The 72,089-nt window shown below is 43.0% G+C and overlaps 1 pseudogene; it reads left to right on the top strand.

Annotated features, from left to right (window-relative positions):
- Positions 1-32,322: 32,322 nt before the first annotated feature.
- Positions 32,323-48,883, top strand: LOC136495528 (probable protein phosphatase 2C 37; annotated as a pseudogene).
- The last annotated feature ends 23,206 nt before the right edge of the window (positions 48,884-72,089 follow it).

Raw genomic sequence — 72,089 nt, 5'->3', positions numbered from 1 at the left:
GTTGATGATGTCATGATGACGTCAAGCTGACATCATCAGGACCCCACCTATCAGCTCAGAATCAAGATGCTGATGTCAGCATGCCACGTGGACTAGTCACAGCATGACACGTGTCAGCCCAGGATTAATTCAGCCTTTTTCCATTTTCATAGAGGAATTAAACTTCAGAAATTCATAACTAATTCATAGGACCTCAGAAAAATACAAAATCAGGACCAAAATTCATCTAAAATTGAGCTTTATGCAATGAACCCATGTTTGAGTGCATTTGGATCTTTTGAATTTTCATTGCTTCTTTGTGCTATTCTATAGATGTCGCTAACGCGACTATATTACGATCGTTGTAGAATCGGAGGAGAACCAGACGGACGAGGATCTGTGAGTATCATGAGGAGAACAAAGATGACTACAATAAAGGTGCCACATCCCACCCAAATCTCATAGCACCTATTATGCATGGCTAATGTAGAACTGCTATTGCTTTACTTTACTGTTATAATCATACTATGATAGGACTTGCATGGTAGTATGCTTACTTGAAGGCCTTTACCTTGAGGCAACCTTACCCCTGCATACCCTACTATTAGGCTAGACACACGCTTACTACTATATATTTCATTACTTATACTTCTACTATGCTTATACTACATGCGTGGTGGAAACTGGTGTTATCTGGACTATGGGGAGAGTGCTGCATGTGTGACTTGGGTGTGTGGAGGGTGAGGGTTGTGTCGACCAAGTTGGAGTATACGACAAGCCTGGGGCAAGTCTTGCCATGGGGTGCTACCTGGGCACCCCTAGAATGGATACCTGTGGTGGGTAAATGGTATATGAGGTGGTCCTGGGTGTTAACCTATGATGGGAGGAGCCCGGGATGGAGGTGCTGTAGTGGCACGGTAAATGGAAACCCTGATGAAGATAGTCTGGCTTGGTCATTCCTAAGGACTTACTAGTACTCAGATTCACCGGGAAGCCTTAAGTACCACTCGCCCTATATGCTGTGGGACGGTCGGACTACTTGGTAGGATATTGCCACTACTGCTAGGTTGATAGCGGATAGTGTAAGGAGGTACAGGGCGTGGTGGATTTCCCCCACACCCTTCCGAGACTTCATGGAGACCTTGTGGACTCGGCTCATGACTCATAGTTTTAGCCACCCCAGACTAGACTCAGGGTGTACCAGGGCTGAATGGTAGAGTGGCATTATCCTATGCTAGCAGGTGGCCGGAATCAGCCCAGTTGACGACAGGTCAGCGAGGAAGGCGGATCTTGTGGTTATGTAAAACCTCTACAGAGTGTATGGTTGATTGATCGATACATATGTTGACTTGTTGGCTATGGACCTTTCCTGGGTTTCGCTTAAACTAGATAATAAGATGAGTCCTTCTCTTCTTTCCCCGTGAGAGAGTGCCGGTCGTAGCTAGGGGCTACGGGCCTTGAGACAGTGCCGAGAGGGAGTTGGCCTATCGACTGAGCGATGGTATGGTGTTGGTGTGGATGGTGGTATATCAATCCTAGGATCAAAACCTGGCTCTGGAAAGGGAATGGGGTGGAATGTGTGTGGGAATGGTGTTAAAACTTGATCAACTATTATTATATACTTGATATGTTAAAACATAGGAAACCCCAGCCTTATAGGTTTTTTTTATTATATCCAACTTGCATCCAATTTCCTCAAAGCAATGCTCATAGGGTGGGAGTGGCCAGTACAAATCGTACTGATACATTTTGGCACAAAGGTTCTGCTGAGGAGTTTAGCTCTGAGGAGTTTAACGGTTGAGGGGTTCGTACCTATGCTCGAGTTTGGCGATCTTATCTTCAAGCTATTCTGAATGAATGCTACTTTTGATTCTGCCAATACAGCAATGTAATAAATTATGTAATTCTACACTATTTGTACTCTAATATTATCATTGTATGGATGTGGTATTCAATTGGAAATTTGGGTAATATGATCTACAACGGTCTTATTACACTTCGGCTCTGTGGATTTCCCATCACAGGAAATTAGGTCGCTTCAGTTGGTATCAGAGCCATACTTGACCATAGGACGAAACCCTTAGAAATGGATGATAGAATAGGACAGTGGACAGCCCCTCTTTCGGTTATATACCGACCCTGCATTTACTTTTATGCAAGGCTTATCTATTATTGACTTGCTAACACCTGTTCCTTAAAAATGCAGATGGCAACGAACGTCGACTGGCCGACTCTAGGACCGCTACCTCTAGACCATGCCAAGCTTACCTTCAACCTATGTGAGCTCAGGGGTTTTGCACAGACCCTCTGCTGAGTTCTCATCATGTTAGGAGTCCCCAATGAGCTTGTTAAGGTCACCTGCACCGGGAAGCCAGCTCAGGAAGGAGGAATCGAAGGACCAATTGTCACCTCAGTCGAGTTCCCAGCTAGCACTACCTTACCTTCTGTCCCAGCTTTCACTGAGTTGACTATAGAGGACACTACAAGCTATCTCACACAAGGCACTTCGCAGAGTGATGAGGGACCACTACGAGCACCTGAAGACGACAGAGTTCCATCTACTTCCCTAGGCTCTCGACCTCAGCCTTACCCCTAGTGAGCAGAGTTTTGCAGCCGGCAGAGTTATCTTTGCCGAGGAGGACAGATGCCTTCGCGTCTTGGCTATCCACCTACTAGAGTAGGAAAGGTACATGACCCAGCTTGAGCAAAGGAGACGTCAGGACCAAGCCCTTCTATGGGAGTACTAGGAGCGAGACTCACAGGGAGCGCAGGAGTGAGCTAGTCTACTTGAGACAGTTGCCAAGCTACAGGATGAACTCAACCGTCGTGAAGAAGTCCACAGAACCGAGGTTGCAGACTTACAGGATAAAACCAGCCGACCTAGGCAACTGGAACTGCTACCTCGACAGCAAGGTCTTGGAGTTGCAGAGAGAGTTGGACGACAAGAAGGCCGAGTTCAACTGTAGAGGAGACTAGAGAAAGGTCCAAGGGGATTGATATGCTGAAAATCCAATCTTAGAACAAGACCATGACTCAGGATTTAGAGGAGTTCAAGAAGAAGGGCGTTTGCAACCAGGGTCACCTGATCGAGGCGCTCAGGCAGAATGAGTACCTATAGGATAGGTGTGAGAGGACATGGCAGGCTTGGTAGAAGTCTGACAGGAAGCGCCTCAGGGAGATGAAGGGTATGTGGGATCAGCTACCCAAGGAGATTCGTAGCAAGATGAAGCCTAGGATAGAGGAATTTGAGTTAGCCCCTGACTCACCTCAACCTAGACGCCTGCCCTACCCTACCTGGAGCCAAGCCTACTAAGGAGCTCACCGAGGCCTTGAAGTACGTGTCCTAACTTCACAAGTCTGATGAGGAGATCGAGATTGAGAACGGACGTATCCCAGCTGCTAGTGTACGAGTTAGAGTAGATGACCCTGCGTGGTCATGAGTCATGTCAGTGGCTTCCATAAGTTGTACCCCATGATGTACCCCTTATGAGATGTATTAGGAGACATTATGCGTAGTACAATTCTCGCGCGTCTTCAAGTGTAGCTACTGGAGATGATGCTATGTAATAAAACCCATGTAATGAATGTTTCGGATCTTATTGCATCTTATGGATCTTATTGCTTCTTTGTAATGAGTGTTGGATAGTATAAATGATTTTCTTTAAATCATCAAAATCATGTAATCATACTAAATTATAAGCACTTATGGCACAAACACTAAAATTCCTATGATCCGTGTTGCAGATGCCGAACCGCCGATCTAATCATCTAATGAACCGTGGACGTGCACCCACCCCCAAACTAGTCAAACCAAATGGGGGCCATGGTGGCAACAACCTGTGGCCATGGCCGTGGCCATGGACGTGGAGGGATACCCTTCAACCTAGAGAATACCCCGCCACCTGAGGAGAACATTCCGCCACCACCACCACCGAACCTGGCAGAAGTGATGGCACAACAGACTCAACTTCTTGTAGCTCTTGTTAATGGAGCAAAACGTCGCTAGGGAGGTTAGCAGAATGACTTCCAAAGGAAGCTGGAAGGATTTCTAAATCTAAGGCCACCTACCTATGATGGCACCGAACCTAACCCACTTGTAGCCGATGACTGGCTCAAGGAGATGGAGAAGAAGCTTGACCTCACTACTTTCACCGACGATGAGTATGTTGGAGCTGCCACACACCAGCTCACAGGTGCAGCACGTGCCTGGTGGGATAGTTTCAGTGATTCCCATGAGGACCCTGCCAACATCTCATGGGATGAGTTCACCGAAGCATTCACTGAGTATCACATTCCCAAGGGTGTCATGGAGGCCAAAGCTGAGGAGTTCCACAACATCAAGATGGGAAAGGACAGGGTGACTGAGTACACTACTCGTTTCACCAATCTTCTTCGCTATGCACCTTCCTATGTTGTGAACTCTGAGAAGGAGAAGCTGTACTATTGCCGCAAGGGACCTAACCTGCACATCAAGCTGAAGTTTGGCGGTATTGAGAGTAACACGTTGCGTGCTCTGGTGGATCGCTGCATCCAGATTGAGAAGGACCATGCTAAAGCTAGGAGAGGAGTACAGGGAGAGGAAGCATAAGCCTGAGGAGTCCTTCCATGGACGTGATCGCAAGAGATTCTAGCAGAGATGCACCACCCAAGGAATGCTATCGCCACAATAGGGATGACAACCCTAGATCGAGTAGGGGTAGTGGAGGCTACACCACTAAATACTCCTGCCCTACTCAGGATCAGTTACACCCGAGACCGTTATGCTCAGGACCTGCAATACTTAGGACCATTTCAACCATCCCCGCTTAGCGAATGAACGCCCAACACAGAACCGCCCTGCACCAAGCACTAGAAACTAGAAGGCACCCACGCCAACCCCTACAGGCAGTATGCCTTTCACCTGCTTTGCTTGTGGCCAACCAGGTCACAAAGCCGCTGAGTGCCCGTGGAACTCAGCTGCTCAGAAGTCTCAGTTCAAGGGATCTGCTACCCGTGGACGTCTCAACCATGTGGATGCTGAGGAAGCATAGGCTGCCCCTAACATTGTGTACGGTATGTTTTTAGTTAATGGCAATACTGCATCAGTTCTATTTGACTCTGGAGCAACTTGTTCTTACATATCATCCAAGTTTGCATGAGAACATGACATGCCTGTAACCCCACGTGGAAAGCCTATTATCACCAGCTCACCTTTAGGAGACCTAAAATGCACCCACATCTGTAAGGGAGTGAGTCTTACCATTGAGGGTCTTATCTTTAAAGCCGACCTAACCCTATTACCTTCCACAAACCTAGATGTCATCTTAGGTATGGATTGGTTAACCATTCACCGAGGTATCATATCATGTTCACCTAGATATGTCCAAGTGACCCACCCATCAGGCCAAGTTATTAGATGTGAACCCTAGTCTAGAAAGTCCACTTCTATCTTGTGTGCCCTTAAAGCCAGTTCAGAATCACAAAAGGAGGACAAGACAGTTCATGATGTGCCTGTGGTCAGAGACTACCCGATGTATTCCCTGAAGAATTACCGGGCATGCCACCAGACCGTGATGTAGAGTTCATTATTGATCTTTTGCTAGGAACAGGACCTATTGCCAAGAGACCCTATCGCATGTTAGTTGATGAACTAGCCAAGCTCAAGAAATAGCTTGATGAGCTCATCTCGAAGGGATATATTAGACCCAGTGCTTCACCCTGGGGATCCCCTGTTCTATTTGTTAAGAAGAAGGATGGCTCAATGAGAATGTGCATTGATTACCGGAACCTGAACGCAGTCACCATCAAGAACAAGTACCCCTTGCCAAGGATTGATGATCTGCTTGATCAGCTTCGAGGTGCCAAGTATTTCTCCAAGATTGATCTCAGATCTGGCTATCATCAGATGAAGATTCGAGAGAGTGACATCCCGAAGACAACTTTTGTGACTAGGTATGGGCAGTTTGAGTTCACCGTGGTGTCCTTTGGACTCACGAATGCTCCCGCCTACTTCATGAACATGATGAATAAGGTTTTCATGGATGATCTAGATAAGTTCATGGTAGTATTCATTGATGACATCCTTGTCTATTCATCCACCGCTGAAGAACATGAACATCATCTGAGAACTCTACTAGAAAAACTAGCCCAACATCAGCTCTACGCAAAGTTCAGTAAATGCGAATTTTTGCTACAGGAAGTTGCCTTCTTAGGCCATGTACTATCAGCTGAAGGTGTCGCAGTTGACCTAGCCAAGATTGAAGCCGTGAAAGAGTGGGATCAACCCCGTAATGTGACAGAAATCAGAAGTTTCTTGGGATTGGCTAGATACTATCGCCGATTCATTGAAAACTTCTCCAAGATAGCCCGTCCAATGACCAACCTTCTAAAGAAGACTAAGGAGTTTGAATGGACGCCCGCGTGTGAACAAAGCTTCTAGGAACTAAAACAGAAGCTTACCACAACTCATGTGCTAGCATTGCCTAATATCAGCAAAGATTTCATGGTCTATTGTGATGCATCCCGTCAAGGACTTGGTTGTGTATTGATGCAAGAAGGAAGAGTGATAGCATATGCGTCTCGACAGTTGAAAGAACACAAGAACCGTTACCCTACTCATGATCTTGAGTTAGCAGCAGTTGTGCATGCCTTAAAGATCTGGAGACACTACTTGATAGGCAACAAATGTGATATCTACACCGATCACAAGAGCTTGAAGTACTTTTTCACTCAAGAAGATTTGAATATGAGGCAACGCCGATGGCTAGAGTTGATCAAGGACTATGACCTAGAAATTCACTATCATCTAGGAAAAGCTAATGTAGTTGCAGATGCTCTCAGTCGCAGGAGTTACTGTCACACTTTGATCATTGAATCCGTACCACCTGAGCTCAAGGAAGAGATTGATGATTTCCAACTAGAGATACTACCGCATGGCTTGTTGAATGAGCTCCGCATATAGTATGATCTCACAGATCGCATCCATCAAGCTCAGAAAAGTTGTGAAGAGATCGAATATCTCCATGGTCTGATGAAACTAGGCTACAAGACCAACCACCAGGAAGATGAACAAGGAACCATCTGGTTCAAGAACAGAATTTGTGTTCCAACTGACCTAGTACTACGAGAGGAAATTCTGTCAGAAGCTCACGATTCCAAGTACTATATTCACCCTGGAGGTTCAAAGATGTATCAAGACTTGAAGAAACACTTCTAGTGGAAAGGCATGAAGACAGACATTGCAGGACATGTGGCACGATGTGACACCTGCAATAGAGTTACGGCTGAACATCAAAGGCCTGTAGGATTGCTTAAGCCTCTTGATGTTCCCAAGTGGAAATGGGAGAGCATATCCATGGATTTCATAGTTGGATTGCCCCGATCATAGAAAGGTAATGATTCCATCTAGGTGATTGTCGATCATTTGACCAAGATTGCTCACTTTGTACCAGTTAAGACCAAGACCGATGCCGAAAAATTAGTAGATCTATATGTTGAGCATATTCTCAGACTGCATGGAGCTCCTTCTAGTATTGTATCTGATCATGGTCCTCAGTTTGTGTCCCGATTCTGGGAAGCTCTGCACAAGTCCATTGGAACCAAACTTGATTTCAGTACCACTTATCACCCACAGACAGATGGACAGACAGAACGAGTAAATTAGATCTTAGAAGACATGCTTCACGCTAGTGTACTGAATTATGTCTCTGATTGGGAGAAATGCCTACCCTATGTAGAGTTCTCTTACAACAACAGCTACCAAGCCAGTATCAAGATGTCGCCATTTGAAGCTTTGTATGGTAGACCTTGTAAGACACCTTTGATGTGGTCCCAACCGGGAGAAAGATCGTTCTTTGACTCCGCTAAGATTCAAGATGCCGAAGAAGGAGTTGCTCAAGTGAAGGAGAATTTGAGAATTGCCCAAAGTCGATACAAGAGCTATGCTGACAAAAGAAGAAGAGAACTTGAGTTCAATGTGGGAGACTTCATCTATCTCAAGGTATCCCCGCTATGTGGAACTATCAGATTCCATGTGAAAGGAAAGCTTGCCCCTAGATTTGTTGGCCCATACAAGATTCGTAAGAGGACTGGAAAGCTCGCCTACAAACTTGGGCTACCTGAGGAATTGGTGGGTGTACATCCCTGTATTCCATGTCTCACAGCTACGCAAGTGTTTGAGAGTGCCTGATGAAGTAGTTCCAACTGATACACTTGACATTCAAGATACTCTCGAGTATAAAGAACATCCTATCAGAATTCTGGGAAGAGATACTAAAGAGACCCAAAGCAAAACCATTCCTATGTGCCAGATCTAATGGAGCAACCACACTGAGAGAGAAGCAACCTGGGAGAAAGAGTCTGACCTCCGGCTATGATATCCTTACCTCTTCGAAGAGTACATTACGTTTAATCTCGAGGACAAGATTTTGTTAAGGGGGTAGGACTATAACAACCCAAAAATCCATACACCAAAAATACCAACTACAAAGTTTTCTCAAAAACTCCCATGGGTTGATGAGTGTCATGTATAGAAACCCAACCTAAGAGATGCATTAGGTCTAACCCCAACCCAAGTCAACATATAAGCATGGCATGCCATATGTTAATCATGTTTATTTAAATACTGACAAATGAAACATAGCATACATTGTTAACTAAAATGGTGATTTGGATTTTCATCTGTTTTATGTAATGCCTAACAACTCCTTTAAAGAAATACACCATAAAGTAATTATTACTCAAACCAAAGAATAAAAGTTTAAAGAGAAAACTATTTCCATTTTTTGTATAACAAAACTACACCTAATTTTTGTTATACAAAATAGATAAATAAATTCCTAATATATATATAAAAGAATGTTGTGGGCCTCATATCTAAAACTCCAATGAATAAGGTACACCAATTTTGAATTCAAATTTCAAATCAATTTGAAATTTAAACAAAGGAGAAGAAAAATAAAACAGAAAAAGGGAAAAAGAAAAGAAGAAGGCCCACAGCTAGCTTGGCCTGCTTGGCCTGCTAGCGCGCAGTAGCCAGCCAGCCCAGCTAGCGCGCATAGTAGCAGGCCAGCCCAACTCACGCGGCCAGCCCAGCTTGCAGCCTGGCGCGTTGCTCACGCCCGCGCGCCTCCCTGCTTCCCTTGTTGCCGCTGCCATAGGACCCCAAATGTCAGTCGCACACCGCCATAGTGTCGTCTTCCTCACGCCCACACCTCAACCGCCCATGCGACCGGAGGCCAACAGCATTGGCAGGAGCGGGCCAGGGGGTCACGCCCGGGGCATGGCCTTGCTCCCCCTTGCGCCGCTCTCACGCAACCTCACGCCACCGTCGGATGCAGCGCGCACCTTCCCACCGCACGATGCCGATTGCCATGGGTGGCATGGAGCTTCGGCTATAAGAGCCCCAGCCCCGGTTGCCCAAATGCGTCCCTATGCCCGACCACCACCTCATGGCCATCCACAGCACAACCAAGCCAAGAGAGAGAGGGGATAGAAGAGGAAGAAGGAGCGTCAGCGCCACCCGACAGTCACTAGAGTCACCGCAGTGAAGGACGATGCTGCACGGCACTGCACCTAGCTCTTCACTGCACTCGCCTCGCTACTACATCACCATCCTATCTTCCACGACACCAACGGTGAGCCCCGGTCTTCCCCTGCTCACCACCAGACCTCGCTATTTCGGCCATGGCGCTCCACACCAGGAGCGCGTAGGCCAAGGCCGTCTCCGGCCTCTGGGTACACACGCACACACACACTGGCCAAGGAACGAGCATACCACGCGCTCATACAGTGTGAAAAGAGGACCTGCTGCTACACCACCTAGCCTACACCGTTCACCACCGGACCGCCGCCATGGCCGAATCAAGCCGCCACCGTGGCCAAGGCCACTAGAGGCTCTAGAAGTCCCCTCGACCTGCCCGACGAGCCCGCTGGAGCACCAGTGATGCTCATGTGCACCACATGATCAGCTTTTGCCGCTGCCACCGCGCCATCCCCATACACCGTCGTGCTCGAGCCACCGACTGCCATGGCCTAATGCCCTAGAAAGCCCTGGCTGCCACCTAGGCCTCACCATCGTGTTTGCCATGGCCTGGGGAAGCTTTTCCCCACATTAATTGGACTGCCAGCGCCACCGTAGGTTCACGCTGGTGAGCCCACCATTGGCAGGAGTGCACCAGGGATGGAAGAAGAGGCCTCCCCTCACCAGCCTGCATGCACCTACACTCGGTGCACGTGAGGCAAGCCAAAAGGGAAAGAGGGTGGACTCGGTCCACCGTAGACCTGCCAACAATCCATGGACCGTGAACCTAAGTCCACCGTGAGCCACGTAGTGCGGGCCAAATGGTAGATGAAGCCTAGTGGAGGCCCATGTCTATGACATGGTAGCGCCATAGCTTGCCACGTGTCTGGGCCAGCCCAGCCCAAATCCAGACTAGTCCAGGCCCACCAAAGCCTAGTCGAGCCCCAACCTGGTTGACCGTTGACCGATCAACATTAATAGTTGACCTGGCCCACATGTCAGTGACACAGGGACTCTGGACCCACCTATCAGCAAATGATGTCATGCTGACGTCATGATGATGTCACGCGGGTCCCATCTGTTAGTATCAACATAGCCAAGGTGACGTCATGCTAATGTCACGATGACGTCAGCTGCTAACGTCAACAGCACTGGCCCCACACGTTAGTGACCCTGACCCATTGATCGTTGACTCGCCCATTGACTTGACATTGACTCTGACCGGACCCATAGGTCAGTGACCCAAGAGATCCTGGCCCCACCTGTCGGAACAAATGACGTTGATGACGTCATGATGACATCAAGCTGACGTCATCAGGACCCCACCTATCAGCTCGGAATCAAGATGATGATGGCATGCTGACGTCAGCATGCCACGTGGACCAGTCATAGCATGACATGTGTTAGCCCAGGATTAATTCAGCCTTTTTCCATTTTCAGAGAGGAATTAAACTTCGGAAATTCATAACTAATTCATACGACCTCAGAAAAATACGAAACTAGGACCAAAATTCATCTAAAATTGAGCTTTATGCAATGAACCCATGCTTGAGTGCATTTGGATCTTTTGAATTTTCATTGCTTCTTTGTGCTATTCTATAGACGTCGCTAACGCGACTATAATACGATCATTGCAGAATCGGAGGAGAACCAGACGGACGAGGATCGTGAGTACCATGAGGAGAGCGGAGACGACTACATTACAGGTGCCACATCCCACCCAAATCTCGTAGCACCTATTACGCATGGCTAATGTAGAACTGCTATTGCTTTACTTTACTGTTATAATCATACTATGGTAGGACTTGCATGGTAGTATGCTTACTTGAAGGCCTTTACCTTGACGCATCCTTACCCCTGCATACCCTGCTATTAGGCTAGACACACGCTTACTGCTATATATTTCATTACTTATACTTCTACTACGCTTATACTACATGCGTGGTGGAAACTGGTGTTATCTGGACTATGGGGAGAGTGCTGCGTGTGTGACTTGGGTGTGTGGAGGGTGAGGGTTGTGTCGACCAAGTTGGAGTATATGACGAGCCTAGGGCAAGTCTTGCCATGGGGTGCTACCTGGGCACCACTGGAATGGATACCTGTGGTGGGTAAATGGTATATGAGGTGGTCCTGGGTGTGAACCTGTGATGGGAGGAGCCCAGGATGGAGGTGCTGTGGTGGCACGGTAAATGGAAACCCTGATGAAGATATTCTGGCTTGGTCATCCCTAAGGACTTACTAGTACTCAGATTCACCGGGAAGCCTTAAGTACCACTCGCCCTATATGGTGTGGGACGGCCAGACTACTTGGTAGGATATTGCCACTACTGCTAGGTTGATAGCGGATAGTGTAAGGAGGTACGGGGCACGGCGGATTTCCCCCACACCCTTCCGAGACTTCATGGAGACCTTGTGGACCCGGATCATGACTCACAGTTTTAGCCACCCTAGACTAGACTCAGGGGTGTACCAGGGCTAAATGGTAGAGTGGCATTGTCCTAGGCTAGCAAGCGGCCAGAATCAGCCCAGTTGACGACGGTCAGCGAGGAAGGCGGATCTTATGGTTATGTAAAACCTCTGCAGAGTGTATGGTTGATCGATCGATACATATGTCGACTTGTCGGCTATGAACCTTTCCTAGGGTTTCGCTTAAACTAGATAATGAGATGAGTCATTCTCTTCTTTCCCCGTGAGAGAGTGTCGGTCGTAGCCAGGGGCTACGAGCCTTGAGACAGTGCCGAGAGGGAGTTGGCCTATCGACTGAGCAATGGTATGGTGTTGGTGTGGATGGTGGTATATCGATCCCAGGATCGAAACCTGGCTCTAGAAAGGGAATGGGGTGGAATGTGTGTGGGAATGGTGTTAAAACTTGATCAACTATTATTATATACTTGATATGCTAAAACATAGGAAACCCTAGCCTTATAGGTTTTTTTTTATTATATCCAACTTGCATCCAATTTCCACAAAGCAATGCTCATAGGGTGGGAGTGGCCAGTACAAATCGTACTGATACATTTTGGCACACAGGTTCTGCTGAGGAGTTTAGCTCCGAGGAGTTTAACAGTTGAGGGGTTCGTACCTACGCTCGAGTTTAGCGATCTTATCTTCAAGCTATTCTAAATGAATGCTACTTTTGATTCCGCCAATATGGCGATGTAATAAATTATGTAATTCCGCACTATTTGTACTCTGATATTATCATTGTATGGATGTGGTATTCAATTAGAAATTTGGGTAATATGATCTACAACGGTCTTATTATACTTCAGTTCTATGGATTTCCCATCACGGAAATTAGGTCGCTTCACTAACTACTGCTCCTATTTTAGCATAGCCTGACATTGAGAAACCTTTTGATGTGTTTTGCAACGCATCGGGTACCAGTTTGGGTTGTGTTCTAATGTAGGAAGGCCAAGTCATTGCTTATGCCTCATGGCAACTGAGAAAGCATGAAGTCGATTATCCAACCCATGATTTAGAATTAGCAGCAGTTATCCATGCTCTTAAATTTTGGAGACATTACTTGCTTGGTAATAATGGGGACGGGGATCCCGATCTTCCGTCAGGCAGAGGTAACTATCGTTGTGGCGGAGAATGACACACCAATCTGGCTTCAAATCAAAAGATTGAACCTTGCAATCTTAGCACACAACTCCTCTGGTTTTCAACTGTGACACAAATCTAGTTGACCTTGCCAAGAAGGCTAATCCCTACCTGTGCAACGAAAAACACAAGAAAGAAAGCAACCAACTTGCAGATAAATGATTAATCTCACGAAGTTGGGGTCTCACAAACCGATGAACGACGAAACTATTCTCGACAGATTAATCTAAGCAAACCCCAAAACTTAATGATGGTGGCAACATATGATTATAAAGGTCTTAGGGTCATCGCCTACCCTGGACGCGCCCCCTAATGGGCCCAAACACGATACACGGTCCAACGGACCAAAAGACGGTGTCGCAGCACCCTGGCAGATTCTAGATGCTGACTTATTTCGAAGATTCCTATTGATTCTGAAGGTCTTTTGATGTGATACCACTTGGATTGGCTTCCTTATAAAATTAGCTTTCCAACCATATGTGGATCATCAAAAACAGAGTCCGTATGTGTCCTGGGTGACCAGTTTAAGGCAGACTGGTCCTGGAGGCCGAGGCAGGCAGACTCGAAATCATGTTGGACCGGGCCTTCGGTTTCTGTTTAACGTCCTTGCTGGTCATCAATGCCTCCACCTTTTCCTCTAAGTCCCTCATGATCCTCTCCAATGTTCCTAAGCAAGATAACATCATTAGGTAGTAGTCTATTCTCAAAAGTATGAAAAGGATCGCTTAAGAATGAGCTCACCTCTAAATTGAGTTGACGCATTCGAGCCTTGGTCATTGGACCTTGCATGACGGTTGGAGGGTCAGCTGGTACATCCGAAGGAGTGATGTCCTCATCATCCTCCCCCTCTTGAAACTAAGTCATCCTCGACTCAGGCTCATCTTCTTCTCCCAAATAAGGCTTCAAATCTGCAATGTTAAAGGTGGGGCTAACCCCAAACTCGGGTGGCAACTCAAGTTTGTAGGCATTATCATTTATTTTCTCAATTATCTTATAAGGACCAGGTGCTCTTGGCATTAATTTAGACTTATGGAGCTCAGGAAATCTATCTTTTCTCAAATGCAACCAAACCAAATCACCCGGTTCAAGTTTAATTTCTTTTCTACCTTTACTACCAGCAATTCTATATTTTTCATTCATTCTTTCAATATTTGCTTTAGTTGTTTCGTGCAACTTACGAGTGAAATCAGTACGCTCTCTAGTATCACTATGTGTTCTTTTAGTGGTAGGTAAAGGCAAAAGATCAATTGGAGCGCGAGGGTTAAAACCATACACTACCTAAAAAGGACTTACCTTGGTGGTGGAATGTTCCGCCCTGTTTTATGCAAACTCCACATGCGGCAAACATTCTTCCCACATCTTCAAATTATGCTTCAAAATTGCTCTCAACATCATGGACAATTATCGATTCACTACCTCAGTTTGCCTATCAGTTTGGGATGACATGTTGTAGAAAATAGCAGCTTGGTCCCCAATTTATTCTACAAAGTGTGCCAAAAATAACTCAAGAATTTTGCATCATGATCTAAAACAATAGTAGAAGGCATACCATGCAAGAGAACAATTTCTTAAAAGAAAAGGTCAGCAATATGAATAGCATCATTGCTCTTATGACAAGGAATAAAATGTGCCATCTTAGAAAAATGATCAACCACCATAAAAATACTATCCCTCCCCCTCTTAGTCCTTGGCAACCCCAACACAAAATCCATAGATATATCAGCCCAAGGAGTAGAAGGAACAGAAAGAGGCATATACAAACCATGTGGGTTCAACCGTGACTTAGGTTTTTGACATGTGGTGCACCGAGCCACGTACCGTTCTACATCTCGCCTCATCCTAGGCCAAAAGAAATGTGTGGACCGCACCTCCTCTGTCTTCTTGGCTCCAAAATGTCCCATCAATCCGCCTTCATATGCCTCCTACAACAACAAAAGATAACGGAGCCAACTAGAATGCATAGGCAGTTAGCTCTAAACAAAAACCCATCATTGATCATAAACTTATTCTATGTACGTCCCTCTCTATAATTTAGCAACATGTCCTTAAAATCAGGATTAAGCGCATATTGTTCTTTTACTGATTCAAGCCCAAAAATCCGATAATCAAGTTGGGACAGCAATGTATATCATCTAGACAAAGCATCAGCAATCACATTATCCTTCCCTTTCTTGTGTTTGATAATATAAGGAAAAGATTCAACAAATTCAACCCATTTAGCAAGCCTACGATTCAGATTATACTGAGAGCAAAGATACTTAAGTGATTCATGAGCAGAATGAATAACAAATTCTTTAGGCCACAAATAATGACGTCACGTCTCTAAAGAATGGACAAGTGCATACAATTCCTTATCATACATGGAATAATTCAGAATAGGACCATGCAATTTTTCACTAAAGTAAGCAATGGGTTTACCATCTTGCATCAAAACACCCCCAATGCCAACTCCACTAGCATCACATTCTAGCTCAAAAGTCTTACCAAAGTTTGGAAGTTGTAGCAATGGTGTGTGTGTGAGCTTGTCCTTCAAAGTTTCAAAGGACTCCTCATGTGTCTTTTCCCAATGGAACACAACACCTTTCTTCATCAACTCATGCAACGGGGCAGCAATGGTGCTGAAATCTTTAACAAAGCGGCGGTAGAATCCTCCAAGACCAAGAAAACTCCTCACCTGTGTGACGGTTTGGGGGAACCGGACAGCTCTTTATGGCTTCAATTTTCATCTCATCCACCTCAATTCCCTATGGAGTTACAACATAGCCAAGAAAAGAAACTTGATCCATGCAAAAGATGCACTTCTCAAGGTTACCAAATAAATATCCATCACGTGAAGCATTAAAAGCAGCACGTAAGTGATCCATATGTTCATCAAAAGACTTGCTATAAATCAATATATCATCAAAGTAAACTACCACAAAATGACCAATAAAAGCTCTCAAAACCTCATTCATTAAGCGCATGAAGTGCTAGGTGCATTGGTTAAACCAAAAGGCATTACTAACCACTCATACAACCCGAATTTGGTTTTAAACTCGGTTTTCCATTCATCTCCAAGTTTCATTCTAATTTGGTGGTAGCCACTACGCAAGTCAATCTTGGTGAAAATTATAGAACCACATAACTCATCAAGCATGTCGTCTAGCCTAGGAATAGGATGATGATACCAAATAGTAATATTATTGATGGCTCTACAATCAACACACATACACCAAGTTCCATCTTTCTTAGGAACCAAAAGTACAGGAACGGCATAAGGACTAAGGCTTTAATGGACATACCCGCGGTCCAAAAGGTCTTGGACTTGCCGCTAAATTTCCTTAGTCTCCTCGGGATTGGTTCGATAGGCAGCACGGTTGGGCAAGGTTTCTCCTAGAATCAAATTGATTTGATCCTCTATCCCTCTCATAGGTGGCAGCCCCAAAGGTATCTCAGCTGGAAAAATGTCCTCATACTCCTGCAAAAGGTTAGTGATAGCAGGAGGCACCAAGCTAACAATATCATCAAGTGAAAACATAGCTCGTTTGCATACCAAAGCATAGCAAATATCATCATCAGAAATTTCAGCAAAGTCACATTTTGTTGCAAGCATAACACCACCCTTCAATTTAATCCCATTGGCCTTAGAAATAGATGTAGACTTATCCTTTTTAGGTGGGAGAATAGCATTAGCAACTTGCTGATTTTTAGATTGAACATCATTCAAACTAGTAGCGCGTTCTCTATCAGCTTGTACAATTTGGGCAGGGGTCAAAGGTACCAAAGTAATTTTCTTTCCTTTATACACAAAGGTGTATTTATTACTTCTACCATGGTGTGTAGCATCATTATCATGTTCCCAAAGATGACCCAATAAGAGTGAATAGGCTTGCATAGGTACCACATCACAATCAATAGAATCAGCATAAGAACCAATGGAAAATGAAACTCTACAAGTTTGTGTTACCTTTGCTTTTCCAGATGCATTTAGCCACTGAATATGGTATGGATGTGGGTGCGGGCATGTGGTCAAGCCAAGCTTCTTGACCAAATCAGAACTCACCAAATTATTGCAGCTACCTCCATCAATAATGATATGTGCTCGACGGTTGTTGATGATGAAGAAAATCTAGAACAAGTTATGGTGTTGTAGCTTATTAGGTTGCTGGACTTGTGAGCTAAGCACCCGTTGTACAATGATGCTCCTATAGGCCGCCATGGCCTTGTCGCCAAGGACTTCACCGTCCTCCTCATCTGTATCTTGGTCTTCTTCATCCTCAATGTCAGAGGTGCTGATGTAACCATCTTTTATAGAAATGTATACCCGCTGACTTGGGCAGTCCTTCTGCACATGGCCAATGCCATGGCAGTGGTGGCACTGAATACCTAAAGTGCGTCCCATCGATGCAACGGATGAGGCACTCTTGGTAGGCACCTGCAAAGAATTTTTACCTAAATCTGAAGGTCGTGCGGGAGGTGCTTTAGGTGTAGCGGTAACTCTAGAAGCTGTTGGTCGCTTGCTTGCTGGTGGAGGTGCCCAAAAAGTGGTTGGCTTGGTCAGCCCTGAAGATGGTGCTGAGCATGGCGTGTATGTGGTGCTGACCGTGCTCTTGCTCTGCTATTCATGCCCATGCAATTCCTTTTATGTAAGCATAGCAAACTAAAACAATAGGTTGACAGTGTTAAATTCTTTATAATCAACAATGTCCTGAATCTCGTGCCTCAAACCCAAATAAAAATGACAAATGGAATCTTCGTTCTCCTCCACAACACTGCAACGCATCAATCCCTTTTGGAGCTCACCATAGTAATCCTATACAGATTTCTCTCCTTGTTCTAAATGCATCAATTTCTTATGCAAGTCTCTGATAAGAAGGAGGAACAAAATGATCACGCATAGCTATCTTAAGTTCTTCCCACATACCAGGTAAAGCATCCTGTACAGCTAGCCCATTCCACCAAATAATGGCAAAGTCCTTAAACTCAGTAGTAGCTTGTCGAACTCTATGATGCTTAGGCACAAGGTGGGCACTAAACTTTTGTTCTACTATCATCTCCCAATCAAGATATCCCTTAGCATCATAATGACCCAAAAAAGATGGTATTGTGAACTTAATCTTAGCATAAGGATCATTGGGCACACAATGATTATTACCTTGATGGTGGTGGACACCACCCATACCTATCGTGTTGCGGAGAAGACATCTTCATAATCTTGCTTGTCGGAAGGCTGCTCGATCTATGTTTCTAGTGGCATCATGCACCGTGTCTTCTGGCAAGAGACCATCGGTGTTGCTGCCGGAGACATCGTTGTTGACTGCCACCAAGGTTTCCAACTCAGTAACCTTGTCAGTTAGCGTGGAAATTCATTTGTCCAATCTCTCCATGTTGTTGCCAATGTTGAGTTCAATGAGTGCGTCAGTGATGGCCTTCCTGATGGCCTCATTCATCCTTTTTTGGGCATTATCTATAGCAGCTTGCAGTTGCTCTTGGCTGACACACTCGTTGTAATCCTTGGGACTGTTATCTCTAGTCTGATCACCTCCTACCATTATAAACACAAAAATAGGAACAAATGGTGAAAGTTATCCCTACCAAATGACTACGTGGTTGTAGTGGTGTCACTTTTCATAGCAAGTGGAAGCGTCTTACCAAGCTCTTACAAAGTTCTTACCAACGCAAGCAGTGGGCGGTACAATCGGCGACTGGTTCGTGATACCTATGAGGCAGTGGTACCGAGATTGCAAGGCCCTTTTTCTGTACTGATCTGAAGAGTTTGTGGAGCTTGGAAGGCACACAAAGACTAATATGTATATTTGGCACACAAGTCAATAACAGAAAGTAATGCTGAATTATAGTCCAAAGTACTTGTTCTCGTTGCTGGTCTAAAATGTTCTAAGTACCAGGTGTGTAACAAACAAGTATGGTGGATAGCAAGGTGATAGGGGTGTGAAAAACAAGTATCGCAGATAGCAAGAGCAACACAAATAAGGAACTAGACAGCACACGCTAACACAACTCACTTTGGTCTTCTCTATGTGCTCCTCTAGATATTGTTCCTCTTTTGCCCCTCTCTTTTTTCTATTTTTTTGGGCTGTCGTTGTTTTTTTTGGGGAAATTTCAACTTTTTATTTTTATTTTTTTGATATTTTTTATTCACTTAGGAGCACAAAAGAAGTAACCACAGAAAATATGAGCTTAAACAAGTGAAATGTGTGGCCTGTGGAAATTTTAGAAGACGCGCTCAAAATTGACAAAAAGCTTGTGACCACGAAAAGAGGATCTTGTGACCAGTTTTTGACCAAATTAAAATTTTCTGACCCTAATAAAATAGGGGATGGACAGATCCAAAAAAAATTTCTGATTGATTTTGATATATCGACCGTCGAAATTTGAGTTTGTATGCGAAAACTAGACCAGTTTTACGAACTGACTCTGAATTAGAGGACAAAACGGGAACAATACGCGCAAAATTGATCACGGTAGCAAGGATTTCATGGAAATGATGGGGCAAAACACACAAACTGGACTCTAATATGACCTAACCAGCCACAAGACCTCGACCAGGACACAAACTCAATACGACGGACTCTGAAACTAAAATATGCAAAGGCTATGACGTGGAAGGTTGTACGACAGAAAAAAGAGTATGGCACTAGACTATGGGACGAATGTGAAACACTCAAAACTAGGGGATAAATGTGAACCTGACAGTATACCTTAGCTTTGATACCACTTAATGGGGATGGGGGTCCCGATCTTCCGTCAGGTACAGGTAACTATCGTTGTGGCGGAGAATGACACACCGATCCGGCTTCAGATTGAACCCTGTAATCTTAGCACCACAACTCCTCTAGTTATCAACTGAGACATGGATCTAGTTGACCTCGCTAGGAAGGCTAATCCCTGCCTGCACAACGAAGAACACAAGCAAGAACAAGAAAGAAAGCAACCAAATTGCAGATGAATGATTAATCTCATGAAGTTAGGGTCTCACAAACCGATTAATGGCGAAATTGTTCTTAACAGATTAATCTAAGAAAAACCCAAGACCTAATGATGGCAGTGGCGTATGATTATAAAGGTCTTAGGGTTGTCGCCTACCCTGGACGCGCCCCATAACGGGCCCAAACACGATACATGGTCCAAAAGACGGTGTCACAGCACCCTAGTAGATTTGGGACGCTGACTTGTTTTGACGATTTCTGTTGATTTTGAAGGACTTTTAATGTGAGACCACTTGAATTGGATTCCTTATAAAATTAGCTTTCCAACCATATATGGATCATCGAAAATGGAGTCCGAATGCGTCCTGGGTGACCAGTTTAAGGTAGACTGGTCCTGGAGGCCAAGGCAGGCAGACTCGAAATCATGTTGGATCGGGCCTCCGGTTTCTGTTTAACGTCCTTTCTGGTCATCAATGCCTCCACCTCTTCCTCTAAGTACCTCATGACCCTCTCCAATGTTCCTAAGCAAGATAACATCATTAGGTAGTAGTCTATTGTCAAAAGTATGAAAAGGATCGCTTAAGAACGAGCTCACCTCTAAATTGAGTTGACGCATTCGAGCCTAGGTCATTGGACCTTGCATGACAGTTGGAGGATCAGTGGGTACATCCAATGGAGTGATGTCCTCATCAGGTAATGTTTGCCATATCTACACTGATCACAAGAGCCTCTAGTACATTTTCACCCAACCTGAATTGGACATGAGGCAGAGAAGATGGTTGGAATTGATCAAGGATTACAACCTAGAAGTACATTATCTTTCGGGAAAAGCCAATGTGGTTGTAGACGCCTTAAGAAAGAAGTATCAGTATAATCCCTTGTTGGAAGATGGTTTCAACTTATTGCATCCGACAGTCTTACACAATATCACTGTTAGTTGCTCTCTTGAGTCTAAAATCATTGAGCTCCAAAAGACCGATGAGGGCATATTCCATATCAAAAGAAAGATGAAAGAGGAAGAAACCAAACATTTTTGGCTAGATGTGAGGGGTGTGCTGTGGTTTAAGGATCGGCGTGTAGTGTTGAAAGATAGAGAATTGAGAAACCAAATTCTAGAGGAAGCACACTCTTCCAATTTGTCCATTCACCCAGGTAGCAGTAAAATGTACAAAGATCTGAAAACATGCTTCTGATGGATAAAAATAAAGAAAGAAATTATAGCATTTGTTGCTAGATGCGATAATTACTATTGGGTCAAGGTCATCCATTTGAAGTCAGCTGGACTACTTCAGCCACTGTCTATCCCAAGTTGGAAATGGGATGACATCAATATAGATTTTATAGTTGGACTTCCAACCACTGAAAAGGGCCATGATTCCATATGGGTAATTGTTGACCGCTTGACTAAATCTGCACATTTCATCCCTGTTAAGGAAAGATATCGACCCCATCAGTACGAAGAGTTGTACATTGCCCAAATCATACAATTGCATGGTGTGCCTAAAAGCATTGTGTCAGATCGAGGACCATAGTTTGTTAATCATTTTTGGGAACATATGCATAAGCAGCTAGGTACCCAATTGATCCGTAGCTCTGCTTACCATCCTCAGATAGCTGGTCAGATTGAGTGAGTGAATCAGATTCTAGAGGATATGTTGAGAGCTTGTGTGATTTCTTCTATGGGTTCATGGGAGAAATGGCTACCTTTGGCCAAATTCTCCTACAACAATAGCTATCAAGAAAGCATCAAGATGGCTCCTTTTAAAGCATTGTATGGTCGAAAGTGTAGGACTCCTCTAAATTGGATTGAGCCTGGTGAAAGAAGGTATTATGGGATTGACTTTGTCAAAGAAGCTAACGAACAAGTTTGAATCATTCAACAACATATTGAAGCTGCTTAATTGAGACAGAAGAGTTATACAGATAAAAGGAGAAGTCCCATTGCATTTGAAGTTAGGGATTTTGTATATCTAAAGGTGTCTCCCATGAAGAAAGTGCAAAGGTTTGGTGTGAAGCAAAAGCTTGCACCTAGATATATAGGCCCATACAAGATCATTGGACGAAGGGGACCAGTAGCCTACAAACTCCAGTTACCTCTGGAAATGAAAGCTATATTCAATGTTTTCCATGTCTCCCAACTCAAGAAATATCTTCGTGTGCCCGAAGAAGCTATTGAACCTACTAGTGTCAAGATCCAATCGGATTTAACCTATGAAGAAAGACCTATTCGAGTGCTTGAGATAATGGACCGAGTGACCCATAGCAAAGTCATTAAATTCTACAAGGTGGTATGGAATAACCATAGTGAGCAAGACGCTACGTTCGAGCAACAGGATTATCTTCATGAGGTCTATCCAGATTTCTACAAGAGATGGTTAGTCTTGCAAATCTCGAGATGAGATTTCTTTAAGGGGGAAGGGTTGTAACACCCTAGATGTTAAGCATGCATTTGGCATTGGCATTGCATGAGCACAAGCATCATTGATCATTCATGAGCATGAGCATCTCAAATTTTATCTCTATGATTGCTTATATTACATGTGTTTGTTACTAAATGCTTTACATATGCTAGGATTTACATGTGACCAATGTATAAAATGTTTGTGGGACCTTAGGAGTACCTTAAACATGTTTAGAATGTCACATGGAATAACTTTGGAATTCATGACTTGGACCCATTTGGCCTTTAAGTCATGGTTATAGTGTAGGCTTTCATTTTTAAGTAGTATGACCGACCTAAGTTGAACTATACTCTAGAGACTTTGCAAGGTAGTGCACCCTTAAGCAAAGTTGTAGTACTTGACTAGAGTAACAACTTTTATTTTTGGGTCAAGACCTAATTTGGTGCTTAGCATGCTAAAAAATGTCCACAAGTAGCCTTGAAATGTTTTTGCCACACTTAGAAAATTTGACTAAGTGTTAACTGTAGTTTCAGTTTCAATGTACCCTACTTTAAAGCTTTGCAATTTGAAAACCATGGTGAATTAGAGTAAACTTTCTAAATCAAAGTTATAGATCTCGTGTAGCTTTACAATTCTTGTTAAAGAAATTTTTGCAAAGGACGAACGGTTTAGGGGTAACGATTGTGTGAAGTCGCTCTATCAGTCGCGTTCATCAGAGTCTGATGTCATTCGACGCCGGTGTCAGTGGCCGACCGGGGGCAGGCTAGGCGTGCCGTGTGGTGGCCGTACACCGGCACTAGCCTGGCCGATCAGGCCTACATAGGGAGTAAAGGCATGAGCCTCTATTGCTCGCCCCATTTCGCTCTCACACCTCGCTCTCTCTCGCCCACGCTAGAGCAAAATGGAGCACCGCACTGCCGTGCCATCGTCGTCGCTCTGCCATGCCCGCTCACCGCCATCGTAGCTCCACCACTCGATTCCTCGTGCCAACAACTCCGCCACCTCCACCTCTACCTCCCCGAACCACTACTACCTCACCTCATGCCTTGGTAAGGCCCCATTTCACCTCATCGCCACTACGCCAACACCGGAGCGTCGCCACGCTCTTGGCCCACCATGGCCACGCCATTCCACCACACCTTCTATCCTCCTCTTCTCCGAGTTGTAGTCATTTTGTGGTCCAAATGCTTAGGCAGGAACTAGGTTAGACGCTACTGCTTGGTCGAGCAGGAACACACCCCCGCTCCCGCTGTGGCCGTGAGCTTGAGCTCGCCACGGCCAACCATCTTAGGGTCACTCCAGTCCCTGCTCTTAGTCATCTCTACACGGCTTTGTGACTTAGATCTAGTAGCCTAGATGGAGACTTCCCTCTCACCACCGGCTAGCCAAAATGGAGAGCCTCGCCACAGCGCACCATGCGCCACCGCATGGTCATGCATGCGGCCAAGCTTTTCCACTGTGCCACCATGGCCTAATCCTCATCGTAGTGCTGCGCTAGGTCACCAGGAAGGAGTAGCTGTCCTCATCGGTGCATGCCATGGTCGGAGATGGCTAGCGCACCACTGAACAGCTCCATTGTGCCGCCATCGCTGTCGGCGAGCCATCTCTAGTGAACCCTAGGTCGCGTATTCACCACCAATCAACGCGGCTTGATGAGGGGAACACGTTGGTGTCATAGTCATCGCCGATGATCTCGCCGCTGGCAAGATAGGGCTGATCGGAGCACCTCCTCTACTCTGGAGTCACTGACGTGTGGGTCCTACTGACCAGTGGGCCCCATCAGTCAGTCTGTGTTTTATTTGATTTTCTGATTTGTTTCCAAAGATTTGAATGCGAGTTTCAAAAATTCATATCTGGAGATAGGAGTGTCCAAATGGGGTGAACCAAATTTTGTTGGATTCATCATGAAGTTTAGTATTTGATAAAAATATGAAATACACTATTTCTGGTATTTTTCTAGGAGAATTAAATGAAGCTAAATAAGTGCTTTTACTCTAGAGTCACTAAATAGTATTTGATAAAAATATGAAATGCATAGCTTGAGCTAGGAAAGTGATAAAATTGTGATTACAATTTAAACATGCAGTAAACTTGATTGGATTAAGGTATTTCTATTTATCTTTTAATAAATGGTGTTTTCTGAGGAAATTCATAAGGATAAAAATAAGTAACATATTACCATGAATTTTTTTGTAAAGTGTTAATGGGTTTTAGGGAAGCTAAGAAAAATATGAAATCTATTGCTTGACACTTTTCAATAGGCTAAACTATTTTTCCTAAAATAAACCTAAGTAACTTGTCATTTTTGTATAGAGGGCTATACTTATCTAATTAGCATAAAATTTGCACAGTAGACTTTTGGGGTCATATATATGCTACTGTAATTTTCTCTAAATTTATGGAGCACTGAAAATATTTATCTCATAAATCACCTTATTATATAAAGAAATTAATAAAGGTATCTAAATACATTAGTTTGGCATAAACATAATTTTTTCTGTAGCCCTTGTGATGCATATGATCTGCTGATAATGGTAGTTATGCTTGAAGTTGATTGGTTATAAGCAGCTACTTAATTATTGTTTTATAATTCTGCTAGATGGATGCAGGAGTAGTTTATGTTGTATTGATAAATTCATGATGATAATTACATTTCCTATGAAACTTGTTATTAACAAAGTTGTAGATAACTTACTGATCTTACTTGTGTCAAATGTTTATGGTAATAGACTAAATGGTTTGGGAGTTATAGCTGTTAGAAGTCTGCTGTCAGAATTTGCTTGTCTATAGGACAGATCTAAATGATTAAATTGTTTAACCTATATAGCTATTAAATCATCTTGTGATGACTAAATGAAAGTTGTAGGAAATTTTATAAACTTTCCAGAAAGTCCTAGATCACAGCAATTGGTTGAGTAAAACTCCAGTTATGATCTAAACTTGTAGCTGCTGTGTTGTGGTCCAGAAGAGATATGCACCTACTTAGTAAATAAGAATTCAACTTGGTTGTCATCTAAGTAACTTGATATAATCCATCAGCATAGAATTATTCATGTTCTCATGTCATATCATTCACAATCCTTCTTATGCATCCTTGATACTTACTTTATGCATATGCATGCAATAGGTGCAGCGGAAGAAATCTCGTTGGTGGAACTCGAACCCGATCCACAAGAGGAGAACGAGGAAGCTCAGCACCAAGAAGCTCTAGGCAAAGATGAGCCTGAAGTTGATCATCTCCAAGAGTGCCCTGGCCACTAGCTGTCCATGTTTGTGAAAGGCAAGCCCCGAAGCATTCTAAGTCTCCCTTGTTTTACAAAATATTATGTGAGTCCTTTATGTTTGATGCATTAGGTTATAAGAGTTAATTGGAACCACTTGTTGCATATACTTTCCTTGTCTAGAAATATCTATCTTGAATCCTATGTAGGTCTAGGATCAACCTTTATGCTTAGCCATGCTTAGACCGATAGAAGCCAGGTGATTTCCTATCACCTGTGAGCTATAGGTGGTGACTTGATCATGGTTGGCTATATTATGCTATCGTGGAAAATAACCTAGTGATGTTGAACAATTGAAGACCGGATGGAATCTTATATGTTAGGTGGTGACATATAATGATTCCGTCTGTGTCGTTTAAGGACCGACCGTTGGAGGCCCTCTTGTCATATTGAACGCATGCCTCTCACATAGTTGATCGGATAAGTCGTTTCGACCACGAAGCCAAGTAGCTCAACTTAGGCCTAGGACACAAGTAGTTAAAGTGTGCACGCTGGAGGCAGTAAGGATGTGTGGAGAGCCAATGTATGAGTCCAAGGGCGGGTTCGAGTCCCGAGCCTCCTAGCAGATTGGTAGTATCTTTGAGGGTGCGGCGCTGGTCTTACCTGCGATTTGGACCTGAGTTATACCAAAGGTGACCCGATGTGACCCTAACGGGGGGAGTATGGGTGTGTGTTAGGAATAATTCCCCAGCTAGGTAGGAATCAATTCGAATCGCCATCTCTCCTAGATAGTGAGAACTTGACATGAGCCCCTTCATCGTAGTAATTGATGAAAGTGTTAGTTATGTGGGTTATGAAAATGCTCATCTTGATATGGTTACTATTATGATGATTTAATGGCACACCACATGTTTGGCATAGGATAGATGCCAATCTAGAATGGAACAGGAATAATAAACTGGTTATTCAAAAGTTAAAAGATACTAGATAAATATTGGCTTGTAGGCAAAGGATGTAAACCAGCTCCACTTATAAGCCTTGCATGATCCTTGGTGTCTCTTATTTTTGGTTTATGATGGGTAAGTCTAGCTTAGTACCTTCTCGTACTCAGGGTTTATTTCCCTATTGTTGCAGATAACGTTATGTACCATGACTACTATAAGCACTGCTTTGCTCCTACAGTGGATGAGGAATAGGACCATGGGCATGGTCATTCTATATATCATCTCACCCTTGTGCTTTTGTTGGATATGACTGTGAAAACTGGCTATGTATCTAAACTACTATTGATGTCATTCAGAACTATGTTGCTTCTGCTACTGTTAAACTGATGTTGTAATAACTATGTTGGAACTTCGACATATGACAAACTATTTGTGAACTTGGTTGATTTGAGATCCTTTGTGATACTCGATGAACTACCGGATTTATATGGGCTCAAGTATGTTGATTTGACTGCCTTAGTGGTTGCTATTATACTTTTGCTCTTATAAATTGGACCGTTCTGTTATAGGCACGACACATGAGCTATTTAAAATCTAACATGTGGAAGGAAATTGTCAAGCCACATTAACATATAAAAATACGATACGTGGATGGACAACATCGTGATGCATGGTCAAATAAGAAACAGACATGTGGACCAATAAAAATATGACACGTGGTCCAATGAAGAAGTGACACGTGATCCAACTTCAACACGACACGTGTGCCAGTAGAAAATTGACATGTGGAACAACAAGGAACCGACACGTGGTCCAGTAAGAACCTAAAACGTGCAAGAATCAGAGATGGCCATGTTGTGCAATAAGAAGGTGACACATATCTGAACCATCTCCAATGCAACTGGCTATAGCATGTACACGTGGAAAGCATCTCCAACAGAAGCACCCACTAGTGTAGCAGCCCCCTGCCACGCATGCCAAAACAGTTCTATGATGTTCTATTTTCGTCATAGATCAAGCCACTTCTATGACGATTTGCGAAAATCATCATAAAAGTTCAAGTATGATGCGACTTCTATGACGAACCGGTTTTCATCATAAATTCATCATAAAACTGAAATTATTGTGAATTTGGCTCTTTCAGTGATGAAAGCTGATCGTCATAGAAGTGGATATTCCCTAGTAGTGTCGGGACGGCGAGAGGTCATGAGTTGTTGCGTGGTGCGCGGCTAAGGCAGAGGGAAGGGGTCGTGGCAGACCTCGGCCTTAGTGTTTGGCCTAGCCCGCTCAGCTTAACTAGGCCTCGATCATTTGGGCTTTACTGGCTGGCGTATTGCGTGCTGCCCGAGCGGCTAACTAATTGGTGCCTTGAGATACACGGGGTATCATAACCCCGACAGACATTATTAGTAGTGGAGGTTTTTGTCATTTGTCGTCAAAAGGGCATTAGTAGCTGTGGGGCTTTTTTGTTGCTTATTGTCATAGGGGCCTTGGTAGGGTAAGGTATGTGTGATTTGTCACGATCTAGTGGTCTTCTCTTCATAGAACCTATAAAAGCTACAATTTTTGTATTAAGAAAGACATTTACAAATTTTATGATGATTTGTCCAAGCGCCTTGTATTTGTGCGGCATTGTATCAAGAGTTGGTGGCGAGGGTAACTCCGGGAGTACTTGCACCAATTTACTATGGACGGTAATTACACTCCTACACTACACATGTAGGAGGAGGATGGATGCGGAGAGCGTTGCAACAACAAAGTACAAAGCAGATGATGGAAGCCTTCTTCAAATAATTTCAAAAGATTTTATAGATCAATGCTCAAACAATTTTTATGATGATTTTTTCCAAAACATTAATTTAAAAACTACATAAAATTGTTGAGAAGGTTGATCTAAAACATTTTCTATAAAGGAACAATTCATATAAAGGAACATTTTTTAATGTTTGCATTATGGGAAAAGCGCGAAGTTTTGAGAGTTTATGAAAAAATAGAACATGTCATATAAGCTGGAGGCACGGGGGACTTTTTGTGGTTTCCAGTGTGTGAGCAAACTATTAGGAAATCTTGATCATCTGTCAACTTGTTATTGAAATTAGTGCGTGCCTTTTTTGTGTTACTATTAAAATTGATGCTCTTTCATATATGAAGAATTTTTTAACAAACATAAAAATATTTTTATGAAAATGCTATATTTGAAGTCTCTTGAACAATCACATGAAACATTTCCCCAAAAGTTTTCTACATGTTATTTTCTAAAACTTTTTTGAGCACTTTATTGAAAATTTCATCAATGGTTTTACAAATAAAAGATTTAGTGAAAAGGTTTCTTGAAATGTCTTACTAAAAATTATGTGAATAAGTTTTTCCAAAACATGTTGAAAAATGTTCCCTAAACAAGAAAAGTTACGAAGGAGCCGGGCTTGGCTTGTCTTTTGGTCGCTTGCCACCAGATTGGTTATACAGGTATTTTGTTGTTTGTTATCGTTTGTTATCGGAGTGGACATTAAACGTTGGTTATCTATTCATTCATCACTTGTTGTAGGAGGGAACATTAGAGGTTCGATCGTAGTAATTTTTCTCTCTTGATATTTGTAGGATTAGTGTTTGCAGGGGGGTTTTTGCTTGTTGTTGGAGTGAGGACACACAACCCTTTATCATCTGTTTTTCATGTAGTGAAATGTTAGCAGTGGTGTACGGGCTAGAGAGAAGTTAGGGTTGGATGATAGTGTGTTGGTAGGCATTAGCGGCATTGTAATTTTTTTTATCTTTTGTTGTCTGAGTTTTTTGTTGCTTTTTGTTGGAAGAGCACTAGTAGCCTTACGGTTTATTGTCGCTTGATTTCGAAGACGCATTAGTAGCCATAGGGGTTTTGTCGCTTGCTATCAGAGGGGCATTAGTAACCGAGGGGTGTTGGTGGGCATTAGCGGAAAGTTGAATTTTTATCTTTTGTTGTCAGAGTTTTTTAGCTGTAGGATGTTGGAAGAGCGTTAGTAGCCATAGGGTTCTTTGTCACTTGATTTCGAAGAGGTGGTAGTAGTCTTAGAGGTTTTTGTCGCTTGTTGTCAGAGCGACCCTTAGTAACCATAGGGCTTTTTGCCACTTGATTTCGAAGAGGCATTATGAGCCATAGGGCTTTTTGTCGTTTGCTATCAGAAGGGCATTAGCAGTCGTAGGGCTCTTTTACCACTGGATTTCGAATAGGCGTTATTAGTCATAGGGGCTTTTGTCGTTTGCTATTGGAAGAGCATTAGTAGCCGATTCACCATGGACGCTAGCTACAATCCTACACTATACACAGAGAGGAGGATGGATGCGGAGAGCGGTGCAACGGCAAAGTACAAAGCAGATGATGGAAGCCTTCTTCAAATAATTTTAAAAGATTTTATAGATCAGTGCTGAAACAAAACTTGATGATGATTTTTTACAAAACATTAATTAAAAAACTACATAAAATTACTGAGAAAGTTGATCTGAAACATTTTCAGTGTAAAGGAACATTTTGATGTTTACAATATGGGAAAGTCGCAAAGTTTCAAGAGTGTATGAAAATAGAACTTGTCATATAATGCTAGAGACACGAGGACTTTTTATCGTTTCCTGTGTGCAAGAGAACTATCGGGCAATCTTGATGTCCTATCAACTTGTCATTGAAATTAGTGTATGCCTTTTTTGTGTTAATATTAAAATTGATGCTCTTTCATATATGAAGAAGTTTTTAACAAACTTAAAATATTTTTATGAAAATATTATATTTGAAGTCTCTTTAACCAATCACATGAAACATTTCCCCAAAAGTTTTCTACAAATTATTTTCTAAAACTTTTTTGAGGACTCTATTAAAAATTTCATAATGGTTGTACAAATAAAAGATTTAGTCAAAAAGTTTCTTGAAACGTCTTACTAAAAATTATGTGAATAAGTTTCTCCAAAAACATGTTGAAAATGTTCTTTGAAAAAGAAAAATTATGAAGGAATAGGGCTTTGGCAGGTCTTTTGGCCGCTTGGCACCAAATTGGCTATACAAGTATTTTATCGTTTGTTGTCAGAGCAGACATTAACTGTCGGGTACCTATTAATGGCATGTTTTCATCACTTGTTGATGGATGGAGCATTAGAGGTCTGGTTATGGTAATTTTTTTCTCTTGATATTTGTAGGTTTGGTGTTGACATGGTTTTTTTTTGTTGCTTATTGTTGGAGTGAGGACACACGACCATTTATCATTTTTTGTTCAAGTGAAATATTAGTGGTGGTGTATGGGCTAGAAAGAGGTTAGTGTTGGGGGATGGTGTGTTGGAAGGCATTAGCGGCATGTTAATTTTTTTTATCTTTTGTTGCGTTGGTTTTTGTTGCTTGTTGTCGGAAGAGCGTTAGTAGCGGAGGGTTTTTGTCACTTGATTTTGAGGGGACGTTAGTAGCCATAGGAGTTTTGTCGCTCGCTATCGGACGAGCATTAGTAACCATACAAGCTTTTTGCCGCTTAATTTGAAGTGGCGTTAGTAGTAGCCGTAGGAGTTTTGTCGCTCGTTGTCGGATAAGCATTAATAACCGTAATGGCTTTTTGCCGCTTGATTTAATTTTGAAGTGACGTTAGTAGTAGCCGTAGGAGTTTTGTTGCTTGCTGTCGGGCGAGCATTAGTATCTGTAAGGGTTTTTTCGCTTTATTTTAAAGTGGCGTTAGTAGCAGTTAGAGTTTTGTCGCTTGTTGTTGGACGAGCATTAGTAACCCTAAGGGTTTTTTATCGCTTGATTTTAAAGTGGTGTTAGTAGCCATAGAGGTTTTTATCGCTTGCTGTCGGAGGGGCATTAGTAATCCTAAGGTTTTTTATGTCGCTTGATTTTGAAGTGGAGCTAGTAGGCGTAAAGGTTTTTATCGCTTGCTGTCGGAGAAGCATTAGTAACCGTAAGGGTTTTTTTGCCGTTTTGATTTTAAAGTTGCATTAGTAGGCCTAGAGGTTTTTGTCGCTCGCTATCGGAGGGGGACCAGTAACCATAACGGTTTTTCCCGCTTGATTTTAAAGTGGCGTCAGTAGCCATAGAAGCTTTTATTGCTTGCTGTCGGAGGGTCATTATTAACCATTAAGGTTTTTTACCGCTTGGTTTTAAAATAGCGTCAGTAGCCGTAGAACATTTTGTCGTTTGCTGTCGGATGGCATTGTAGCCGTAGGGTTTGTTTGTCGCTTATTGTCGGAGGGGCCTTAGTTACCTAAGTTGTGTGTGATTAATTTGCCACTGATCTAGTTGTCTTCTCTTCAGAAAAGAAAATCTAGCTATAATTTTTGTATTAAGAATGACAATTTTTTTAATTACGTTTGCCGAAGTACCACTGATCTAGTTTGGTAACTGTGGGCGGGCGTACTCTGGCGCCGGTTTACGATTGTGCTACACTACACTGCACTACGCACGCGGAAGATCGTAGAGCGGTGCTGCAAGCCTGCAACGGCAAAGTACAAAGGAGATGATGGAAGCCGCCACGGCATCGGCAGGCCGGCGAGCGTCGGAAGAAAGAGCGGCGGCACGCATCGTCCAAACGCCGTCGTACGCAGGCGCAGGCGCCGCTGTGGAGAGATGAGATGACGGAAATCATGCCGCCCGCGGCTTTCGGGGCCCACTGCCAGTTTGCGCCGCGGCGTCTCCCAGCGGGACCATGCGCCCCCTTTACCTCCCCGGCCACGTGTCGCCCGCAGTCCACGTCGCGTCCCGCCGAACAGGACCCGCCGCTGCTCTTCCGTCCTCGCACACCACCACCCACGCGCCGATCCCCCCACCGCCACCTCGATCTCATCCGATCACCTAGCCAGGCTAGCTTCGTTCGCATGGATTCACCTGCGGCTGCGTCGTCGTCGCTGCTCCGGGACTACTCCTACTCGTAGTTCCGCCGCTCTTCCTCTTCCTCTTCCTCCGCGTGACAGACCGCCCCGCCCGCTAGCTGATGGTGATGGCCAGCGCCGGCGTGAACGTGCCCGCTGGCGGCGACGGCGTCGGGAACCCGACCGCCGCGCCGGCGCCCACCCAAGAATGCCGGCTGCGCAGGCGCCGCCGCCTCGAGCCGCAAGGATCCGGCGAGGCGGGTCCGAGCTGGGTGCGGCGGCTCCGCCCGGCGGCCTCCCGGTTCTCGCCGTCGTCGTCGTCGCAGTCGGCTTCGCAGGGCTCGTCGCAGGAGGAGGCCGACCCGGGCGTGCAGGAGATGGAGCTGGCGCCGCTCCCACCGGCAGAGCGGCAGCCTGAGCCCGAGCTTGAGCCTGTCGCCGCCGTCGCCACGCAGCAGGTGTGGCCCGTGGCGTTCGGCTCCGTGACCATGGCGGGGCGGATGCGGATCATGGCGGACACGTCTCGCTCCACCCCAACTTGTGCACCTGGGCCGCCGACGGCTCGCCCATGCACTTCTTCGCCGTCTTCGACGGCCACGGCGGCCCCCATGTACGTGTCGTCTTGCCGCCTTCGCCTGGCCGCCGCCAAATCTTACTCATCTCGAGCTAATCACTGCATCGATCGATCGATCCCATCCCTTGTTAATCTGAACATTTCATGTCCATCATCACTTGCCAGCAGTAATTTCGTTACCCAATTCTGCATCGTCATCTAATGAACGGTAACAAACATTCTTCTGCTTATTTACTTTAGTAACTCTTCCAGCCTTTTACTGGTACTGTCATTTGTTTGTTTGCATCATCATCATCTAACAAGAAAGGTAGTACTAGGCCATGAATGCTTGCCGAAGCCAAAGCTGCAACAGGTAGCTTCCCTCCTGCACCACATTTGGCTTTGGCTACTAGCGCTAGTCAGTCACTGTTTTCTGTTGCTAGCTAGTACCAAGTGTCCATGGATCCACGTTTCTCTACCTCGTTTACTTACTTGTCTCTTTTAGCATTTGCCTGCCTATCATCATTATCCCTGTTAATATACTCCATTAGACTGCAACTGATCGACCAATGAATGTATGCACGCAGGTGTCTGCGAGCGGATGCACGAGTTGGTGGCGGAGGAGCTAGAGAGGGAGGGAGCGGCGTTCCTGCGTCTCCGGCAGGCGTCGAGCGACGCCGCGAGAAGCGTCACAGCATTCCTCGGAGGTCCCCCCGCCGCCGAGCCCTGGTCGGAGAAGGCGGAGGAGGAGCGCGTGTGGCGGGCCGCGCTGATGCGCAGCTTCCGGCGCGTGGACGCAATGGCGCCGCTGGCGTGCGCGTGCGGCCGCGTCACGTGCCCGGCCTGCGGCTGCCCGCTCTCCGTCACCGGCGTCGCCATTAGTAGAGAACAGACCTTTGATCTTCGGTTAAAATGGGCTCTAGTTCCGGAATTTTTTTTCCTCCGGGACTAGAAATACCTTTAGTTCCGGTTGGTGGCTCCAACCGGGACTAAAAGTCCCTGTCCAACGGCTACTGCGCCAGACAGAGGTGGCAGGGATCTTTAGTCCCGGTTGGAGCCACCAACCGGGACTAAAGATATACTTTTACTCCTGGTTGGTGGATCCAACCGGGAGTCAAGGTCTACTCCCGGGCCGTGGCTACGCCCGGGGTTGGAAAGTTACCTTTAGTCCCGGTTGGAGCCACCAATCGAGACTAAATGTTCTCCCTTTATATATCGGCCGTCTCCTTCTTCCTCCCCGAGCCCGAGCTCAGCACATTTTGAAGCTCACTGCACTAGTGTTCTTGCTTCCTCCCTCCCTCCATTGTTCCTCCATCCATTCTTCGATTCCTCCGTCGATTCTTCAGTTGTAAAGGTTACCAATCTCATATTCTCATTTTTCACCATTGTCTTATGCCATTTTGTTCACTATATATATATGGTTCTTTATTGTGGTTTTTTTCATTTGTAAGCAATTTGAGCTCAAAATCACTTCAAGCTTGCATATTTACATGAAAGAAGGTTAAAGTATATATAAATATAAACTTAAAAAATAGTTAGAAAATTATAGCAAATCCATACTAGTTGAACTTGCGGACCGTGTTCAGCTCGGCGAGCATGTTCTCTGCCGAGCGGTAACGGACGTCAAGGAGAAGCTTTGATTCTACGAGGGAGAGCGGCAACGGTCGTGGAAGACCGTGTTCCCTTCCTCGTAGAATCGGAGCTCTTCCGTAGTCAAGTACGGTGCCGTCCGCTGAAGAAATGCTCGCCGAGATGATCACGTAAGCAAGTTCAATTAGTACGGATGATTATTTATTCACATGTCCCGATATCATCGCAGTAGTCTATCAATCACCGTACCCAAACGTAGTATATATATAAATATAAACTTAGAAAATAGTTACAAAATTATAGAAAATCCGTACTAGTTGAATTTGCGTACCGTGTTCAGCTCGGCGAGCATGTTCTCTGCCGAGCGGTAACGAACGTCGAGGAGGAGCTTTGATTCTACGAGGGAGAGCGGCAACGGTCGTGGAAGACCGTGTTCCCTTCCTCGTAGAATCGGAGCTCTTCCGTGGCCAAGTACGGTGTCGTCCGATGGAGAAATGCTCGCCGAGATGATCACGTAAGCAAGTTCAACTAGTACGGATGATTATTTATTCACATGTCCCGTTATCATCGCAGTAGTCTGTCAATCACCGTACCCAAACGTAGTATATATATAAATATAAACTTAGAAAATAGTTAGAAAATTATAGAAAATCCATACTAGTTGAACTTGCGGACCGTGTTCATCTCGGCGAGCATGTTCTCTACTGAGCGGTAACGGACGTCAAGGAGGAGCTTTGATTCTACGAGAGGAGAGCGACAATGGTCGTGGAAGACCGTGTTCCCTTCCTCGTAGAATCGGAGCTCTTCCTTGATCAAGTACGGTGCCGTCCGGTGGAGAAAATGCTCGCCGAGATGATCACGTAAGCAAGGTCAACTAGTACGGATGGTTATTTATTCACATGTCCTGATATCGTCGCAGTAGTCTGTCAATCACAGTACCTAAACGTAGTATATATAAATATAAACTTAGAAAATAGTTAGAAAATTATAGAAAATCCGTACTAGTTGAACTTGCGGACCGTGTTCATCTCGGCGAGCATGTTCTCTACCGAGCAGTAACGGATATCAAGGAGGAGCTTTGATTCTACGAGGGAGAGCGACAACGGTCGTGGAAGACCGTGTTCCCTTCCTCGTAGAATCGGAGCTCTTCCTTGACTAAGTACGGTGCCGTCCGGTGGAGAAATGCTCGCCGAGATGATCACGTAAGCAAGGTCAACTAGTACGGATGGTTATTTATTAAAACATGTTTTTGAGCTATAATGTATTAAAAATAAGTATAGAGATCTAGATAATTTTATAGTTTATTAATTTTATTTGTTTATAAAAGGAGAAATTTATAGTGTATTAAAAATAAGTATAGAGAGTAGATGGCAACTGCTTCTGGGTCCTCGGCCTCTCATGGGTTTCCAAAGCGACTTAGGCCGGGCCTCCCTCTCATTCTATGCGGCAAGTGTTGTGATGAGATGAAGATTGTGATGGAGTACCGAGTGAAGAAGGAGGGTCCCAACAAGGATCGTATCTTCTACAAGTGTCTGGATCGCAATGTGAGTTATTTTATCGTATTTAATGATTATGGTTAGTTTATACCTATTTTCATAATGGTTGTGATTAAAGTTCTAATTTTTTATTTTAATTTCAGTGGAATGGTAGTGGACGATGTTCAGGCTTCTACTAGGAAGGAAGAGTATGTTGAACTCGTGCAAAAATATCTTGCACAACAGGCAGATACGGCGGTTAATGAGGCAGTGATCCAGCCGAAGAAGCCCAAAGATGTTGCACAATCGGGGGATCTGTCTGTTTTAGTTGAGATTGGTCGCGAAATCCTTGTGCTCCTGAAATGTATTTTAGCTTTAGTTCTTTTAATGGTAGTTGGGATTGTCTACATTGTAGCGATGCTTTCATAAATTTGTATCTTTTGTGGTGGCACGCATGTTGTATAAATAATTAATTATGATCTAGGTTTTAATATGGTATTTATGTCATGTAATGCAGATGAACCGTCATTGGATGTATAATGCTGATCGCCGCTCCCAAGAGTTCATTGACGGCGTGCATTCTTTGTTACGTGCGGTCGAGGCAAACAAACGCGATGGTTTCATGTGTTGCCCATGTGCCATATGTAAGAATACGGTGGAATATCCTTGCTCAAGGACTCTTCATTCACACTTGTTCAAGTCGGGTTTCATGCCAAACTATATTTGTTGGATAAAGCACGGAGAAACTGGTGTTGTAATGGAAAAAGATGAAGAAGAACAATGGGACGACAATGATATTATTCCTGATGGTACGTGCTTCAATGATACTGCAATGGGAGAAGCTAAAGAAGAGATAGCCACAGAAGATGAGTCGGCTGATGATCTTTCTCAGGTCATTCATGACGCACAAAGAGAATGTGAAAGTGAAAAGGAGAAGATCAAGTTCAAGCGGATGCTAGAAGATCACAAGAAATTGTTGTACCCAACTTGTGATGTAGGGCAGAAAAAGTTAGGAACCACACTAGAATTGCTGCAATGGAAGGCAAAGAATGGTGTATCTGACAAGGGATTTGGAGAGTTACTAAAAATCCAAAAGAAGATGCTTCCGAAGGATAATGAATTGCCCGCCACTACCTACGAAGCAAAACAAATTGTCTGTCCTATGGGGCTAGAAATAGAGAAGATACATGCATGTCCTAATGACTGCATCCTGTACCGTGGCAAAGAGTACGAGAAATTGGATGCATGCTCGGTATGCCATGCGTCGCGGTATAAGATCAGACGAGATGACCCTGGTGATGTTGAGGACGAACGTCCGCGGAAGAAAATCCCTAGCCAAGGTTATGTGGTATGCTCCTATAATACCACGCTTGAAACGTCTGTTCAGAAACAAAGAACATGCAAAATTGTTGTGATGGCACAAAGAAGACCGTAAGGTAGACAATATGTTGAGACACCCTGCTGATGGGTCCCTAGTAGAGAGCAATCGACAGAGAATTCCCGGAGTTTGTAAATGACGCAAAAAACTTAAGGTTTGCTTTAAGTACAGATGGTATCAATCCTTTTGGAGAGCAGAACAGTAGTCATAGCACTTGGCCTGTTACTCTAAGTATCTACAACATTCCTCCTTGGTTATGCATGAAGCGGAAGTTCATTATGATGCATGTGCTCATCCAAGGCCCGAAGTAACCTTAGCAATGACATCGATGTGTACCTGAGACCACTTATTGACGAACTTCTCATTTTGTGGAATAAAGAAGGTGTACGTGTGTGGGAATGAGTACAAACAGGAACACTTTGATCTGCGAGCATTGTTGTTCGTAACAATCAATGATTGGCCTACTCTAAGTAATCTTTTAGGACAGTCAAACAAGGGATATAATGCAAGCACATACTGCTTCGGTGATATTAGAGGTGTATTCTTGAAAAAATGTCGAAAGGTCGTGTACCTTGGCCATCGTCGATTTCTTCCTGCAAATCACCCCGTAAGAAAGAAAGGCAAGCATTTTAAAGGGAAGGCAGACCACCTGACCAAGCCTCACAACCGAACCGGTGAGGATGTACTCGATATGATCAATGATGTGAAAGTCGTCTTTGGAAAAGGACATGAAAGCCAACCTGTTCCGAACGATGCTAACGGTCACGCACCCATGTGGAAGAAGAAGTCCATATTTTGGGACCTACCCTATTGGCAAGTCCTAGAGGTCCATAGCTCGATCGACGTGATGCACCTGATGAAGAATCTTTGTGTGAACCTGCTAGGCTTTATGGGTGTGTATGGAAAGCCTAAGGACACATTTGAAGCACGACAGGACCTACGTTGTTTGAGAGAAAGAGACAACCTGCATCTAGAGAAGACAGATGATGGACGCCATTATTTACATCCTGCTAGCTACACTCTAAGCAAAGAGGAGAAGGAAATCATGTTTGAATGCTTAAACAACATCAAGGTACCATCGGGATTCTCCTCGAATATAAAGGGTATTATAAATGTGCCAGAGAAGAAATTCTATAACTTAAAGTCCCATGACTGTCACGTTCTCATGACGCAATTACTTCTAGTTGCATTAAGAGGAATTCTACCTCCAAATGTACGTTTAGCCACCGTGAAGCTATGTGTATTCCTCAATGCAATTTCTCAGAAGGCAATTGATCCAACTGATCTAGCTAAACTACAGAATGATGTGGTTCAATGTCTCATCAACTTTGAGTTGGTGTTCCCTCCTTCCTTCTTTGATATTATGACACACCTCCTAGTTCACCTAGTCAAGGAGATTTTCACTCTCGGTCCTGTGTTCCTACACAACATGTTCCCCTTAGAGAGATTCATGGGAGTCCTGAAGAAATATGTTTACAATCCGTGCTCGCTCAGAAGGAAGCATCGCCAAGGGCTATGGAACAGAAGAGGTCATTGAGTTCTGTGTTGACTTTATTCCCGACCTTGACTCGATTGGTGTTCCTAAATTGAGACATGAGGGGAGACTAAGCGGAAAGGGGACACTAGGGAGGAAAACATATATTGGTACGGATGATGATTATTTCAATAAAGCGCACTACACAGTTCTATAGAACTCCTCTTTGGTAGATCCGTATATTGAGACACACAAGGATCTCTTACGATCTGAGTTTCCAGGGAAGACTGAAGCTTGGATTACGCGTAAGCACATGGAAACTTTCAGGCGGTTGGTTGCGAAAAAAATGTCAAGGTGATGAGAGCATCCATGAGCAACTGTATTTATTGGCTATGCAACCATCATGGCATATCATCACATACAAAGGGTATGAGATAAATGGGAACATATTCTACATAGTAGCCCAAGATAAAAGGAGTACCAACCAAAACAGTGGTGTCCGCATAGATGCCACAGACCTGAATGGGAATAAGCAGACATATTATGGACGCATAGATGAAATATGGGAACTAGAATATGCACCTACTTTGAAGATCCCATTGTTCAAGTGCCAATGGGTCAAGGTGACCGGAGGCGGGGTAACAGTAGACAACGAGTATGGAATGACAACAGTAGACCTTAGTAATATTGGGTACAAAGACGAACCATTCGTCCTTGCCAAGGATGTGAATCAGGTGTTCTATGTCAATGATATGTCTACCAAACCAAAAAGAGGGAAAAACGATAATGACTCAACCAAAAAGCCAAAGTGCCACATAGTTCTTTCAGGGAAAAGAGTCATCGTGGGAATTGAGGACAAGTCGGACATGTCAGAAGATTATGAAAAGGATGACCGAATTCCGCCCTTCAAAGTGAACAAAGACCCTAGCATCTTGGTAAATGATGAGAACACTCCATGGTTACGACGCGATCATAACCAATGGACATACGTAAAGAAGAAGTTCACTACTGTGCCCACTTGATGATATAGTGATTTAATGTAGTGTGTGTTTGAGATATTATGTAATAATTGTGAATTCAGATGTTTATTATGTCATGTTTCAAATTAAATCAATGTTTCATTTGGTGGGATTTCTCTCTCAAAAAGGTAAATTAGGATATTGAGTGATGAAAAATTAAAATATTAACGTTAAAATGATGTGAAAACAAATTTCCTGTCCAAAACCAATAGTTTTAATAATTTTAATTAAACACTACATTTTTGCATTAACGAAATAATAAATATTAGTTACATTATGTTTTATAATTGTAACAAAAAATAAAAAAAAAGTTAGGTTATAGATTTTTCCTATGTGCAATAAAGAAAAAGAAAATCCATATTTTTAACAAAATAATTTTATGCCTTTTATTTAATTTACTATGTATTTAACAAAAACTATTACATTTCTATTATATTTAACAAGACTATTGCTTAAAACAGGCGGGAAACGAAACTGCAGGCCACCTTTACTCCCGGGTGTGAAGCCCACCCAAGAGTAAAGGTGGGCTGCAGTTTTGTGGCCCACCAAAAAAAACCCTTTACTCCCGGTGCGTGTTACCAACCGGGAGTAGGTATACCTTTACTCCCGGTTGGTAACTCGCACCGGGAGTAAAGACCCTTTACTCCCGGTTGGTGGCTGGCACCGGGAGTAATTCTCTCTGGTATATAACCGCCAGCGCCTGGCGCAGATCGATCCGCTCGTCTTCTTCCTCATCGAACACCGTCGCCCTCTTCTTCCTCGCGCCGCCGTCCGTTCGCCTTCCGTGACACCGCCGCCCTCTTCTTCCTCGTGCGGCCTCCATCCGTGCACGCCCGTGCCCCTCCTCCACGTGCGCCCGTGGCCCTCCACCGCGCCCTCCTCTGTGCACGTCCGAGGCCCTCCACTGCCGAGCTCGAGGTGATCAGTTCGTCTCTTTGTACATTCTCAGACGGTGGCCGGAAAACTTCAAAAAATGTTATATTTTGCTGTGATGCTGAATAGATCTGAAACGTAGAAATTTGTTCTCCTGAACTGAAAACATTTCTCTTTTGAAAGTAGAACATTGTTTCATGAATCTAGAACATTGCATTTGCTCAATAGAAGAATTTTTTCTATCTTCATAGATCAATGTTTGTTAACAAAATTTTATCCAAATATATTCATGTAGGGTCTTTTTTTGAAGGATTTGTTGTAGGATATATAATGGTCAAATAGGAACTCAATTTGGATACCCAGTTTGTAAACTAAGCGTTTTTTAGTTTATAAAAATATCACATGTGATGATGTAAGCAGTTTTGGTTGGACTTGCATGCATGGCTACAAACAATTTGGGCCACAAGAAAGAAAAGTCCAAAAAGAAGATTACTCAAGCTGAGATGATGGGGTCAGCACAATACTCTAGTTCGATCGGTCCTCTATTTAGCCATCCTTCACTCTAGAGACTACAATGAATAATGTCTTTCTGCAATAGAGGGACCTTTTCAACATTGTTTCTCATTTTCCCCTAAATAATTGCACTAGTTTTTGTTCCTTATATCACTATTACATCGAGCCTTTTAGAGGCGCATGTAGATGCTCTATATAGGCAGAACTTAGACCATCTTCTAGAGTTTTTGTAAAGCTCACTCTTTATATCATCATTAGAGGGCTATTTGGATAAAAATATTTTCTATATCTTTCTGCTGCCCAAAAGTTTTTTATAGATGTTCTATAGTAAATTACAAATGTCCTAGATTTTATATACGCAAATATCATATAAAAATGAAGGAAAACTTCAACGTTTCTTCATTTGTGAACTTTGAATATACAGATATAATATATTAATGTTGCTAAAGTAATATGAACATTACATATTTTTTCTAGGAAGACTATCTTCAAACTTTATATCATAGCATCAAAGATGAAGTACTATGCCTGTAGAAGAAGAAAATAAATACTTATCATTTCGGAAATAGTAATGGTTATATTAGCAATAAGACACATATACTTACATTTCATAATGACTTATACTTACATTATCAGCATAGAATTTTCTCATATGATGAATGACTACATGGTTCACATGGCACTGCCGCCCTCGTTCACCCATGTGTACAGACATATATACGGCAGAGTGGAGCACCACCACTCTTATCACACCGCCCTCTCTCGTGGCCTAGTTGATCAACATTCATATTATCGTTATCGTTAATGCTAAACAATCACACTAGGGCAAACCGCGCTATTGATGTCACCGACATGGTTCGCCCTAGTCACCGATGCAATTCGCCCTCGGCCGTTTATGTATAGCCCTAATTCGCCCTAGTACCGACGCAGTTCGCCCTAGTGTGGCGAATTGCGTCCGTGACCGAGGGGCAAGATTTAATAATGCATATTGTTCGTAGATTTTACGCATGTAAACAAAGATTTGACGTACTATATATTGGTTTTGTTTTTTGAAGCTAGATGGCTGACCCGAGAAACATGGATGAGGAGGAGTTGATGATGAATTTGATCAACACTGGCACTCAAGTTGCCGGCGATGATGGTGCTAAAAATAACGTGCAAGAGGATGCAGATGACGGGAGTCAGTACTTAGCTCTTGAACAAAATGAGCAACAACTTATTGGCCAAGTATATATTTTTTATTATTAGCTATATATATTATCATATGTCTTATGTGTGCTCATGACATTAAAAATAATGTTTATGTTTTGTAGCCCTCTGGATCGACATCAACAACTACAACGAAGAGTAAAAATGTTCGAGGTCCCAAAAATCCATTGGAGGGCCGCTTCATCATCTCGGAGTTCAATGTGGATACAGGAGAACCGGGGGGCCGAATAAAATGAAATTTGTGCACCACTGTGGTTACCTTGTACGGGACCGGCTCCCGATTAGTACCCATGAATGGAAGAAGAAGACCAATGCTCCTCATATCAATTTTGTCTCCGATCGTGACAAGGCGTTAATTTGGAAAGATGTCTTGGTACATTTCACGCTCCAAACAGATGGTTATGATGATATAATAGATGGTGATGAATTGAAGGAGCGAGTTAGGGATTGGGCAATGAAGAAGATGGCCACCTAGTTTCAGACTTGGAAGAAATACCTATACACGACGTATGTCAAGAAGAACATAGCACCAGATTTTACTGTCCCAGGCCCGATCTCAAAGCAGAGGCCCTATTGGGATGAGTTTGTATAGTACAAGACTTCGGAAGAGGGTGTGAGTCGGGTGATAAAGAACCAACGTAATGCCCAACAGAAGACATACCACCATAACTTGGGATCAGGTGGCTACCCGACTGCCATTAAGAAGTGGAACAAAATGGAAGCAGACCTTCTTGCCAAGGGTATTAGACTAGAATCACTCGAGTGGGGAGAACGTGCAAAGAATTGGTTTTTCGCTCATGGGGGAACACTAGACCAGGAGACAGGGAAGTGCGTTTATGGCGCAAGACTGCAAGAAGCAGCAGAAAGATTGTTTTATGCTCAGAGAACTACTACTAGTGGTGCGTTTAGGCCCAACAGAGAGAAGGATGAGCTGACATACGCCATCAGGACTATTAAACATGGTGGCCGAACTAGAGGCAAAGGAAGTGTCTCGTGGGAGCATGGATTCCCTCAGGACAGACCTTCCTACAGAAGCCGCCAGAGAAAGAAGGAAGAGGAGGCACAGCGGCTCTAGAGGTTGGAGGAAGCGGTGCGTGAAGCACATGAGCGGGAAAAAACCTTGAAGCGAGAATGCAAGAGGAAATAAGAAGGAAAGTGCAAATAGCAGTGAGTGCAAGCAAGCAGGCATCAGAGCCAGGAATCAACATTAGCCAATCTGTTCAGTTGAAAAGCAGCTGTGCTTCCACGGAGATACCAAATCAAGGGGATACAGGACTGCGCTTCCCTATGGATGACATCACTGAACCTTGTACAACGTGTGAGCTACACATTCCGAAGGGGAATTCCACAATCAAGGTGGCTATCGGTCTTGTTAATCCTATTGACCGAACCAAGACACCAAGGATTCATGGGAATATAATCCAAGAAGGATATGCTACCATCTCGGTAGATAAAGCTGAAAAAGGTTTTAGTGATTTGCCTCTTGACATTCCTGGAGGTGATGGCGAGAAGACTCTAGGAGAAGCGGAGAAGACATTTATTCTATGGCGCAAGCGCTACATCATCATTCCAGGGATGTCGGCTCCACCTCCTCCTGAACTACCTCACCATAGGTACGTGTGGATGAAAACACTACATTATTAATTTGTATTGGCTTAAATAATTAATAATCTGCTCATAATAATATGTCATTCCTTTTTTTGTAGCAGATCCTCCCCCAACCTAAATCCAATTGTTCAATCGCCAGATCATCATAGTGCTCTGTACGATGACATTGTGTTGGAAGGCGAGGCTGCATCCACACCATCTCCAAGGAGGTCTCCAACGCCGCAGCCGCCACCTCCAAGGAGGTCTCCAACGCCGCTGACAACACCTCCAAGGAGGTCTCCAACGCCTCCCCCGCCCCCGCCTACCAAGAAGCCTAGCAAGAGGCCAGCCCCTCAAATGAAGAACCAGTCCCCGCCTGCAAAGAAAGCCACCGTGAAACCAAGGGCTATTCCCAAAATAATATCTGAAGAGAAGGAAGAAGGAACTGATGCATATAAAAAAGATATGTCTAGATTCTATGACAAACTTAAAAAGAATCAAGAAGCAAGGAGAAACCGTACTTCTTCGTAGCTCTAGATATTCTAAGAAAAAGGGTGGCTTCTTACCAGCAACAACAGCGGGAATCTCATAAGCCGTCCAAATCAACGTTATCGGACTATGACCGCACTCTCACCAAGTCAATTGAGGCGGCACAGAAAAAGAAGCGGGCAGGGAAAGGAGTTGCCCAACTCGGACAACAAGCGCACCAATCACTCCCCCCCCGCTAGTTGTTGGTAATGAATATGGTTTGAATTTAGGATTAATGCATCAGGCAAATATACCTCCGGATGTCGATTTGGATCACCTTGGTGAATTTATTGATGAGACTGGTCTCGACCTTTACCAGATGTTTGGTGATGGAAACATTGAGAGTGCGGCGGAGGTTGATATTTGGAAGAAAAAATTTGTACTAGGCCAGAGTCTATACAACCCTCAAGCCTTATCTGATCTGGGGACGCAAATGTACCTGCTAAACAAGTGGTACATGCAGGCGTCTACCGGTGGAGACTTCTGCGTTGGTGTCAGAATTAGAGACGAACATTGGTTCTGTGGCGATGATGTTATGTATGTTGACTTTGCAGAATTTCATCAACTATGCCACCTGACCTCTCTGGACAAAGTTATCATTAGCTGCTATTGCCTGTAAGTAATAATTCTTTCGATCTATTATTAAACTCATCATATGTGTGTATATGCATATAAATTATCTTAACAAGTACTATATATATGTAGATTTACAATGACAGAGCTCAGAAACGAAGGCTGCAATGAAATTAGTTTTGTTGATCCCCATATAGTATTCAAAGACCTAATTACTCTAAAGACTAATTTGAAGTCTGAGTCAGAGAGCAACCTCATGAACTTCTTAGTGAACCAACGCCACAAGAAGGATATACTCTTTTCCTATAACTTCAAGTGAGTGTTAATAATGTCGATCATCCTTAATGGCTCATATGTTGATTCTAGTTAATTAATGAGTGTTATGCGTTATATCCTATAAACACATGCAGCAATCACTGGATATTGATGGACATCGATCTGGTGAAAAGTTACTTGATAATCTATGACTCGATGAGAAAACCACAACAAGACTACTAAGATATGATAGATATTATCCAGAGGTAATTTCGGGATCTCTAGCAACTATATATACACACAAACATGATGATTAACTATATCTGATGACGTGACAATTTTTTTATTGGGTAGTGTTTGGAAAACCTTTATTGAAAAGCAACACATGGAAAAATACAAAGCGCCACTTAATGTAATTCCTTTGAAAGTAAGTTCCCTGAATCGCATCATCTTTATTAATTAAACATATAGCTTTCACCAGATCACCAGATTGGATGACAAATCTTTTTCTCGTAAAGTGGTGTCTGAGGCAGGAACAGGGAAACAACTACTGTGGTTACTATGTTTGAAAGTTTATCAAGGTGGTCTCCCAAAGAACTCCTACAGAGAGACTCAAAGTACGTTAAAAATACACTATATATTCATTTAATTATTATTATTGATTGTGTTACTATGTCTTTATATATATATATGTACATATATTAATTTATTTTCCTTTAATTCAAACCTGTAGACTCGATGGTTGGAGGAAAAGGTCATACGGCAAGACCAAATCAAAGCAATTCAAGAGTCTATAGCCGGATTTTTTAATGAGCAGGTCATCGATTCCAAGGGCGAGTTCTACTTCGACCCAACACTGCCATAGAAGCCAAGCTAGATGATAAGAAAAAACTTGTTATATCACAACAACTGTAATGCAATCTTTTTGTAATATATGCACATGAAATAATATAATGTAAAATACACATATGCATGCATGCATGTAAATATATATATGATGCATGCATGCATATATATATATATATATATATATTTTCTATGCTTGAATTGTGTGATTTAATACGTTCATTGTGCTTGAACCGAAACATACTATACACGCGTATAAATGTATAATTAGCAGCGTACAATACGATTTCGAAAACCTATTTTGAAAAGAAAAGAAAAAAGGAATAAAACCTTTAGTCCCGGTTCGTATTACCAACCGGGACTAAAGGTGCCGGCCATCGTGACATGTCAGGAGGCACCTTTAGTCCCGGTTGATAATACGAACCGGAACTAGAGGTCCTCCTTTAGTCCCGGTTCCTGACCCGAGACTAAAGGACCCCTTTAGTCCCGGATGCTTGCTCCCGGGTGGGGAATCGGGACTAGAGGGGTTCCCCACCGGGAGTAAAGCTCTGTTCTCTACCAGTGCGCTGTCCGCTGCAACGGCATCGTCGGCTCCACCGCCGTCGTGGCCATCCTCCTCCGCGGCCGCCTCATCGTGGCCAACTGCGGCGACTCCCGCGCCGTGCTCTGGCGCCGCGGGCCCGAAGGGACGCCGCCCGTCCCGCTCTCCTTCGACCAGCTGCCTTTTGTATACTCCGAGTCCGGCGACGACGACACCGACTGATAGAGTACTTGCTGACGTGTCGGCTTTGACTCGCCGTAGTGTGGTTGTGGTCCGGGGGCGCCTGGTCAGTCTCGGCGACGTTGACCGTTGACCCGTGCGGCGGGTGTCGCGTGTGGTGTTCCCCCGGTGAGGTGTCGCGCGTCCAGAAGTTTCCGTCGCTGCCAACTCGTGGTTGGCCGCTGGCGGTGTTCGTGCTCGCCGACGTGTACTGTGATGACGTCAGCGGCAACGGAGGGGGTTGGGGTGCTGGGATCTTGACACGACAGAGAGGAGGCAGCGGGCGCTGGTGCAGCACGGATATCAAAGCGGGCCATGCAATGGCAGTCCCGAGGATACCCGCCAACTTTCAGTGCTGGTCGCGGTGCGCCGTCGCTGTCGCCGGGAGGACACGTGGCGGCGACGGCAGGGGATTCCGAGGGCCGAGGGCACGTGTCGGTGGACGCGGGGGCACATGTGGAGACCCCAGTGGTCGCCGGCAGGTGCGGCCCCTGGCAGAGCTCAAAGCCGCAGCAGTCTCCACTCGCTGTCGCCTATGCGGCGGGGCCCGCCGGAGAGGGGGTGGTGGCCGGAGGCGCCACCTACCGTGCTGCCGCTGCTGGTGCCTTGTGGTGTGCCCTGAGTGAGCTCATGATAGTGATGTCATAGTACATATCTTTACCTTAATCAAGCAATCTTGAGTAAGCTCTGCTAAAAAAAAAAGCAAGCTTGAGTAAGCAAATGATCTGACAGGTAGATTTGCATCGAGAGTTGACTTCCGTAGAGTACATAGATGATTGTTTGTGTTGCTGATGAATTCATTTAATCATCAATTAATGTACGTACGTATCTCATTTTTGGAAAGAGTAATAATATAATGCTGGTAAGGATGGCAACGCGTCGGGTTCGGATCGGGTGGAGTCTCCGTGCACCCAAAACTGAAACCCGAAATCAAAATCTGAATCCGCCCTGAAAACCGATTCGGGTGGAAATCCATCACCAAAACCAAACCCGCGGATACCCAAAACCCGAACGGATACCCGAAACCCGAATGGATACCCAAAACCCGCGGATATATATACACATATTCACATGTATAAACAAGAGACAACAAATAATAAATATTTTCATGAGTCAACTTTAAATAAATTTAATAATCTAAGTAAACAAATTATTATTAGTATATTATAAAACATGAGTTTTAATTCCAAATAATTTATTTCGGATATCCATTGGATATCCACGGGTGGAAAACCAAATCCGAAACCGAACCCGATTGGTTTCGGGCCCCAAACTCGAAAACCGTGGGTGAAAAACTATCCCCAAATCCGAACCCGCAGAACCAAAACCCGCGGATATTCACCCCAAACCCAATCCGTTGCCATCCTGGGTGTGCATGCAGGGGACGAGTGGCTGAGGCCTGAAGTGATCGCTGAGCCGGAGATCACCATCACGGATCGGACGGTGGAGGACCAGTGATCCTGGCGAGCGACGGGATGTGGGACGTGATCGACAACGACATCGCCTGCAACGTCGCCCGCCAGGTCCTGGAGGACTGGAACCCGCCTCCCGCCGACCCCACCGCCGCCACCACCACCGCTGCAGCTGTAGGAGGAGCTCCGGCCGCCGCTGGCGTAGTCGTCGGCCACCAGGAGGAGCCCCGGTGCCTCCGCGCCGCCTCGCTCCTGGGCAGGCTCGCCCTCGGCAGGGAGACCGAGGACAACATCAGTGTCATCGTCGTCGACCTGAAGCACAGGGAGTGAACATTGGCCGTAGGCTGCTTTGTTGCCATGCCGGCCTGCAAGTCCGAGTCGACTTAATCGATCTAGGAGTGAACTGGTACTGTGAGGAGGTGATGATCGTCTAGACCTGACATTTCCTTCGTTCTTTGGATTCTAAGACAAGAAGATTCTAGTTTTTTTTTCTTTCGGTTAAAGTGGGTGGAAGATTGCCGTCCTTAAGTTAAATGAAAAGGGAAAAAAAGGAAAAAGAAACAAGGAAAAGAGAGCAATTGTACAGCATTATTAATAGTAACTTGTTTCCATTTTCTCGAGGACAAGGAGTGAGGCTAAGCTAGCTGCAGTCTCTAGGTGGTTCTGAAGTCTGCAGCTTGAGGGCTCATTCGGTTCTTGGGGATTGAAGGCCTCGGACCATTTCAACTTGGAATGGTTCACAAATTTGTGAACATTTCAAGTTGGAAATTTGTGAACCATATCCCTTGGGCCTTGTTTAAATCACCTACAAATTCTAAGTTTTTTCACTCTCTCTCCATCACATCAATTTTTGGACGCATGCATGGAGCATTAAATGTAGGTAAAAAAAATAACTAATTACACAGTTTGGTTGTAAATCATGAGACGAATCTTTTGAACCTAGTTAGTCCATGATCAGATAAAGTTTATCAAATACAAACAAAACGTGCTACAGTGTCCAGATTACAAAAATTTGCAATCTAAACGAGGCCCAAGTTGGAATGGTTACAGTTACATGCAGGAACCGAACGAGGCCTGATCGGAATTGAATGCTGTAGTTCGATCATGTGGCTTCATTGATTTGGCTGGTGTCTCTACTTGGCTAGGTTCTGTTCTGTTGTCTGCTGCTGGGGTGTGGGGTGCATTTTTATTGCAGGAACATTGAGAGAGCACTGCCTGTAGGGTGCTCACTCTCGATCTTCAGCTCTCAATGCAGCAGATGGTAAAGCTGTCAGATAACAGATGCCATAGTAATATTCTTGCAGTTTTTTTATTTTCGAAGTACATTGCAATCATTCAGTGGAGGAACGAACGATCTTCTGGTCTCAATGCAGAGGAAGTACTTCCTCCTTCCAGAAAAGAATACAACTTATAGTTACGTGACAATAAAAATAATTCACGTTTAATCAAATTTCTTATGAATAATATTCATATTTATGGCTTCGAATTAATTTATTATGCAAATATATTTCGTAATTAATGCAATGATATTTATTTAATATCATAAATATTGATAGTTTTTTTATCCATAATTGGTTAAACCTAAGCTATTAAAATGTGATACTATACTAGAATTGCATTCTTTCTTATACGGAAGGAGTACATTTCAATCGTTCAGAAGTCTCTTCTCTTTACCTATCGCATCTAAAGGTTCTATACTGTGCTTGACTTTACGAGGTCATTATCTTTGCTAGATTAACATGGAATAGAATTGACTCCATATTTTAAAAATCTCTATGAATTAGATAGGTAGACAACACTTACTAGCTCTTCTTCTTGGTCCTCAGCTCCCATGTCAACCGACTCCGGTTCCATATATATATTTGTAATCCTCGCTACTTCCTCTATAGTTGTGCTATAATGTCTTGTAGTTGCCATTCAATTGACCTATAGGCTCGTCAACCTCAAATCACTCTGAATCGTCTATAATATTTTTTTGTTAATTTCGTTACAATTTCAAGATGTGAACATGAGCTGTTAATTACAGAGTTTGGCTTTTAGTGTGAGCTCATGCAATTTTTGTCGCACTAATTGGTATAAAGTAGACAGGAGCATTTCGCCAATTAGACCAAGAACTTCTAAAAGGCCCCCTACTATAGAATGGACTTGTTGTCCCGGGCGGTAACGGCCTTTAGTCCCGGTTACCGCACCGGGATAACGATTCCGGGACTAAAGGTGCCACCTTTAGTCCCGGATCATCGAGCCGGGACTAAAGAGGGACCTTTAGTCCCGGTTGGTGTTACAAACCGGGACTAAAGGCCCTCCAACCAAGCAAACGTGGCCACACCCTTTAGTCCCGGTTGGTAACCCCAACTGGGACTAAAGGTTCCTTTTCTTTTTCTTTTTTTTTGTTTAATTTGTTTTCAGTTCAGTTACACGTATTTGTTTAATATATAATATGTTTTTATGTACGTATTCTACGCTGCTAATATAAATACACGCACGTATATAATTACATCTAATTCTCATCTCGAGCATTATTATATTCGAATAAAGTATGAACCTATATTATATATATATATATATATATATATATATATATATATATATATATATATATATACAACACTTTCATAATCTTGTTCTCGAAAATAACGATATCAATAAACATTTAATTTACATCATTTATTCCTTAGGATCAAAGTAGAACTCGCCGTTGGGATTTAGCACTTTTTCTAGAAGATATCCTGCTATTGACTCCTGAACTGCTTTCAGATGGTCTTTTTGCATGACCCTTCGTTTCAACCATTCAGTCTTGCATTTGAAATAAAAGGAAAAGTATTAATACATATATATATATATATTCATTTAAAAATAAATAAAAAATTGATATATACGTACTCTGAGGACATCTTTAGGAGTTCTTCTTATGTGCGCAGTGATAAATTCACAAACGTAGTATCCACACAAGTTATTACCTGGTTCCTGCCGCAAACACCACTGTACGAGAAGAAGATTATTCTCATCATCTCATACGTAAATTGAAGTACGGTATAGTAATTAAACACGTGGGGAAGTGTATATAGTACAACTTACTGGTATTTCAACTACATTAAGTGGTGCCTTGCAATCCTTGCGATGTTGCCGAATAAACTCTTTTCCAAACCCTGTGCGACCAATAATGTACGATCGTTAATAAATTATGGCAAAGTCTATTCAATAATAGTTGTGTGCGAGAGATCAAAATTATTCCTGGATAATGTCTATCATATCTTGGTATAGTGCCCGCTCTTTTCTCAACGAGTCAAAGATTACTAACCGACTTGAGTTTAACTCAATGACAATGAGTATCCAGTGAAACCTGCATTGGTTTATACACACACGTACATGCATATAAGTTGTATTGATATTACATAAAATATGTAGACTACATTATTATTAACACTTACTCAAAGTTGTACGGGAAAAGTATTGTTGTCTTGTCGTGCTGCTTCACGAAGAACATCATGATATTATCCTATGCTTCAGATACCCACCGCTCCTTGACAATAATACCGGTTTTGAATACGATATAAGGATCAATGAAGCCAACACTGGTGTCTTGTATTCTTTGGAGCTCTGACATCTGGAATCTATATATAAATATAAGTTACATGTGAGGATAATTATATACACGTACGTATGGAAGTGAGTTTATTAAATAAAAGTAAGAATCACTTACAAACAAAAGAAGCTAATGATTGATTTGTCCAGAGCGTCCATGTGGTATAGTTGATGTAATTCTTCGAAACTAATATGTAAGATGTCATCGCCACGGAAGTAATGATGGTCTCTAAATCTGACAAAGATCCACTACTCACCCCTACCACACGCCTACATATACCACTTGTTGAGCAAGTACATTTGCGTACCCAATTCATTCAGAGCCGCAGGGTTGTACAAACTTTTGCCATATTTATAAGTCTTCCAGGTATCAACTTCCAGGTTCTGGATTGGAGCTTTGCCCGTCAATTGATCCAAGGTTAAACCAATATCTTGAAAAAAAGCATTAAGGGCTTGAACCGACACTTCTCCAGAGTTGTCTGGATCGATCTATGTTGGAACCATATTTATTAGCAACAACAAGATTTTGCATTGGTTGCTTCTGTTGTCCGAGCTGTGGGACATCCTTCCCTGATGCTCTTTTCCTTTTCTTATTTGCATCATGTGACTTCACTGAGGGAGCGGTCATAGTCTGATAGTGGCGAAGGCTTACGAAGTTCAATCATCTTTTTCTTGTGTGCATCGACCTTCTGCCTTAGCACATCTCATGGTATGTAAAAGTACGGCTTCTCCTTAAGCTTCGCTTGACTCTTGTTTTTGATATCTATAAAAAAATCTTTCACTTTTTTGTCTTCTTCAGCTGCTATTTGCTCATCAGTCTTTTCAGGAAATATTTCTTGAGAAATAACTCTTTTTCTCGGGGTCTTCTTTGCCGCCGGGACCTTAGACGTCTTTGTAGTGCGTCGCTGTGGAGGGGGTGGGGGCGGTGTTGGAGACCGGCGTGGAGGCGATGAGGCCGGTGTTGGTGGAGACCGCGTGTGGAGGCGGTTGGAGATCGTTGTGGAGGCGGTGGGGCCGATGTAGGAGTTGGAGATCGTTGTGGAGGCGATGGGGCCGGTGTAGGAGTTGGTGATCGTCATGGGGATGAAGTCAGTCTCGCCCCCCGCGATGCTGTGATGAGATGGGGAATGAATGATTAGGCTAGGCTGGGGGAGACCCTGCTACAAAAACAAGTTGTGTGTCAATTATTTTTGAAGCCAATAGAAAATTAATGAAAAATAATATTTCATTCACTTTCATTCGTACCTAGGGTGAGGTAGGGGAAGCGGTGGCGCCCCAGGAATGATGATGAAGCGTTTGCGCCATTGAATAAATGTCTTCTCTGCTTCTCCTAGTGTTTTCTCCCCATCACCGCCTTCAATGTCAAGAGGAACATTGCTGTAACCTTTGAGCACTCTATCGACCGAGACGCTAGCATATCCAGGTTGAATAACTGACCCATGGATTCTTGGTGTCTTCGTTCGGTCTATTGGAGATACAACCCCGACAGTCACCATGATTGATGCATTATTACCATCTGGAATGTGCAGCTCACATGTTGTTAGAGGCTCGGTAATGTCATCAATAGGGAAGCGCAACCCAGTGTCGTTTTGAATAACTGGCAGCTCCGTAGAAGCACAACTGCTTTTCATCTGACCAACGGGGCTAATGGTGACTCCCGGCGTTGATTGCGATTGCATTTGACTCATTGCTAGCTATACTTACCTCTTGATCTCCTCCTGCATTCTTGCCTCAAGAGATTTTTCTCGTTCACATGATTCAAGCAATGCTTGTCGTGACTCATCAACAAATTGCTCCAATGCACGGATTCATTCTGCCTCCTCATCCTTCTTTCTATGGCGGCTTCTGTAGGTATCCTTGTCTACTGGGAATGCAGTGTAGCCACGGAACCGCCCCATAGCCTCTTGTTCGACCACCATGTTCGGGATTCTCTAGGGCATATGTCAATTCATCCTTCTCTCTGTTGGGCTTGAAAACACCACTATCAGCTTCTTCCCTAGCACGAGCTAGTCTCTGTGTTGCTCTCTCAATTTTTTGGCCGAAAATTAGCTTGCCTAGTGTCTGGGTCTAGGCTTCCCCCATGAGCGTAGAACCAATTCTTCGCGCGTTGAGGCCAGTTCTTCTCTATTGTTTCAGGTATGATTCCCTTAGCAGTAATCTCTGCTTCTAGGTTCTGCCACTTGGGAATAGCACTCCTATAACCACCTGATCCCATGCGATGATGGTATTGCTTCTATCGGGCATTCTGCCGATTCCTCATCACACGTTCCTCACTGTCTTGAGATGTCTTGTATTCTACGAAGGCATCCCAATGGGACTCCAACTTGACAAACGCCTTAGCATTGAAATTTGGCGTAGCATTCTTTAAGATAAACTTTTTATACAATGCCTTCTTCCAACTCTGGAACAATGTTGCCATCTTCTTCATTGTCCAATCCCTCACTAGCTCCTTCAAAGCATCATCTGCTTGTAATGTGAAATGTTGAGTGATATCTCTCCAAGCTAGGTTCTTGTCACGATCAGATACAAAACTAACATTAGGAGCGGATATCTTCTGCTTCCATTCACGAGCACTAACTGGGATCCTATCCCTTATAATGAACCCACATTGATTGACATATGTCTGAGCATGTGGTCCCAATGGTTTGCCGGTGTCGGTGTCGAATTCTGATATTATGAAACTGGCCATCTAATGGCTTTTTCGGCCCTCGGACTTTCCTACTTTTGTCGGTGGTTGATGTAGATCCAGAGACCAGGCTATATGAGTAGAAACACAATGATTAACAACAAATATACGTACGCATGCATCTATAAGAGATGATAGATAATCGAATATACCTCGCCAGTATTTTCTTGCGCGACAATTTGTTGATCTTCAACCACCGGCATATTCAGGATATCCTCATAATCAGCAAAGTACTGACTCAGTGTCATCTACATCCACATTGGTGCCGGCGTTGATAATATCCGCCATTATGTCATCACTCAAGTTATCATCCAGAGCAGCCATTTGTATCTTCAAGATAACACATATATAGATAGAATTACTATGGTACATAAGTACATGTGATAACACATATAGAATTACTAAATCCAATTAAATATAACAACACATAATATTTCATAAGGATAAACAATAATAAGGTATAGGCTTTGGAATCGAATAAAAAACACTTTCGATCCAAAAACATGGAAATAAGTACATGTATATATATACACATAGAATGATACAATATATTTTCTCTCTCTCTCAACACATAGAAATAAGTGCATATGTCTATATCTCTAGATATGCATGTGATAACACATAGAATGTCTCTCTAGATACAATTTTCTCTCTCTCAACACATGAAAATAAGTACATGTATATATACATATATAAATAATTAAGTACATATGTATACATATAAAATCTCTCTCTAGATATATATAGAGAGATAGAATATATAATTACTAAATCTAATTAAATAAATCTAACATGAAATCAGATAAACTAGTAATAGATAATACATTTTAATCTAACATATATCAAAAACTATAATAAAAAAACTATCTAAAAAAACTATCTAAATAAAATACTAATTAAATTTTAATACATTTAAATCTAACATATATCAAAAACTATCTAAAAAATAACTAAAAAACTAACAATAAACTACTAATTAAAATTTAATACATTTTAATCTAACATACAGCCGAGACTTTGTAAAAAAAAAATCTAAAAAACATGACCGATCGAGAGTACAGATCAAGAGTTCGACAGAGGGTACGGTGGGCGCGCGGGAAGCGTCGCGACGGAGGGTGGGGTCAGGTGTGGCGGCGGAGATGGGATGCGGCGCGCGATGTGGGCCGGGAGAATGGCGCGGCCGGGCAGGGGGTAGATGACGACGGCGGCGCGGCAGAGACGAGCTCGACGACGGACGGATGGCGCGGCCGGGCGGGGCTGAGCGACAGAGGCGAGATCAAAGATGAACAGAACAGACGTTCGATATATATAGGCCGGGACCCTTTAGTCGCGGCTGGTAACACCAACTGGAACTAAAGGACATTTAGTCCCGGCTGGTAAGACCAACCGGGACTAAAGGTCCAACCCTTTAGTCCCGGTTGGTCTTACCAGCCGGGACTAAAACCAGCCGGGACTAAAGGTATTTTTGGGCGGGCACCGAAATTGCCGCCCACCCTTTAGTCCCGGTTCTTGACCTGGGCCGGGACTGAAGGCCTCAAATTTTGGCAACCCGCCAGCGTAATTGGAAAGGCCTGGGATTTTGATTTTGTTTAATACTAGGTTGATCAATTAATTCCATAGCAACTTCAATACTTTGCAATATTTATTTTAAAAAATACTATTGATTAACTAATTATTTATTGTAAATAGGAAAATTTTGTAACCTAAAGTTTTTAATTTCTTTTATGAATGTAGAATATAAATGTTACTAATACTAAGTATTTTGTTAATGCAAAAATATATTTGTAACTTAAAATTAATAAAACTAATATTATTCGATAGGAAATTTATTATCACATTATTGTAATGTTAATGTTTCAATTTTTTCTTAGTTTTTGACCAAAATTGATAGGAAATTTTTGTTGAACCTATAAAAATAAAGAAAATGTAGTATTTTTTTGTTCTACAACTTTTTCAAATGAAAAAAATGGCCTATATAAGGATTGTATATATTGATGAGCTTAACAAACTTGGTATTCAAAAATTTTCAATTTGAGACAATCTAGGGTTCCGAAAACTAGTTTGTAGGCGTCGAAATTTAAAAATCACAAATTTGAACCATCCAAACTTTCTCAAATGGAAAGTTGATCAAAACAACAATTGTAGATCTTTTTGAGTTTAACAAACTTGGTATTCAAAACTTTTCAATTAGAAGTAATTTAGAGTTCATAATACTAGAGTCAAAGTGTTGTTTTTTTATTTGACCAAATTTGACTTGGTCAAACTTGCTCAAATGAGACACTAAATGACCTCAGATGAAAAAACTTTGAATACCAAGTTTGATCATCTCAAGCAAGATCTACAATTGTTACATAGCTCATTTTCCCATTTGAGAAATTTTTATCAAACACTAGTCACAACTTCTTGAATCTCATATAGACTTTCTAAAACTATGTCACACACTTGTGAAATTTGAACTACATTTTGTTCAAGCTTTCTCAAATGAAAAAATATTTAGTCAAAAATTAAAGCCAAAAAATATTTAGTCAAAAATATTAAAGAAAAGCAGGTCAATTAGCCATAATTATAAAATGCGTAAGAAACTCACATTGCGATCCGGGCACTTGTAGAAAACACGACCCTTGTTGGGTCCCTGTCTCTTGAGTCGGTACTCCATCACAATCTTCTGCTTACACTTGCCGCAGATAATGAGAGGGAGTTCTGGCCTCAGTCGTTTCGCAACCGAACGAGAGGCCGAGGATCCGGTACCAGTTGTCATCTACTTTCTATACTTATTTTTGCAAACTAGTGTAAATTTCATATTTTCTAAAATGATATATTTAAACAAAACTAGTACAGGATTTCACATGTTTCAATAAATAACCATCCATACTAGTTGACCTTGCTTACGTGATCATCTCGGCCAGCATTTCTCCATCGGACGGCACCGTACTTGGCCAAGGAAGAGCTCCGATTCTACGAGAAAGGGAACACGGTCTTCCACGACTGTTGCCGCTCTCCCTCGTAGAATCAAAGCTCCTCCTTGACATCTGTTACCGCTCGGCAGAGAACATGTTGGCCGAGCTGAACACTGGTCCACAAGTTCAACTAGTACGGATTTTCTATAATTTTCTAACTATTTACTAAGTTTTTCATTTCATGGAAAATTTAATTCTAAAAAAAGGCATGATTTCTAAGTAGTTCATTTCATGGAAAAAATAATTCTAAGTGACCTGCTCGATATCGGCGAGCTCACGGACGTTTAGGTTGCCGAGGATAGTAACATTTGTAGATGACATTTATAGGTCTGAAGTTATCAAATATCCATCAAATTATAGCTCAAAAACATGTTTCAATAAATAACCATCCGTACTAGTTGACCTTGCTTACGTGATCAACTCGGCGAGCATTTCTCCACCGGCACGGCACCGTACTTGGCCAAGGAAGAGCTCCGATTCTACGAGAAAGGGAACACGGTCTTCCACGACCGTTGCCGCTCTCCCTCGTAGAATCAAAGCTCCTCCTTGACGTCCGTTACCGCTCGGCAGAGAACATGCTCGCCGACCTGAACACAGGTCCGCAAGTTCAACTAGTACGGATTTTCTACAATTTTCTAACTATTTTCTAAGTTTTTCATTTCATGGAAAATTTAATTCTAAAAAATAAAATGCATGATTTCTAAGTATTTCATTTCATTTGATGAACTAATTTAACTTTTGTTTATCCAAATATATATGCAAATCATCATGTCATTTTGAGCTAAAAATGACATATAAAATCATAATAAAGTCCAACATATAAAGTTACACATGCATCTACATCGCAAAATGAGATAAGCTACTGATAAAACATAAGAGGATTAAGTTTGTTACCTCCAAAATCGAAGAGCAACACCAATGGAGGGGGAGAGAGCAAGAACAACAGCAAGCTGAAGAACAGAGGCAGTGAGTTTGAATGGAATGGCTCGGGCTCGGGGAGGAAGAAATGAGCTGAATTATAGGCCGGGATAATTAGTCCCGGTTAGGGGTCTAAACCGGGACTAAAGATTAATCTTTATTCCTGGGGCATCACCTAAACCGGGACTAAAAGCTTTAGTCCCGGTTGGTATTACCAACCGGGACTAAAGGTAGTTGGTAATACCAGTCGGGACTAAAGATCCCTGCCCCGCGGACGACCGTTGAGCAGGGACCTTTAGTCCCGATTGGTATTACCAACCGGGACTAAAGGGTCCTTTAGTCCCTGGGGGCAAAAAAAGTACCGAGGCTAATGCTAAATTGGGACATCGTTCTAAAGTCTGTTCTCTAGTAGTGAGGTTCTCGAAAAAGAGGTAAAAAAAGTCCAAAGGCTTTTTAGGTTAGAAAATTGTGCCCACAAATACTAATGAGCCACATCGGGCCAGCTCTTTTGCCATGGGCTTGGGCTGGGCCTAGGACACACCCACTGTTTCTTAGTGTGAAAATAATTCAATTAGGCAGGTTGAATTTTTATCTTTTCTTGTCAGAGTTTTTTTATTGCTAGTTGTCGGAAGAGTGTAACGTAGGGTTTTGGTCGCTTGATTTAGAAGAGGCAGTAATAGCTGTAGAGGTTTTTATCACTTGTTGACAGAGGGGCATTGGTAACCGTAGGGTTTTTTTGCCACTTTATTTTGAAAGACGTTAATTAGCCATTGGGCTTTTTGTCGTTTGCTATCAGAAGGGCATCCGTAGCCGTAGAGCTTTTTTGCCGCTTGATTTTGAAGAGGCGTGAGGGTTTTGTCGTTTGCTATCGGAAGGGCATTAATAGCTGTAGGGTTTTTTTTGCCACGTGATTTCTAAGAGACATTATTAACCATGGATGGAAGATTGCCGTCCTTAAATTAAATTAAAGGGAAAAAAAGGAAAAAGAAACAAGGAAAAGAGAGCAATTGTACAGAGTAACTATGATATGATGAATCGAATGCAGCAATAGTTCGATCATGTGGCTTCATTGATTTGATTTGCCTGGTGTCTCTGCTTGGCTACGTTCTGATCTCTATTGTCTGCTGCTGGTGGTGTGTGATGCATTTTTATTGCAGGAACTTTGAGAGAGCTGTAGCACTGCCTGCAGGGTGCTCACTCGATCTTAAGCTCTCTTCAAGTCTCAATGCAGCAGAAGGTGACGCCGTCAGATGCCATATTAATATTCTTGCAGTTTCTTTTCTTATTTTGGATGTACATTGCGATCATTCCGCGGAGGAACGAATGATCTTCAGGTCTCAATGCAGAGCAAGTAGCCAAATATAGGGGGTGTTTGATTCTTTTGTCGCTCCTAAAATTCATGTCACATCAAATATTTAGATACTAATAAGAAGCATTAAATATAGATTAATTACAAAATCAATTACATAGATGGAGGCTAATTTCCGAGACGGATTTTTTAAGCCTAATTAATCTGTCATTAGCATATGATTACTGTAGCACCACGTTGTCAAATCATGGACTAATTAGGCTTAAAAGATTCGTCTCATAAATTAGTCGTAAGTTGTGTAATTAGTTTCATAATTAGTCTATATTTAATACTTCATGTATGTAACCAAACATTCGACGTGACAAGAATTTAGAAGGTGGCTAAAGAACCAAACATGCCCATACATTGCAATGTTTCAGAAGTCTTTTTCTCTTTACCTATCGCATCTAAAGGTTCTGTACTGTGCTTGACTTTACGTGGTCATTACCTTTGCTAGATTAACATAGAGTTGACTCCCGATTGTAAAACTCTATGAATTAGATAGGTAGACAACACTTACTAGCCCTACACACGTACGTACGTTGTGTTGGAGCCCTTTGCATGACTGACTATCTTAACTAGCTCAGGTCATCAAAAACACTGACGCGACACCGTACGTGCAAGAAAAAAATTGAGGTGGTCTGCGGATTTACCCCGTGTATCGACTATTGGTCACCATTATTCTTGCCTTCTCGTACTTGAGCATGCAATGCAGGTTTGTCTATCATGTGGAATTAGGGACTTCCTGCTGTATCTTGTAATTTTGTCATGTGAGGCATCAGTCACAACTTTGATCTGCCTTCGTTTGTTCTTAGGCTGTTCGTTTCCCAGACTTAATAATCTAGTTTATTTTTGCCAACCTCTACAAGTTGAGGGAATAAATCATCAGTTTATAAAGTTTTGTCAACCAACTTACTAGATGTGGGAAGGTGGAGAGGAGAGTTAGTCATTAAATAATCTGAAAAAAGTATCCATCGAAGAGTTTATTGGATTAGTCGTAATCTAGGTGTTTTTGTTTTGTCAAGCAAAATTCCACGAGTTTGAGGCCTCGTCTTCCTCGCACTTCTCGACAATGGTACTACAAAGTTTTCATGCATTCAGATTGTTAGAAAAGTAACATGTATATCAAATAGCTAGTGCGAATTAAATGATAGACATATATAAGGTAATACTAACCTAGCCAAATTTGATTGTTCTGCGGGTGTGTGGAGACAGGAGTTTGCTTAGAGGGCTCCTCTTCGGCATGACTATCTTTATCCGGCTGTAGGCAGTCTCTCACAGAGCTAGGTAGCTCAGAGGGCTCCTTTTCGGTATGGCTATCATGATGTGGCCGTGGGCAGTCTCTCACAGGGCTAGATAGGGTGTCGTCTCGACAAATGTCTCCAGCCAATTCATGAAGTTTGAATTGATCCCTGTGTATAGGTATCCGTGGTGATAGAGAATTATGTTCACCTATTGCTGATACCTCCACTCTTGCCAGCGGCAGCCCTCTAAGTACGAACTCCATGAGCAAACTCTCCTGGTTGTGTTGAATTCACTCGCATGGAGTGCCTTCGCCAAGGACTCATGGCAGCGCTGCCTTTTGTCCTGCTGGCAGAGCCTCCTCTATGGCTCCTTCGACCCAGACACTGAAATTGAAGATACAAACTTAAGCAGCAAGCATGTACAAAATTGCATTGCTATCCAAACAGTAAAGCATTGCATTGCTACCTAGCCCCCTCCGAACTATATACGAGATAGAACAAGCACCTCCATTGCTAGGGTACTAGCTCATCTTCTAAATCTGAATCTGTCTCATCTATAACATTAAATCCCTCAACTACCTCCCCTAGCTCAGGGATATATTACAAATCTTCACCATACCCTTTGTTCTTGACTTTTTTTGCCTTTGGAGACACAAGTTTTGGGCCCGCACGTATTCCAAGTTCTTCCATCTTTCTAGATTACAAAGGCATTTATTAAATAAAACTTCTATGGAATGTCAACACAACAGAACAAGAGTATGCAAATAAGCGCCTAACTAGTAACTATAGCTTATACGGTAGTCATTAATCCAATAAAGCACATGTCAGCTACACTCAACTATAGGAAATATGTAACCCCATCGCTATCTACATATCCTTTGTTCAGCCTCTACAGTAGAGCACACATCATAAAAGGAATTTGGATATCTCTTCCTCCATGTCCGTGTTTAGATCCGGTCTTGTCATCGTGGTCGTGGAGCTGGTGCGGCCGACGTTGATGAAGGGGTAACAGATATGGCTCCGGCTAGGGTTCAGATTTGGCCAGTCATGGCAGGTACCAAGGTAGGAGATCCAGATCTAGCTTGTACCGTCATCGAGGCTAGGGTTCAGAAATGTATGAGAGAGGGTGCGGTTGGAGAGTGGAGAGGGAGTCGAGTTGCTGTGCCGATGGCGCCTAGTGTCCGAAGTGGGGTGGCAGAGGGGGCGGTTGGAGAGTGCAGAAGTGAAAGGTCCTAATGGCTAGAGGGGGGAGAATGGCCTATTAAAAAAATTATACAACAACACTAAGGCAAGTGATTAGTAAATAAGATGGCGAAGCAAATTTTGCTCTAGCACTACACTTGTGTTGCAAGCCACCTACCCAATTCTAAAATCTATGATCTCTAGTATATCACAATAAGGTTAAGTCACTAATTTACACCTAGGTGAGCAAGCTAGCAAGAGAACTACAACTAAGAGCTACACTAACTAGTTTCAATTACCACAAGGTCTACACAAATAAAGGCACAATGTAATACAAGAGAGTGGTAGAGAGGTATACCGCCGTGGCAAGTGATCAATCAATGAATACCAAGGAGACAATCAAGACACAATGATTTTTCCTCTGAGGTTCACTTGCTTGCTGGCAAGCTAGTCTCCGTTGTGGCGATTCACTCACTTGTAGGTTCATGCGCTAATTGGCATCACACGCTAAACCCGCAACCAGGTGCCGCACAACCAACACAAGATGAGGTTCACACAAGCCACGAGCAATCCACTAGAGTACTTTTTCGCTCTCCACCGAGGAAAGGTCAAGAACCCCTCACAATCACCAAGATTAGAGCCGGAGACAAGCACCTTCCTCCGCTTGATGATCCTCACTACTCCAAGCCATTTAGGTGGCGGCAACCACCAAGAGTAACAAGCGAATCCCATAGCGAAACACTGAACACCAAGTGCCTCTAGATACAATCACTCAAGCAATGCACTTGGATTCACTCTGAATCTCACAAAGATGATGAATCAATGATGAAGATGAGTGGGAGGACTTTGGCTAAGCTCACAAGGTTTCTATGTCAATGCAAATGGCTAAGAGAGTAAGCTAGAGCCAGCCAAACGCCTTATATAGGTGTCCCCTCGAAATAGAGCCATTGGGCACCACAGGCAGCTCATTGCGTGGTGATCGAATGCACCAGTCAGATCGACCGGACGCAGGGTGCCGAGCAACACATTGAAAATGCTCATGTTATTGGATATTGTAATCTTACCAAGCCTTTTGACCTTGCCTTTGCCATTGTCACCGAATGTGATACTATCATAACCATCATTGCCATTGGTATTGATTGAGTTGAACATTCTTGCATCACCAGTCATGCGTTGAGTGCACCCACTATCAAGAACCCAATGCCTTCCTTTGGCTTTGTAATTGACCTACAAAAAAAGATCAATTCATTTTAGGTACCAAACTTGCTTGGGTCCTTGAAGGTTAGTGACCAAGCTCTTTGGCACCCAAATGGCTTTCTTCTTTGAGCCCATCCATGGTGCACCAATGAACTTAGCCTTCACACCATTTGTACCCTTAGTAAGCACATAGAAGGAATCAAGCTTAATAGAGAATACATTGGCTTGAGGTCTCTTTTTCATGCACTTTTGCTCTACATGACCAACTTGCTTGCAACTAGTGCAAAACCGACCATTGTTCTTCACAAAACTAGTCTTGTGAGGAGCAAAGGCCGCCTTGCCTTTCTTGGGGGTATAGCCCAATCCCTCTTTATAGAGAGAAGCTCTTTGGCTACCCAAGCACATAATTAAGTGGTCCTCACCACCATAGGCCTTACCCATGATGTGATTGAGCTCTTTTACCTCATTCTTGAGTGTCTCATTCTCAACCATTAGTGAGGCATCACAAGTGAAACCATTACCACTAGATGAGCTAGAAGTGGATGTGCTACAAGAAGGGTTAGTGGGAGCAACAATGATAGGCTTATAGAATAATTCATCAATTATATCACAAGTTAAGCCTTTGTCACATGTTCCATCTCTTTATTCCTTAGGCGTTGCACCCTTCTCTTCTGGCTCCTTGTTAAACCTCTTAGACACCATTGGCCCTCCTGCCAAACATATTTTCTTTTCGTTGCCTTTCTCTTCATGATCAGCCCTAGTCCTGGTCAACAACTCTTTTTCCAAGCCGATCATGAACCCTTTTATTTTTGAAGCGCCGATCCATGTTATTATGATGATATGCATCTTGAGCATGGATAGACCAGCTGCTGGTTTGAGACTGCCTATACTCCCTGATATTGATTGCTACATTCTAGACAGTCATGTCTGGTAGGCAACTTCAAACCTTTATTCCAGCAATGTCTAAAGAAAGGACAATTCTAATGTAATTCGGCTTGTTTCCTTTCATACCTCTCTTCTTTCAGTTGATGCTAGTATGTTTGATCCTTTAACCAACGTTGATAATCCTTTTCTTTCTGTTGCTGCCACTTATTCAACAGAATCCGAGATGTAACCCATGGCTTTGTCGTCTCTGCTTTTGATGTCTCCCCCTGCTCGTATCGGCTCTTTTGCTCACACGACGTCTCCTAATCTCTCTGTACTCATCAGCCGATACTTGCATCTTGGGATCGACTGCTCTAGCCTTTTTTGATTTGGTTGATGTTAGGACCTTAGTTTTTCCTTTAAATAGCCCAACATCAACCATGTTTAGATGTCCTAGGAAAGGATTATCGTTAACTTTCATTTTCTAAGGCATATCAAATTTGAGCCTCCCCTGCTAAATAGCCCTCTGTATATGCTGCCGGAAAATTTTGCATTCGTTGGTGTAATGAGAAGTAGCACTATGGAATTTATAGAACTTCATATTCTTTAATTGATTAGGGGGCAACATGACATGACCATCGGGCAACTTGATTTGCCCTTTCTCAAGTAAGAAATTGAAGAGCTTGTCTGATTTGGTGACATCAAAGTCATAGCTCTCCTCAACTCCTCTTCCCCAAGGATTTGGCACCATTACTGTCTTCTTGCCCCAATTCCATTCAACTGCAGCAACTTCTTCTTCATTTTCATAGCCATCATCGACTAAGTATGGATCATAAGCTTCGGCTACTATGGTACTCTTATGGAACCGGGTATCTCTGCGCATACTCTGGAATTGGCTATTGAGCGCTGCTACTTGTTGAGCCAATTGACCTAAGTTGTCAAATTCTTGTTCCAGCAGCTTTTCTTTCCACATCGGCAGCATTCCTTGAACAACTAAAGCAATTAGTTGATCATCGGCCAAGTTTAAGGAGAAGCACAAGTTCCTGGTTTCTCGGAACCTCTGAAGAAATTCAGTGCCCGATTCATTAGTCTTTAATCTTATAGTTGTTAGATCGGTAATCTTTTTTTCTCCTATCCCAGTGTAAAAATATGTATGAAATTTCTTCTCTAGGTCAGCCCAATTGGCAATGGAATTGACTGGCAATGATGAAAACCAAGTGAAGGCTGGCCCTAATAAGGACAAGGAGAAGAAACAAACTTGATGGGCATCCTTAACTAATGCTTCGCCCAATTGTGTAAGAAACCGACTGACATGTTCTATCGTGCTTGTATTGTCTTGGCTAGTAAACTTAGCAAACTCTAGAAGCATGTAATTTGTGGGATCAGCGGCCAAATCATACCATTCTGGATATGGGCGTTTGTACGAAAAGGTCAGCCCTTTTGGCTTCAAACTAAACTGATTCTTCATCATCTCGATCACCATTAGCAGTAAATCATCAGCTTGCGGATTTGGATTTCTTTGCACCTGCTGACCCATCTATGGATTGAAATCCCGTGTGTCTTGGTATCCTAGATTTGGCATCATGTGAAGGGTGTTATAATCCATGCCATAGTGATACCCTTATGGAATCTCAATCTGCTAGGCCCTTTGCTGGCTTGCTGCTTGAAGTCTCTGATTATAGACATAAGGATCTATATATCTACGGATCCTTTGAATTGATGGTGCTATTTTTTTAGCTGACGACGGTATGTGGCCTGATGTGCCAAAATTGATCACCTAGTTCTAACTTTGCCCCGCCAGCTATTGCACATGCTGTACTGATAGTCTAGGATTGTACTGAATCTGATTCATAGTAGTTTCTTAAGCCTGTTCAGATGAACTCTAAACTGTCTGGACATCACCATTACTAGCTAGTGCTCCTTCTTGATGGTTGGTACCGACTTGATTTGTCCTTTGGGTCGACAGATCTGGAATGTTGTAATAAGTCAGTCCGCCTTGACCAACTAGAAATCCATGAATCGCCTCTCTCATGGCGTTGTGGAATATGTCCACAAAAGCTTCGTTATGGCTTGATAAGGCATCATGAACAGATTTGTCTATAACTTCCTTAAAGAAATGTCTGTCTTCATTTTCAGTTGTATCTGTTTGCCCATGTAGTAGAACTCTTGGTAGTGGAAATTTCTAAACAATTATGTTGTCACGTGTTTTGGTGTAGGACAACAAACATTTGTTCTAAAACTCTTAGCTTTGCTGATGATACTCTTATCCCCATTAGGTAGATCTTCATAATGCAGCATAAGGATGTCATTGTTGTTGTGAACCACCATGACAATTGTGGGGTCCCACCAGGCATGCCAAAAACAAGTGTCGACACAGAATTTTTGTCCCATGCTGAGGACACACGTAGCAAGCCGAAAGGGTCTGCTCGATGGAGCTATAGATCCACCTAGCTTTAGCGTAGGAATGGTCGATCCTACGCACTCTTCCGAGACGTGCCAGTCAATTTGACCCTATAATTGACAAGGAGAGAAAACTTATCAGTAATTAAGGGCGGAAACTTGTCGGTGTTGCTAGACAGTCCCGAATGTGTGGCTTTGAGAGCCGATATGAAAGGAGATCGACTAAACAGTCGATTCGAGCATATTCATGAGAATAAATCGGTTAAAGCTCATTGGGTTGTATAAGAAGAATCGGTTATCATTCAAGATAAATGTTGTTATTTGAGAAGATATTAATCAATGACAATAAGATGTCAACAATGATTGGTTTATGTTGAGCCAATGATTACAAGCAACAGAACCCCTTTTATATAAAGAAACAATTCAATACCATTTAACTGTTTAATAAATATAAATCTAATAAACATGTTAGATCTCATCTATCGCTATGACCTATGGGGCATGAGGCAGAATCATGCAGGCCGTAGAAATAACAATTGACTCAACGACCCTAACTCATTACTAATATCAGTGGGGCATGAGGCAGAATCATGCAGGACATAATACAATAATAAAATCATGGGGCTAACACATCTTTCAACCTATCTTTACTTCAACGGTCTTGTGATGTGAACTGCTCGTGAAAGCACTTGATATCGGCTAAAACAACCGATTCAGGCATAGCGCACAGTTAAAGTCATGCCTTATCAGAGTAGACCTACTGAATAACGATCCCCACTCTATGGTGCTAACAGTGGGGTGTGAGGCAAAATCACACAGGCTGTGATAATGGACCACAGAATGGTTTTCGCTAGCCAATAAATCTACTCAGACGCAATATGCTTTAACCGCACGCTATGCACGATCAAAATTGATGTAAAAATAGCCAATAAAACATAACTCATCGTTTAATGTATAGATTAGATCAGTTCTAGATTAACAAATGATGGGCTAAATAGGATATAAGGCCGATCTAGATCAATCCCAATCGGGAGTGATATTGCTGTAATTTAGACAAGTAATGAAAGCAATAAGCAATATCGTTGACTTAATGAATCTACCAAAGACTGCCATTCTAAGGTAGAGCCGATAACTTGACCTTGATCTAGTTCATGTAGTGGGGGTCGACTGGATCGATGCAGCCATACTTGAACTAGGCAAGAATCGATAACTAACTTATACCAGAGTCGTGGAGGTCGACTGGATCGATGCAGCCGTACTTGCTAAAGAACTCGCCGAGATCTACTCTACTCCTACTCCTAAGGGGTGGCCAGAGCTGAAAAAGTAAATGACTTGTATATTGGATTGATTGTTGTTTTTTATAATAGCCAGGGTTTGGTATTTATACCCGGAGTCTAAACATGAATCCTACTCGAGCATGATTCGTTACAATTTTCTGGCATAAAAGAAAACATCCCTAATTTAAGATAACTTGGACCCTAATCTTTCCCCTTTTGTAGAGTCCATCATGTTTGGTCCTAGCGCCAATCGTAGCCTTTGTCGTTATCTGCCAGCGCTGCCTGAAGAAAGACGATTTTGGTGCTGCATTCGAATCAGCTAATTCCGATCTACACGCAATTGCTTCCTTGATGACATGATCTTAGGAGCTTTTAAGTCTCTGCGAGACTCCTTCCAAATTTTGGTGTAAACAGGGGCTAACACATCTTTCAACCTATCTTTACTTCAATGGTCTCGTAATGTGAACTGCATATATGAAAGCACTGGATATCGGCTAAAACAACCAATTCAAGCATAGTGCACAGTTAAGGTCATGCCCTATCAGGAACAAATCTACCAAGTAAAAATCCCCACTCCATGGTGCTAACAGTGGGGTGTGAGGCAGAATCACACAGGCCATGATAACAGGCCTTGAAACAGTTTTCGTTAGCCAATAGATCTATTCAAGACAAAACATGCCTTAACCGCATACTATGCATGATCAAGATTGACATAAAACAGCCGGTCAAACATAACTGATCATTTAAGATGCCGATTAGATTAGTTTAGATTAACAAACTAATCGGGCGAAGTGATATTGCTATAATTAAATAAAGAATGGAAGCAATAAGCAATATCGGTAACTTAATGAATCTATCCGAAGGAACGCCACCCTTAGATAGAGCCGATAACTTGACCTTAATCTAGTTTGAGCAGTGGAGGTCGACCGGATCGATGCAGCCTTACTTGAACTAGACAAGAATCGATAACTAGCTTATACCAGAGTCGCAGTGGAGGTCGACCGGATCGATGCAGCCGTATGAACAGAAGTATAAGCCATCACGGTACTTACAAACAAGCAGTGGAGGTCGATCGGATCGATGCAATTGTACTTGTTGAAGAACTCACCGAGATCTACTCTACTCCTACTCCTAAGGGGTGGCTAGAGCAAAAAAAGTAAGTAACTTGTACTTGATTGATTGTGCGTTTTTACAATAGTCGGGGTCCGATATTTATACCCGAAGCCTAAACATGAATCCTACTCGAGCATGACTCGTTACAATCATTGGCATAGACGAAAACAATCCTAATTTAAGATAACTTGGACCCTAATCTTTCTCTTTTTGTAGAGTCTAACATGCAATTTCCTGGCGCCAACCATAGCTCATCATCCCTATCTGCTGACGTCATCCAAACCGATCCGATTCCCGAGTCATATCTGAATCAGTTGATATCAATCCTTATGCAATCGGTTCCTTGATCGACACAATTTTGGAAGCTTTGAGTTCCCGTGTTTCTCTCTCCAAATTTTGGTCTAAACACATGCCCCCCAATTTTGGGATAAAAGTGATTTTATTCCAAAATCCCTATTTATCTGTTTACCACATCGCAACTGTTTTGCTCCGAGATATACGCGTGACTCCTGACTTCTTAGGCCGAGTCTTATATAATGCCCCAATAGTATCCTTTCTGACTCACTCGGCTTGTTTGCTTTCCCTTCTTTCTCGAACAAATCTTAACAGCCGATGTCGCCATCGCCAAAGCTCCAACCTTAGCAAATCTTTCGCCCTGTCAGGCCCTTATTCAAGCGGCCTTCCTCAGATTCAAATCTACTTCGGTTTTGATGGAGACCATCGACCACATCCCTAGGGTATTCTTTCAAATTGCCATTCTCAAAATGCCGGTTGCTATCATGTATTTCCTTTGTCCTTAAATTCATTTTACCCAATTTCTAGGAAATGAGGAATGAAATCTTGATTCCATTAGTTGTTGCTTCCAATGTTTATTTTTTGGGGCCTATGGATGACCCTGATCCATCTGATTTCTATAACACCCTAGGTGTTTGGCTTCCACATTTGCACTTGCATTTCATAAACATGAGCATCATTCATCCATTCATGAGCTTAGATTGTTTGGAACATGCTTGTGAAACATTGCAACATATGTTTATATTCCATGTGTGTTTGTTTTATGAAATGGATAGTGTGCAACACTCAAGTGCAACATGTGCAACTCACTCTTGAAACATGTCACATACTTTAATGAAACATGGTTAGTTAGTACTATGCAACAAACTCATGAAACATGGCTTTGAAACAAAAGTGGCAATTCACTTGTTTTTCCTTGTTTCAATGCATGTGATGCTTGATTTTGGTGTGATCAATGTGTGGTGTGGTTAATTATCCCCTAAAACACCTTAACTACACTTAGGCTACATAGTGGAGCACTGTTCATGTTAACTAAATTGACCAATTATGCCCCTAAGTGAGGTTTGACCAAATTGGAAACCCTTGAACCAATTTGTTTGACCTTTTGAAAAGTGTTACTTAGAAGCTTTACATGCCAATGCACCTTTTGGCAAAGTTGTAGATAACTTTATAAGGAACAAAAGTTGTAAAGGTGCCAAGCTATGAAAATGTGCAGAACATGCTCAAAATTGGATCACAACACGAAAGTTACCCCTGATTTCAGAGACAAAAAAATTTCTAAGTGTTAACTCTAAAAAAACAGTTTCATGTACTCGACTTGTCAGCCCTATAGCTCCCAAACCAAGATGAACCAGCTTGAGCTCCAATTGGCAAAGTTGAAGATCTCACTTGGTACTACAACTTTGTCAACTGCACATTAACCTAGATCGCCATGGTTTAGGAGTTTGAATGCTGTGAAAGTACGCTATCAGGCTGGAATCGATGCTCTGATGGCGCCACGCGTCACCGTTGCGCTGCCCAACCAGGCCATGTCGAGCTACAGCATGGCACATCAAGACCAAGCGCTCACCCGTGACACTCCTGGACTCACATTCCATTCACTGCCTTCTCCTTTGCTTCCTTCGCTCACTGCAGCAGCTGCATCAGCAGCGCAGCTTGCCGCCGTCACCACTGCCGGCGCCTGCTCGTGTCTCATCATTCCTTCACCTCCACAGCAGCATTGTCATACTCCTACTGCACCACCGTGCCTACATTGCTAGCTAGCTACGCTTGGTAAGGTCTCAGCGTCGCCAACGGCCTCACCAGAGTTTCACCGCCATGCCACGACACAGTGGCTGGGACGTCTCTGACCGCCTCTAGCCGTGATAGTGGGTGCATTAGTTTCGTAGTAGTATGTAGGAGCTCGACGTAGCAGTAGATAGAGCTATCATGGCCAACGCCGGCGTCTCACCATCGATCCGCACCGCCATGCCGCCATTGATGACGCCGTGGTCATTGGCTCTAGCGATAGGTCTAGCTAGGTAGCTCAATAGGTTCAGGAGGACTTAGGGATCACGGTCGTGCCGGTGATGTCGCCGGAGAGTGTCGCCACCGGCGAGATTGCGTCGTCCCATGCCGTGCTCTGTTTTTGCCGTCGCTGACGTGCGGGCCCACCTAAGGCGTGGACCCCGGCTGTCACTGGCTTAAGGACTGAAGATAGTTTATTTATTTCTAGATTTACATGCAACTTTGGAAAATCATAAGTGGAGTTTTAGAGGTCCAATTTTGGTGAAACAAATTTTGTGGTGTTCCTCATGAAGTGTAGTACTTAGAAAAAATATAAAATGAACACTTGTAGTAAAGTTTCTGGGAGAATTAAATTGTAACTTAAAATGTGTTTTTAAATGGATGCAAACTTGTTTAACTCATATCTAGAGTTCCTGTGATCCAAAATTTATGAAATTTGTATTGTGAGCTCTTCTTGATGAGTAGAAGCTCTGGTAAAAATTTTAGAGTCAGTCAATAAATAGTTTTTGAGTTATTAATTTCCCTTTTATAATTAGATGATCCTTGTGTGAATTTTAATAATTAATCTATGAATCCAATGCCCATGA

Source organism: Miscanthus floridulus, chromosome 12, assembly GCF_019320115.1.
Source record: "Miscanthus floridulus cultivar M001 chromosome 12, ASM1932011v1, whole genome shotgun sequence".
Taxonomy (NCBI): domain Eukaryota; kingdom Viridiplantae; phylum Streptophyta; class Magnoliopsida; order Poales; family Poaceae; genus Miscanthus; species Miscanthus floridulus.
Note: the sequence above shows the minus strand (reverse complement) of the source record. Positions and strands in the feature narration are given on the sequence as shown.